The sequence below is a fragment of the Marmota flaviventris genome, chromosome 1, assembly GCF_047511675.1.
Source record: "Marmota flaviventris isolate mMarFla1 chromosome 1, mMarFla1.hap1, whole genome shotgun sequence".
Lineage (NCBI taxonomy): Eukaryota > Metazoa > Chordata > Mammalia > Rodentia > Sciuridae > Marmota > Marmota flaviventris.
The window spans coordinates 117,389,079-117,461,167 of NC_092498.1; the positions used below are offsets into that span (position 1 = coordinate 117,389,079).

At 37.6% G+C, this 72,089-nt stretch overlaps 1 long non-coding RNA gene across 1 annotated transcript; it reads left to right on the plus strand.

Moving 5' to 3' along the window:
- The first annotated feature begins 29,866 nt into the window (after positions 1-29,866).
- Positions 29,867-54,521, plus strand: LOC139704758 (uncharacterized). Its single transcript, XR_011706742.1, has 2 exons — positions 29,867-30,558; positions 53,225-54,521. It is a non-coding gene; the product is annotated as an uncharacterized lncRNA (long non-coding RNA).
- Positions 54,522-72,089: the final 17,568 nt, after the last annotated feature.

Genomic DNA, 72,089 nt, shown 5'->3' on the forward strand with positions numbered 1-72,089 from the left:
TTTTTTTTTTTGTCTTTAACATCCTAGATCCAACCCATATCCTCAGAAAGTCCATCTCTTCTTCTCCATTGAGTTTTTAACCTAGTAATGCTCTACTCTGTTGTTCTAATCTTATTTTATGCATTGCACTACCACTATAAAGTGTTTTCTTATTAAATATGCACTTGTGCTTTCTAACAACAGCGAGACTGATTTTCATGTTCAATCCTTCATCCTGATTAGAATAAAACTTGGTGTATGGTAGATGTCCAACACACACTGATAAAGAATAAAATAATCAATGACAAATTATTTTGTAAAACTTGATTTTTAAATCTTATCAAATTAAAATAAGCATATTAAATTTAGTTTACATCAATAAAATAAAGTTTATTTATTTTAAATATTTCCAGTGTACTCTATATCTACCATAAATGAGGTATAGTAATGACAAGGAGTCTAATGTTCTATCTCCTACATAGGACAGTTTTATAATAATGTATAATATTTAGTACTTCTCAGATACTTATATGAACAGTAGACATTTCTGTATATGAGGTGACAATAGCAGAATATTTTTTGAGGTATTACAGAAATGATATATCCATTAAAAAATACAATTCAAATTCTTTCTCCAGAAATAATTCATTTTTTTTTTTGTAATTCTCATGGCTGTCTAGTAAGTCATCATTGTTATCCTCACATCAGGTAAAATAATCTAGGTCCTGTTGTGATGATAAATATTCCTGAATGCTTAGTAGCTTACCAATGCAAAGTCTGATCTCCCACTTTTTCTACCACATGTCAGTCAAGGGCTGCACTCATAATCCTCTTCTATCGGGTCAGACTGTTCAAGTAGCCATGATTTCTACCATCGCCAATTTCTTTGGGCAGAAGGAAAAGAGTTTTCCTTTTTTCTTTACCATCCAACATCAACAGAGTTTACATACTTAATACAGCTATTCTGAAAATTGTATTTGTGAAAACAATGGGTAAAATCATTTATAAATGCTATATTTTTTGAATATTACAAATTTTAAATGGATCTTTCATACTGAGCAATTCTTTTAGCTTTCAGATTATGGTTTTCCAAATCTGTTTTTCCTGCTTTGTTTTATACCCTTCATAATTTTGTATAGAAATTATTTCTGGGTAATGTTGCATTTTAATTTCTATAATTTATTCAAATGTGTTATTCAATTTTAATTAACCCAAAAATATTTGATATTTCATTTGTTGTTGAAATATGATATATCAAGAAATATGTAATGTTTTGAACAACCAACAATAAAAAATTAAAAAAAAAAAAACAAAAAACAAATTTTAAATGGATCTTTCATACTGAGCAATTCTTTTAGCTTTCAGATTATGGTTTTCCAAATCTGTTTTTCGTGCTATGTTATATACCCTTCATAATTTTGTATAGAAATTATTTCTGGGTAATGTTGCATTTTAATTTCTATAATTTATTCAAATTTGTTTTTTAGTTTTAATTAATCCACAAATATTTGATATTTGATATTTAATTTGTTGTTAAACAAAACATGAAAGACATTTATTATTTTGAATGAGATATAATTATATAAGCAAAATATTAACCAAAAGTTAAAAATAGAGTAGTTTCACATTTTAGAAAACTTAAATGCATTATATATGTGTGTGTGTGTGTGTATACATATATATGTGTATATATATATATATATATATATATATATATATATATATTAGTTATTAACCCATAATTTCTTTCCTAAATTCTCCTACTCACAATTCTTTTGATTTCTTAGGAAAATAAATTTCTAGGATTCAGAAGTTTCTTTAGCTTTCCAGCTCAATGTGCTATTAAAAGAAACATGGTTTCCATAAAAATGTTATTTCATACATCAAAGTAAAATATGACTTAAATTCCATTAACGTAAAATGTGTTTCTTTTAAATCAGTCCTTTAATGTCAATCAATATGACTGAGTTGCTATCTATGAAAGAAATATCCTTTGTGAAGTGCATCTGGGGCTGCTATAAAACACTACTGTGTGGGTGGCTTAAGTAGCAGAGTTTCTCAGAATTCTGAAGGAAGGGATGCACAAGATCAGGTTGCCACCAGATTCAGTCTGTTGAGGGCTCTCCTATTGGCTTGCATACAATTGCCTTTTCACTGTGTTGTCATTCCTAGGTTGCTGCAAAATCCCTCTCTCCCTTTCATTCTTTCTCTCTCCCTCCCTCCCTTCCTCCCTCAATGACTCTTCCTTTTCTTATGAAGACACTTATTTCATCAAGTGGGACACACCCTCATGACTTAATCTAAACTTCCTGGGGACCCCCTGCAAATACCACCATACTGAGAGACAGGACTTCAAATTATCAATTGGTGGGGAACATTCACATTTAGACCATCAAAGAGGGTAAAGATTCTTCACTCAAGAAGAATGAGGGTGTAGAAGAAAATAGAGTTTAAGAAGTTAGCAAGTGTAAAGATATGGAGTCTGAGCCCACTTTGAGAAGTTGCAAGGTTAACACATGGTTGCATTGCCCCAGAGAAAAATCCTAGCCAACACTGTATCCTTCTCCACCCAGCCTCCTGCTTAAAAGTGTCATCTTGACACTATCCATCATAAGTCTTAGAGGTCGCCAGGCAGGTGCCTCTAACAGCTCAGTCAACCTAGACTTATGAACTAGCCAGGGAGCCCTGCCCAACCTCCCATGCCCTCAAGATATAACAAGGAAGCCCTCATAAGTAGCTCAGCCTGCATGCATCCCAAGAAAACAAATAGGTGCCAACCTCTTGCTGACCTGGAAGAGGACAGTGGTCTCAGCCACCCTCTCACTGCTAAAAGCTGGGAGGATCTGCCTCTCCACCCTCAGCTCAGGGAAATAGCCAGGCAGTCAGGTCTGAGTGGCTGAGCCTTCCAAAGCTCCTATAAAACAGACAGATGGATTTATCCAAGAACCCACAACCACAGGAAGTGTCTGAGCAGCCTACCTGAGTGACCTGTTCTGCTCATGTCCCTGGAAATTAACCATACAGCCATGTCTATCTCCCTGTAGCCCCATGACCATTTTCAATCCCATTCTCAGAAGTTTGAAATGGTGAGATCCTAAGAAAAAGATGGGAATCCCTTACCACTTAACACCAGATCATGAAGGGGACAGGCAGTTACTGTGATCAGTCTCTGGAGGTCCCATGAAGTCATCTGTGTACTCCTGGGAACTGATAGGTGACCTGTCTGGGTACAGTAGTAAAGCCTCCTGTGTAGCTCTCAGACATGAATAGACACTATATTATTCTGCTGGGAACTCTGCACTGTCCCTACCCTGGCCTAACAAGAAAATGTCACCATCAAGCAACTCATAATAACTGACATGTACACCACACCCAGAGCTGAGTGTACTATGCCCACAGCTGCCAGTTAATGTGTCATGTCAATCAAGAGTAACATCCAAACTGGAGGTGCAATTTCATAATTCCTGCAACCTAGGACACTTGGATATCCACAATTATTGATGACATTGATTGCAAATGAATAAACTACACAGATACTACACTAAATTACCCACCTGGAACTCAAACCAATGTATCACATTCAAGTGACAGCCTGGGGCACATTGCCAGGAGCAAGGTCTTATTTAAAAGCTACCCTACATAAGTAGCAGAGACAACTGAGATATCAGATGCACAAATAACAACATAGGGACATAGGAAGCATGAGAAAACAAGGTAACATTATACCTTCAAAGGAGCATAGCAACAGATCACAAAGAAAAGAAAATTGATAAACTCATGGAAATATGATTTAGGAGGACTTTAAGAAAAGAGTCAATGTAAGATAATATAGACAGACAATTCAATGAAATTCTTGATATGAATAAGAAATCAAGGAAAGGGATTGAAATCATTAAAAAGAACCAAACATTGGAACTAAAAAGGAGACACAATAAATAAAATAATAGACAAAATTGAGAGCTTCTACCACAGAATACATATAAGGCATTTGTAAGCTGAAAGACACTCTTCTGAAGTAATCTTGTCAGAAAAACAATAATAATAATAACAAAAGAATAAAGAAAGCCTTCAAGAAATATGGGCCACCAATAAGTGAGCAAATATTTGCATTACATATGTTCCAGAAGAAGAAGAGAAGGAAAAAAAATCATGCAAAATTAAACTATGGACAAAAAAAAATACAAATTATGGGAAAGAAAATGACTCACAGGTCTAGGAAGTTCAGAAAGCCTATAGTAGATTCACCCCCCAAAAAATCCTCTGAGGCATAATATTGTCAAACTGTCAAAAGTACAAGATGAAAACAATTATTTAAAAACATCAAGCAACACCTAGGAAATCTTCACGAGACTAGTAGCTCACATTTTAGCAGAAATTTTTATAGGCCAGAAGACAATGGGGTGATGCATTCAAAGACCTAAATGAAGCACAAAATCAAAAACAAAAAACAGATACCCAAGATTACCATTTCTAGCAAAGCTTTCCTCCAGAAATGAAAAAGATATAATGGGTTTTCAAGACAAGCAAAAACAAAGGGAATTCCTTACCATAAAAGCTCAAGGGAGTCCTACATTAGAAGTGAAAGATGATAACTACAGTTAAGGATATGCATAAAAATACCAACCTCACTGCTAGAACAGAAACACAAAAGAAAAAGAAGAGAATCAATCATCAATGTTGAAAACCATCCAACCACAAACAAGAACAAGACCACAGGAAGACAGGGGAAAAGGAAACAATGAGCAATAAGAAAATAATCCCTCCAAAGGACAGGACTATGTGTGTAGGTATTGGTAGTAATCTTGAACTGAAAAATATTAAGTTCCCAATTTAAATCAAAAACTTGCTGAATGGATAAAAAACAATATCCAATGATATTCTGGTTTCAAGAAAGTTACTTCATTAGAAAATATAAATACACACTGAAAGTGAAGGTATAAAAAAGTTACAAGACAAACAGAAACCAAAAGTATATAGATGTACCAATACTTATATCAGGTGTAATGGATATTAAATCAAAACAAAATATGAAAGAATAACGTTAATCAAGGAAGAGAATAATATCTGCACAGGAAACTACAAAACACTGAGGAAAGAAACAAGAGGTCAAAAATAGAATGAAAGTAAATATATGCCAGTTTATGGATAAGAAGAATTCATGTTTGTTAAAATGCATACAACCCAATGTGCCTATAGATTTAATGCAATTTTTATCAAAATACCAATGACCTTATTCACATAACTAGGGGAAAAAGACAATCTTTAAATATTTACAGAGTCAGGGCCTTGGGTTATGGCTCAGCAGTAGAATGCTTACCTTGAAAGTGCAAGGTCCTGGGTTCGATCCTCAGCACCACATAAAAACAAACAAAGAAAACAATAAATAAATAAATACATAAATAAAGTAAAGGTATTGTGTCCAAATACAACTACAAAAAATAAAAAAAAATATTTACAGGATCAAAAAATAATACCCTGATATGTCAAACCAATAATGATCAAAACATACAAAACTGGAGGCATTTATGACACCTGACTTCAAAATATACTACAAAGCTATAGTAATCAAAGAGCATGGGATTAACATAAAATAAACACAGACCTATATGACATAGTAGAAAACCAAAAAATAAATCCATGTTCTTAATCAGTCCACTTATTTTAACAAATGCATCAAGAATATACATTAGAGAAAGGAAAGTCTCTTCAATAAATGATGTTGGGAAAACTGGACATCTACATGTATCAGAAAGAAACTAGACTCTATCTTTGGTCATATATAAAAATCAACTAAAAAATGAGTCACAGACTTAAATGGAATTACATCAAACCAAAAGCTTCAGTATATCAAAATAAAAGGATCAGCAGAGTGAATAGATGGCACAGAGAAAAGAAGAAAATATTCTCCAAATATGTATCTTAAAATGGATTAATTTCCAGAATACTTAAGGAGCTCAAATAGCTCAAGAAAACAAAAATAAATAAATTATCTGATTGAAAATAACCTGAACTGACATTTTTAAGACATTCAAGCAAATGGCCAAAGAATATATAAAAAACTACTCTATATCACAAGCACCAGGAAAAGCAAATAAAGGCCACAATAATCTCACTCTATTTAGAACAGTGATTATCAAAAAGAAAAAAAAAAAACAGAAAGTGATGATGAGGATGCAAAGAAAGGTAACTATCACATCCTCCTGGTGGGATTGCTTTCAATTTTGGAAACACAATTTTTTTTTTCTCCAAAGTCTAGAAATGGAACAGCTATAGGGTCCAGCATATGCACTACTAGGTATATAATCAAAAGAACTAAAATCAGTATTTTGAAGAGATCTGCACTTAGAATTTATTGCAGGGCTTTTCATTATTGCCAAGATAGAGAATTAGCCCAGGTTACCATCAATGAATGAATGAATGGATAAAGAAAGTGTAAGATAAAAATACAATGAAATATGATTCATTCATAAAAGGACTGAAATTCTGAATTTTTCAGCAACATGGATGGAACTAAACAACATTATTGGAAGTAAAATAATTGGGGCACAAAAGACCAAATACTACATATGCTCACATTCAGAGGCTAAAAGTTAGACTTTAAAGAAGTAGAGAATAGAAACAGAGTTACCAGATCCTGGGCAGGGGTGGGAGGAGAGAGGAAGGAGAATGCTTGGTTACTAAGTACAAGGGGTACAATTGAATAGAATGGATAATGTCTGATGTACAGTAGGGTAATTATGCCAACAACAACTAACTGATTATTTTAAGACAGCTAGTAGATGTATTTGGAATGTTCCCAACACAAAGAAATGATAAATGTATGAAATAATAGAAAGGCCAAGAAACCAGAGGACATCATTACACATTGTACACATATAAGGAAACATCACCCTATAACCATAATTATGTGCAATTATTATGCATCTGTTGCAAGTGAAATACATTTTAGAAAAGACAAAAAATAATTTTTTCTCCAAGTATTAGAAATTGATGTTATGCTTTCATATTTAATACACAAGGTGGTCTTCTAAATATTTTCATATTTTTTATTAGTTTACAGCCATATTTCAATAACACACTATATAGTCAAAATTAATATATATTAAATGTGAGGCACAAAATTGTTTCTATTTTAGCTCTTTTTATTTCCATTTTAATTAATAATGTTTCCTGTTCATTTCAATTTAATATAAAAAAACCTATGAGAGAAAACATTTCTTTTCTTCTTACTTATTAAAACTTGCTGTCTTTCATTAACCTTGAATAAGTATATTCACTTAATGGCACTATAAAAATATTGGTGTGGTTATAATTAGATCATTAACTTTATTGCTATAATCATTATACACGGTTAAACTATACTCTCAGCAACACAATTAGTGTCCAGTTGGTACAGGTGGTCTCTAAGAATTTTCTGAGTGTAACGTACACCCTTGTAAGTGAAAAATTAATTATAAACAATTCATGTTTATTTTCATCTAGTAAAATGATGGCATACCATATTAGGTCATACAAGATATTTTCTGATTTACCAAATATCCATTTGCTTGCTTTGTTATATTTATATAATAAAGTTTACATATATATTTAAATTACTATTATCAGTCAATTTATTCTCATTTACATGAACAAAATATGATTTCAACAATGTATCAGAAATTTTATACAATCACTTGAAATTATTATATTTCAACATTAAAATGTTGTCTTTCTTTACTCAAATAGCAAATAAAGAGCTCAATATTACATCAGCCAACCTACTCAATTATTGTGAAACAAAATAGATTAAAATAAGTATAAATACTAAGGAGCCTTTAATGCAGTTGGTTCATACTTTTTGAGACTCATACAACTGTAAATACTTATAGAAATAGTAAATTACTTTGCTGTAAAATAGCAATACAGAGGGTAGAACAGTTAAATCCAGGAATTGACACACACAGTGAAAGCCACAGAAGTGGTCTGTGAGGGCTGGGATTGTGGCTCAGTGGTAGAGCACTTGCCTACACACATGAGGCACTGGGTTGGATCCTTAGCACCACATAAAAATGAATATATGTGTGTGTGTGTGTGTGTGTGTGTGTGTATACTGAACTGAAGTGGATTATGAAGGCAGATAATGGGAAGCTATCGTCTTTTTAATTTGTTTGTGCTCCTACTATAGGATTTTATATTTTTTCATTTTATCTTCTTTAACTTTTTCAATTTTATAAGTGATAGTTTAAAAGCCTTTCATTTTAAGATAGGTAATGATCATATTATTTGATAGCTATGAAGCCATAGTATTTCCATATTGAAACTGTTAGGCATAGTGTTTTTTCAGTCTTCAGCTTCCTGCTTCTTTCTCTCCCCAGACTTTACTTTATTCAACAATATACACATTCTCCCAACAACAAATTCCCAAGCTCCTCTCTGGTATACATGTATAAATTTGCCTGACAAATTTACAATTAAAACAAAAGAATTTTTTCCTGCTCTTTTGTAATTTCAATATGTCTCTGCCCCTGTGCATGGGATGCTATAGTCTCTTCCCTTCTTAAGCTTTCTTACAATAGTGTTGCACATGCCTTATCATTATTTCACTTACACTACTGAATCACAACTATAAAACTTTTCTTCAATACTTTATTTTGTCATAAATCAAACAAAATATTCCTTTAATTTCATGTGCTTCTCCACATACAAGGGTGTCTGCTCCAACTTTAGATAAATCTCCCTTAGTGAAAAAATTCTCTTTCTTCAATCTCCAATTCATCTGGATAATTTTCTCTGAATCAAATTCAAAATAATATTTTATACCCAAAATGTTCAGGTTCTGTTCAAAGTTACAAATGACTTTAGATGGTCGCTAGTCCTTAATGATGATCTTGCCCCAACAGTAGCATAATGATACAAATCAATCACTCCTTATTTTCTGCAATGTTTACTTTGTTTAGATTACAAGATTTAATTCTCTCAAAACTTACTTTCTATATTTTTTTCAACTTTATGGATTGCTTCATATTGAGTTGCAGAATCATTAAAGATAAAAATAATGTGGCACTTTTGAAAAGGATTACGATTTGTTCAAGACAATAAGAGTAGATCATGCCAAATCCCTAATTTAGCAAACATATCTGGGAATCATTAATTAAGGAGCAGACTGTTGATGTCACTTTATGGAAAATCCCTAAGAGGAAAGATCAAGAGTTGGAATATTCTTGCTAAATTAACTCAACAAAGTTCTTTGGGAAAACAGATCAAAGGCTTACACATCAAATATAATATACAAGGAGATTTAGTAACTTGTTCAGATATAAAAGGAATTCAGATGTCAAGGGTGGGTGGATACTTGTTGAAATGGCTTGGGATGATTTTTGTGAAAACTGACCAAGAGAGGCCAAACATTGGACATGGAGAGCAAGGTCAAGGCAAATTCAAAAAGAAAGCCCCAAGGACCCTGAATAATGTTGGATCAAGGTAAGAGTCTTCATCAGATATCACATACTTTTATCAAACTCTGAATTTGGAATTCTCCAGAATTTAATCTTGGGGATCTTCCTCTTCTGTCTATAGTTAACTCCCTAGGTGATCTAATCTAATAGGATGGCTGTCAACACCCTGTATAGTCTTCTAATTCCATTTTAAAATTTCTATCCTAAATGTTTTCCAAAATTCAGATGTGGATATACAACTAGTTGCAGGGCACATATATTCAAATTACTTATAATAATATGTCAAAAATCCTAAAATCTTACCTCTGATTGTTGCCTCTGCCTTTAGTGTTGTAATCTCAAAATAAAAACACATTACATTCCAGGGTTATCTTTATGTTATCCCCCTGGTATTACATCAAGCCCATGTAACCTTCTCTTGAAAATTGACCCAAAGTTTTATAAAACCCAGTGGTTTGATATAAGTTCATATTACCTTTAGCTCTTCATGGATTATTACATTAGTTACCAACAAATCCTGTTTCCTCTTTTGTCTTCATAACATGTATACTTCATTTGGCAACCAGACCAATTCATGTAAAATGCAAGTCATGTAATATTAATCCCTTGTACAATGCTCTCAAATACTTTTCAGTTTATAATGATTTGTGGAATAAAAACTTCTTACTATGATAGTTGAAGTTTTACCCTATCTATTCTTGACATTATCCTCTATCCTAAACATGTCAGTCAGCACTTGTTACTATAATAAAATATCTGAGGTGGAAAAAAAGGAGAGGAAATTTATTTAACTCACAGTTTTGGAGGATTAAAGTCCAAGATCAGGAAATCTTATTGATTTGGACTTGGTGAGGATGGTGGATAGTGGTGCATTTTACCAGGCATATTTTGACAGGACTTCATGTGTGAGGAAAATTGTACATTTCCATTGCTATACAGGAACTCAGAGAGAGAGAGAGAGAGAGAGAGAGAGAGAGAGAGAGAGAGAGAGACAGAGAGAGAGACAGAGAGAGAGACAGAGAGAGAGAGACAGAGAGAGAGAGAATGGCACACTCATGTGCTATGCACTGGGGACCTATAATCACTTTCAATAACATAGTCACAATAGTACCTGTAATGGGGCCCTTCCTCCCAAAGGTAACTTCAAATCCCAACAGTGCCAACCTGGGTGCCAAAAATTTAATCACAATAGACCCTTGGTGAACACATCCACCAGACCACACATAAACCAAAGAACTCAGCTAATTTGGATTCCTCTCCCTTTCTTTACATGTGACTAGTGAGCTTTGACCAATTCATGTATACTCCTCCATCTGTGCTTCTGCATTGGTTAATATTTAAAAATTTGTCCCTCAATTTTTAGTAAGACTCAGTTTCTCATTTATATTACATCTTGACTCAAATATCAATTTTTTCAAGATGGAGTCTCCAAATCCCTTGTATAAATAGCTCTATAAAGTGCTGCATAAGTACGTAGGTACTTACTCTGACTTACATTATTCATAGCCCTTATTTCCCTACTAGAATACACAGTAAGTTATAGAATGAATTTTGACTTTATTGTATTCAATGTTAAACTTTCATGATAAGTATTTAATATATGGTTATTGAATTAATACATGTTTCATGCTTCATATGCTTAAAATATACTTTACAATGAAGGAATAAAAAATATAAGTCATATATAAAAGTAATGTTTTTGACATTGGAAAAGAAGCCAGGGTATAAGTTAGTTCTAATTTTACAGACTACAAAATTTTGCATAAATTTCTCAAATTTTGGAGTCGTATCTTCAGTTTTAAAAAGGAATTAATGTATTTTGTATAATGATGAAGATGTGAATTTGGTGTCAACATACCTTATATACAGAGATATGATAAATTGTGGTATAAAGGTGTATTAAGAATTGTAATGCAAAAAATAATAATAATAAGAGAGCTCATGTATAATGGCTTAATTTGGCATGAACATGCTTTATATACAGAGTTACGAAAAATTGTGCTGTGAATAGATAATTATGATTGTAGTGCATTCCACTATTGTCATGTATGTAAGAAATTAAAAAAGAAAAAAGAAAAAGAAAATAATAAAATAGCACACACACTAAAGAAGAAATTAATATGTAACTAATATGAATGTATATATCATAGACCTACCTAAATTAATATGTAAATGGGTATTTCATTTCTGTCAATTTCTAAGGTTTTTATTCATACCCAGATTGAACCTAGGGGCATTTAAACACTGAGTCACATCTCCAGGCTTTTTTTTTACATTTTATTGAAGACAGGATCTCACTGAGCTGCTTAGGGCCTCCAAGATTTATTAGTGGTAAGTATGGCAGAAAATAAATTAATGTAACTATACTACAAACTGGAAAAATGACTGACAATTTTCTGTCTGTGCATCTCCTTCTAAATTGCATGCCCTTAAAAAAGTCAGACTGGAGTTCAGTCCTAACATAGGTTAAAGTTTATAGGTTTGAAGAAAAGGAAATAAATGATATGAAATACAGAGAATTTTAATAATTTTCCCAATGTGACACAACAATTAAATAAAGTTAAAAAGTATAAGAAATCATCTTAACTTATGTATTAAAAGTATTTAATTGATTATGTACTTAAAGTATTATAATTTATCTTAGTTTAAGTATTATTAATCATCTTAATTTGTTATGAATAATGAAGTTATGCTACAAAGCTCATCTCCTTATATTACACAGATTATTAACTCATAGTTGGGCCAGTTAATCAAAGACTTAGTAAGAAAGAATCCCAAGTTATGGCAGATATTGCAGAGAATTAGTTAATTTCTTTTGTGAATATTTCTTTAGAAATAGAGTAAATCCTGGTAATGATCAGCTGGTTGGAGGATGGAGTGGTTACAGTTTGGCAAGAAATTAAGAAAATACAACTGCAGCAACATGCCAAGAGAAAAGCTGAGAGGTATTTTTGAAAAGTCTTTGTCACATACCTGGACACAAGGACTGGTGGAGGAAGACACATGACACCACAAAGTCCAAACAAGGAAAACTGAGGAAATTAGATGGACATGGATGATTCTTATCAGGGTGGGATGATACAGAATAAAAAGGTAAACCCAGTTGAGTTTTGGAGAAGATCCACAGCTTAGTGATCACATAAAAATAGGTAATTATAGAAAACTACCCATGAGAATTGCCACAGGTGATTGCAGACATTTCAACACACTGATAGTAAATAAAAATGTTAGGAAAGGGATTAATTTGATAGAGTTTTGATGGTGAACAATGGTTATTTCCTTTGTGATGCTTTCAACAAGTGCATACATATGACCACATTAACTGAAAACTTTGAATGATAAAATTAAATGATTTGTAATACATCAGGCTATTAATGCTACACATAGATCAGTCTGTGGATACCCATCATCACAGAAAAAGTGTTACCAATTGTTTTTACTGTACGTATTCACTCTTATAGACACTCTCACATAAACAGGGCTCAGGCAAGACTACCAACTAATAATCTTATGGCTGATGTGACAAAAGGGAAGCTGGTGGATCAGGCTCACAAATTATTCAATAGAATCTATTTTCCAACCTGGGCCAATAAACCAATATAACAGCCTACAAGTCCAACATTTGACCAAGACAGTCCTACCTCCAATGAATAAAGAAGCCCAGGATGTGGGCTCTGGATGGATTGGCAGGAGGATATTTAGACATCTAATAGACACTTCATCTTGAATACTGAAATTGTCACTAATTCCTTCTTGAGAAAAAGTAAAACCAGAGATGATTCTGGGCATGGACAGATACCCTCCTATATAAATCTACAAGTCAACCTCTACAAATGTTGCCTTTAAATTTTTATTGCATTTTCACTTGTACAATATGGTCTATAATGAAGCTAACTTTCCAAAACTATTTTATATTGTAGGATTTTCTTTGAGAAAATACATGAACTCTGTTGTACAAATGAAAACACATGTAGTCTTATTTTATTATCCAATGAAGGAAAAATAATTCACCTATTAATAGGAAACAATTTAATATATTCTCTGTGGAATTTTAATTTAATTTTAAGTTTATATGTTTAAGTATAAATGAAAGTGTTTAAAAGAATTAATAGAGATGAAAATATTGACCACCATTAATAGAAATCATATTTCCCAGTAGAAGTGATGTATAATGATACTATACTAAATATCAAAGATAGAGTTTATATTTGATAATAGATTCACTATAATTCAAATTGAAATGTGGGTCAGGTGAAACTTATTTTATGCATTAAAAAGATAACTATAATAAAACATCAATAGAATTCTTTTTTTAAAGCTTTTGCATTTAGCTTTCCATAAATCCTATTATTCCAAAACTAACAAATTGCACTTTAATCTTTAAAAACATGTATGAGAGTTGAAAAAAACTATCCAGACACTGTAGTATTTGCCAAGAATCAAAATATTCTAAATGTAAATTCCAAATCGCTTTTAACTACTAGAAGTTACATCAGCTGTAATTTACCTGGTTTCCCAAAAAGATTTCATAATCATTCAAATGTTTTTAGCAAATATATTTTCTTCTGAGCCATCAAGATATTAATAAAAAAGTAATGCAAAAATGACTTGCATCTAAACGTAAAATCCTTAGCTAGAATATTTTCTGGAAAAAAAAATTAAGCATTGACCTATATAACTGCTTTCCAAATTATGCCTCCCCTCACATAACTATTTTATTTACCCTCATAGAAATTTGGACTAAAATGAGGTTGACATTATGTATTTAGCAGTGTGACTATTGGCTATCTACTTACCTGTTTGGAAATTCTAATTATTTTTCATTAACTATGATATTAATATTCATGTGATTTTTATACTTATTCAAATTGATTAGTAATATGTGCCTATCAGAAATTGAAAAAAGTGTAGTCTTATGCAAATAACTTGCTTTTAATGTCTTTAAGATTAAAACAAAGTAAGATGGTTTACTATTTATTCAGTGGTACACATTATACTTACTAAATGGTACAGTTACATTGATTTTGAGAAAATATTAATATAAATTCAATATGAAATCCACATTTTAAGAAACTTATAGGCTTCATCATTCTATAAAATAATCATTTAGGGTGCTTCTCTTCTTCCCCCAAAATATATCAGTAACAATGTTAATTTTACTATTACCTGAGAAATATATCTCCACTATTGCTGGAGATATATTTGCTAACACACTCAATTATCCAAGTGACACAATGATGAAATTAAATTGGCAATAAATATTAGCCATTATAAAAATAATCAAGATATTTAGTTGAACACAATACCACACAAAAGTGACAATATATTAATATACTGACAAAACCTTTTTAAATTTAAACTTGAAGATCTAGCTTCTAATATCTGTATCAAAATTAAGTGTAATATTTACTTAATACTGCTCACAGAAGGCATCTTACACTGGAAAATTAGCATTTTAGAGTACATCGTGGATAAACAATATACTGATTTCTAGTAGTTCCCAAACAAATGATTTTTAATAAAATATTTACCAATTTAGGACTGGAGAAGGTGGTAGTTACATTAATGAAGTCATACTGTTTAGATGTTTTTATCAAAAATCAGCCCCAAGTCCTTTTTCTTTGTACCTGGAGAATTGTTAAACTTTATCTAGACCCTCATGCTTCAAAACAAAGGGATGGGAATAGGATACAAGGGAAAATAAAAATTACATTGGTATTTGTGCTTTAATTACTTAGGTTCAGAAATAATTTCCCATCAGTTGATTTTTGAAATTAAATAGGCTAAAAACATCCAGGAAACAATCATTATCTGTTAAATACCTTAACAATCACTGAAAGATAAACATGTTTAAATAGAGCAGTAGAAATTTAGCTCCTTCTGTCAAAGTATTCAAATAAATAATATTAAGGGCAAACATATTATACTGATACATTGACTGACTTCTTTCTTCTAAAGACTTGCTGTGTCTTTTATCTACTATCTAGACAGATTGAATTCATGGGAAGGAAAAAGTCCCAGTTTGTTCTCACAAAGTGAGTGGAATTACAAAGTGAGTCATTTACTAACATAATGAAATCCTACATATCATAAATCCTGATGTGGTTTTTGTTTTTCTTTCCATTTTCCTAAAAATGATAATGTTCAGATATCATTTAAATAATTTTGAAAGGTTTTTTTCTATTTTTAATTGAACAATGAAAAATGTAAGAAAAGGCTTTTGATCATTCCTTATCTCAAGAGAATGAAACTTCAAATTCATTTAACTGTATTAATATTTTCAACCTATTCTAGCATATTTATGTTTTAGGTTCTTGTTATCTATCATGTGATTTAGAGACCATTATCTGTATAAATGAAAAAGAAAACCCACACACAATAGATTCATTTTCCAATCATCAGGATCTACAGAATGATTTGTGTCCCACTACTATAAGTAGAGTTTCTATAGTCAACATTTTCTTATTTAAATAAGAGTTCTGAAGATAATATAATTAATTTTAAACATAATCTTCACAACTGGCCTTATGATTTTTTTCCTTATTGTTTAAGTGACTGGTCATATTTCTCCACCAACTTTGCCAATTTTAGCACAAAAATTGTGGTAATTATTTAACATTCTTCAAAATGTAAGGTTCTTTTCTCCTCACTCTTGAAATTTATTTTCTTATATATTGTTTCCCTTCATAAAATAAAAATAAATCTTGTTCCTTTAATCTTGGTATGCTCAGTTGCAACTCTTAGCACATTATAAAAAAATAATTGTCCAACATGTTATTTTTTCATATATATTATATATATTACATATAATATATTATATGTTATATTATATATTTTTACTATATATTATATTATATTTATTTGCATTACAATTTTAATACACATATATACCACAATTTTCATCTCTCTGTTTGTATACTCATTAGGTACTAAATGCAAGTTACTATGCTGATTACTTCACATAAAATAGTACTATGGTCTCTGAACAGACAGAGCTAATAATTCAGAGGAAAAAGCAGGAATTAAGATAGCCATGGCTTCTCTGAGGAAAGAACATTTGTTTATCTTGGAATCTCCAGGATGGGAGTATTTGCCATTTCTTGCCTTAAACTGATACCCAGAGCAGAGGCTTCTTGGAGTTGCCTAAAAGTTTACTGGGTTAATTGTAACCATGTAATACAGCATCTAAGTAGTTATTTGTTGAAAAATGAACGATGTAAGCCTCCTTTAAGAATTCGAAAGTTATATTTCAATAAAAATTAAAATGTTTCCTTATAATATGTGAAGCATTGATATTTGAAATGAGTACACAATTGTTTGTGTATGCTTTTTCATTTTTGTATTTTGTGGTTTCTTTTCTCCTTGTAATTAATAAGGGATAAAAATGCATTTGTTATGAAAAATCAAAACCAACCAAACATACTAGTAAACACTTAATCCACCATGATTTATCTTAAATATTTTCAGAAAGATTACTAAGTTTTCTATGACCTTATTTTTCAAGTGACAGAAAATCAAAATTCCAAGTTTCTCTAAAAAGTGAGTTAACAGCTTGATTGTATCAGTAAAGGAAATTTTAGTATAAGTTAAGACTGAAACACTAGCACATTTTTTATCAAGTTAATTTTTTGGTATTTTTGTTTAGACTGCTATATTTTGTACATAAATTAATGCAAGCAAAAAATCTATGCTTTGGAATGATTTTGCTGTTATTACCTTGCTAAATTACTTCAATGACAATTTTATGAAAAACGGATTTTCTTTTTACCAGACTTATCCAGGAGTACTAGGTAAATTTAAAATAAAATTTTTAATTAAATTTTTTTGACTATTCTACAAAGGGTATAACTGTAACAAAAGTGCATAAGTAGGGGATGGAGTTGTGGTTCAGTGGTAATGTATTCATCTGGCACAGGTGAGGCAGTGCTTTCTATCCTCAGCACCACACTAAAAATAGTAGATAAATAAAATAAAGGTATTGTGTATCCATCCACAATTTAAAAATATTTTAAAAAGTGTATAAGCATTTCATATAAAACACTTTTCAAAGGTACTGCTAATCATTAGGACTGCAGTTGAGTATTCCATTGCCAGTGCCCATGTGTCACCATAGAGTGACTGAAATATGAGCCCTGGAAATTATACTACAGATTTTAGAACATTTTTAGTTTTTTGTCATAATTCAACTGTTATCAGTATGCAAAAATGGTTGCAAATTCTTCTGAAATGCCATGTAATATTAAAAAAAGAAATACACATATATTCCAATAAGAAATCACTAATAGAATATTAACTTCTTTATTTTTTTGAGAAGTAATGTAAGTGTAAAAGTCACACTGGATTTGGGGATTTTTTATTTGTGCTTCTAACTTGTTTTTATCAACCATGATAAAGTTTGCTATTTAGTATTTATTAATATTTTATTATATCAAATTGAAATCCATATTATTATGACTTTTCTGCTAGTATTTTCTGCTATTATGTTCATGTTTGGTCATTGTTTTCAGTCTGTTGAAATTCACTTATTATCAAAAGTAAAATGCAAATCAAAACCACAGTAGAGTTTACCTCATGCCCTGCACTGCAAATGACAAAAGAAGTTAACAAATGTTGGAAGGAAGAGGACAAAGAGAAATACTTTTTGGTAAGTGTTGGTAAGAATGAAAAATGGCAGACACACTATGGAAAACACTATGGATTTTTCTCAAAAAATGAAAACTAAAACTAGCATAAGCACTAATAACCTCCCTTATGGGTTATGTAGTACATCCCAAATATTCAAAATCAGGGTATGGAGAGATATCTGCACTCCCATGTTGACTGCAGCATTATACATAAAAACTGATGAATGGATTCAAAAAGCATACCCCCCACACACCTTTTACATGCATTCAGTAATATCATTCAGTCTATGAAAATGGAAATTTAATCATTTGCAACCACATGGATAAACTTGCAGAATACTATACAAGGCAAAATAAGCCAGTTACAGAAGTGCAAATTGAACTTACATGAAGTACCTAAAATTGTTGAACTTATAAATGCAGAAATGAGGAAGATGATGGCCAAGGCCTGATATAGGGGAATAATGAATTGTCTTCAGTGTATACAAAGTGTGTGCTAGATGAGTAACTTCTAAAGATCTGTTGCATGGCATACTACCTATAATTAACAATGCTGAATTCATACTAAAGAACTTTGTTATGAGGATGTATTTCATGTTGAGTGTTTGCCACAAAAAAAAGGGCATGAGGATACTTTCAGAGTGATGGACATGCATAAAAATGTGCATTTTATATGTCAATTATGCATCAATAAAACTGTATTATAAATAAATATGGATCAAGTGTCAAAAAACGATGAAGAGAATCAATGAAGCCTATGCAAGTTTCATAAGAAATGATTACCTATAAAACCTTGATTTCTATTTCTATTCAGAAAAGAACTTACAAACACTAAAGTTAGAGATATATTGAAAATATTAACATTAGATTTCATTTACTAGGTTTTCCTATTTCAGATAAGAAAATCAAGTTCAGAAAGTACCAGGAACATTGATTCATACACAAGAAGACCAAGAAGACTTCTTCATGGATTCTTGGTCATTTTTCTCTCCACAGAATTTGTAAAGTACCTTACAACATGCTGGATATGCTAGCTGGTTGTTTGCTGCTCTGGATCTACCTTGTCTAAATATATTATCAAAAAAATCTCTGGTCTCTTTGTAGAATACTGATTTTAGGGTATTTTTTATTTGTTCTAATTAGTTATACATGATAGTAAAACATATTTTGACATATTGTACATAGATGGAGTATAACTTCTCTTTCTTCTGGTTGTACATTATATAGTGTTATTTTGAGGTAACTGAGGAATTATTTAAACTTAAGTCTAGATGTATTCAAGTCTGAAATATCTCACACAAGAACACTTCCTTAGGTTTTGATATGTTTGAGACACAGAAGGGTAGCAAAAGCAAAATTACTGTGTGTATAATAAACACTGAATATGGAAGGATAGATGTTAAAAATGAACTTGGACTAATATGCACTTTCTTCTTTAAAACCTGAGAAAGCTTTCAAAGAGTAAAAGTTAACTTGGTATTTTTTGTTTTTGTTTTTCATAGTATATAGACTTAATCAGCAAGGAAATGCCAGGGCATCCAAGGTACAGAAGATATAGAAATATAAACGTGTTGGAAGAATGAGGATATTCATGATATAGGAAATGTCTACTCATGATCAGACAATGTTCCAATATATTTCAGAAAAGTAATGATGAAAGCAAACAACGATCCCAAAACAACATCAAAATTACAGAGGGGGTTATTAAACTATATTCTTAATTGTTGATATCATCAACATGGCAAAATATTACCCTTTTTCTATAGTTTCTCACTTACCAAATTAAATGTCAATGTTTTTAAAGCTTTGGGATCGTCTATGATCTTCTGCAAGTTAGCAGCCACTGTAAGATAAAAACATGGAGGAAGAGAGTTCAGATTAGTACTAATGACACTGGATTATCACACCAGTGATTCAGAAAATTTGACTAATGATGCAATTAATGGTAAAATAATTTCATTACAAAGTCCATTTAAATGACAAAATTACTCCCATATTTACATATCATTTCAGCAATCTTACATCTATCTGCATCTGAATTAATCACCATATATCAACTTCACATTTCATATAATAAAATTTGAAATTATCTTCTAGTGGAAAGTAGAAATGATAGTATCCCTCAGAGTCTCAACGATTTTGTTTTTCGAAACACCCATTACTGATAAATTATCAGTTAGGAGAGGGCAGTACAATACCCAAAGTGAAGGTACTGCAGAAAACTTTTCCAGCAAATGACAGGTCAGCACATTGAACTGGCCTATAAATTCACTCAATTCTGTGCACCCATTTTTATCACAGCAACAAAATGCAGTGGAAAACCTCTACTATTCAGGCATATGTTTTTGTGCTTTCAGTGATTCATCCAAACAAAGAAATGCCACAATAAAGTTGCTCACAAGAGATTTAGACTTCAACAGAAGAAAACTTTATTTCTTCTGTGTATTTTCTGATAAACAAAGCAACTTCCTGTGCATTCTGTTTAAATAAAGGTATATGGTACAATGTTGATAACAGGATTATTAGGATAAAGAGAGTATATACCTACATATAGTCATTTCTCAAACAAAGAAACATTTTTGTCCTTGAAAGAAACATAAGTAATTTTTCCTCTCTGTCCTCCATGTCAGTCCTTGTACACACAGGATCCAAATATATCCAGCACTGATCAAACCCATGGCTCCTGTCTGGGTAGTTCCCATGGCACCAGGGAACTGTGCTTCAGCATACCCAAGGTCTAGACTCACCTAGCTGTCCTCAATGTCAGGCTGAACTACATAGACTGAGGCCACACAACACACCTATAGATCCAGGCTCCTGGTACACTCCCATAATTCTGGCTCAAGTCTTGTCATAGTGGTATAAGGCTCTGGGCAAACTCAGGTCTAAGTCAACTTCTGTGGATCCAGGCTTCAGACTGAAACATGAATTTCTGGACCAACTTCTATTAACCTAGGCTCTGAGTCCATCCTCATGGACCTGGACTTCAGAACCTATGGAGATCCTGTCAACAAGTTCACCCCCTGGACCTACATTCTAGGCTTGCTGTTTGCTAACTAAATGACCAGGCAACACTGTTGAAGGACTCCAGCAACAAGGCATCTCAACCAACTACCACGACACAAGATAAAATCCTGACAGATCTTCTGCACGTGTACATATCTTTTTCAGACAATGTAAGTCTGAGAAGATTGAAATGGGTTTCTCCTTCAAATGCACAGAAATTCTATTAACGGAATAAGAAACATGAAAAATTTAAGCAGTATATCACTAAAAACACAAAAGTCTCAATGTAGTTTACTCAAAAGAAATAGAGATATGCAACCTAACAAAGAATTAAAAATAATCATTTTAAAGAAATTCAGTGAATTTCTGGAAATTACTGGAAAACAATAACAATGATAAATGATTAAAATGGAACTTTAACAAAAAAATTCCAATTTTTAAAAAACCAAATAAAATGAAGTTTGGAAATGAATATAATGAATTCAATGAAAAATACAATAGAAAAATCAATAGGAGAATTGATAAAGTAAAAAGAATTTGGGAACTCAAATGTATGTTATTTAAAAATCTATAGAGAGAGAAAGAAATATGGATAAATAGAAAAGAATAAAGCTTATAGAACCCATTGGAAAGAATTAAAAGTGAATATTTAAGTTAGAGAAGTTTGTGAAGCAGAGAAGAAAGAAAACATAGAATGCTTATTTAAAAAAATAGTGTAAGAGTAATTTTCTGAATATGGATAAAATAGCCAGGTATAGGATGGTCAAAGTTGCAAATCACATTTAATTCAAATAAGACACCAAGATATCTTAAGGAAAGTGTAAAAAGTCAAGCACAAAGGGAGAATGCTGAAATCAAGAGAAAAAAGCAAATAACACACAAGGGATTATCAATAAGACTTCTCAGCAGAGACCTCACAGGCCAGGAGAGAATAAGAAGATGAACTGAAAGAGCTGAAGTGAAAAATGTCCCAATGAAGAATAGAGGGCCAAATAAAGATGTTCTTCAGAAATAGAAAAATATATACTGTCTGAGACAGTGAAACAGAGGAAGTTCATAACTGTCAAATCTATTTCATAAAATTCTGAAGAGAGTTGTTCAGGAAAAAGAAAAGACATTAATGAGTAAAACAAAAACATATAAAGGTAAAAATTCATCAGTAAAAAGAAGGATATGGTCAAATTCAGAATATTCTAGCACTGTAATAATGCTCTGCAAATTACCTATACTTTTAGCATGAATGATAGAAAATAAAATCCTTAAAAATAGCAATAGCCCCAAGAATTTGTTCACAGATTCAATAAACTATGTACATTGTGACACTGACAATTTAATCTCTGAGAGGTGGTACTGGAACCAAATTAAAGAGTTATACATGTGATCAAAGATAATTTGAAATGAGCTTAGAAATAGCTGTTTAAGATGTGTTATGCAGGGGTTGGGGATTTAGCTCAGGGGAAGAGCACTTGCCTAGCATTCACAAGGCCCTGAGTTCAGTCTTTGGCCTTGAAAAAAAAGGTGTTATGTATTATCATGGTAACCACAAAGTAAAGTTACCACATGGTAAACATAATAGTTACAAAAAGGTAAAGAAAAAAGGAATGAAAGCATACCATCAGAGAAAATTCACTTATTTACAAAGGAAGACAGGATGAAAGAAGCAAAGGATATATAAAGCAACCAGTGAACAAAAATGGGAGTACTAAATATAACTTAATTAACTTAAAGGTAAATATAGTTCTCTAAAATCAAAGACACAGTATACCTGAATGAGGAGTTAAAATAAAAAATTTTATGCTGCATACAAGAGACTTGTTTTACATGTAAAGACACATATAACCTGTAAAGGAAGGGATATAATAAAATGTTGCCTGCCAATGGAAATCAAGAGAGAGAAGGAGTATCTTGTACTTATATCAGGTAAAATAAAACTTAAATTTAAAACAATTGTAAAATAAGACAAAAATGTCATTATATAATTATAAATGGGTTAATTCATTGAAAGGATATAACACTTGTAAATACATAGGCACCCAACATTACTGCATCTAAACATTTAAAACAGATATTAATAGTTTTGAAAGATGATACGCTGCAATGCGGTAACAGTACAGGACTTTGATCTACCACTTTCTATGAAGGACAATCACTCAGAGAGAAACATATAAGAAACTGTTGGACATAAAGTACACATTAGAATAGAACAGTTAATTTAACAGCAGTGGAATATGCATTCATTTCAAGTGCCCCTAGTACATTCTGAACTATAGATTATATGTTAGAACACAAAACAGCACTAATCAATTTAAGAAAATGGATTTTATACTGAGTATCTTTTCTGTGTAAATGATATTGAAACTAGTGTTATAAAAGCAAGAGTCTTGGTAAGGAAGTTGATTCAGTCATAAATATTCTTCCAAAGAAAGCCCAAGGTATTAGAGCCATTGCTCACCTCTACTAAACACTCTAGGAAGAAATAATTCTAATGATTGCAAACTCATTTAAATAACTGAAGAAAAGGAAATCTTTCAAAACACATTTGATGAAGCCATTATTACAATAATGCTAAAGACTATGACAAAAAAAGAAATAAAAATTAAAGTTCAGGTTCTGGGGTTGTGGTTCAGTTGTAGGGTGCTCACCTGGTACATGTGAGACACTGGGTTCAATCCTCAGCACTACATAAAAAATGAAAGATATTGTGTCCATCTACAACTAAACAATACATATAACAATTAAAGTTTAATATTCCTCCCACATAGATTAAATTTTTAACAAGATATTAGCAAACCAAATTTAACATATTAATGGAATCATTCTCCGTGATCAAGTGCGATTTTCCCCAGGGATACAAGAATGGGTCAACATAAGTATATCAACAGATGTGATATATCACACTAACAGAATGAATGACAAAGTTGTACAATCACATGTCCATAAATACAGAAAAAGCATTAAACAAAATTCAACATCATTTGTTTAGAAAACTTGATACAGTAAGTGTAAAAGAAAAGTATCTCCACACAATAAAAGCCATATATGACAAATCCATAGCAAACATCAAATTCTAAGTGGGGGGTGGATTTTTTTCTAAATAGGAAAACATAAAATATACCCACTCTCACCACTGTATTCAATTACAAGAAATCTGAATCAAGTAACTATCCAAGAGAAAAAAATAAAGGAGACCCACATAAAAAGGAAGGAAGAAGACAAACAGTACCTTGGCAGACAATATAATCTTGTATAGATAAAATACAACATTTTACCAACAAAACTGGTGGTAATATCAAATGAACTTAGTAAAGTTGTAGGATATAGAAAATCACTAGCATTTCTATACCCTAAAAAATATCAGAAAAAAAATCAAGAAAACAGCCCCACTTATAATAACACCAAAAAATCTTAATTGTAATTAGCAATAAAATTAACCAAGATGGGGGCTGGGGTTGTGGATCAGTGATAGAGCACTCACCTAGCCCATGTGAGGCCCTAGGTTCGATCCTCAGCACCACATAAAAAAGTAAATGAATAAAATAAAAGTATTGTGTCCAACTACAACTAAAAAATAAATATTAAAAAAAATTAACCAAGGTGGTGAAATGCCTGTGCACTGAAAAGTATAAAATATGTTAGAGAAAGTAATTATAAGCAGATAAAAGAAGGAAAAACATCCTGTGGTCATGAATTAGAAGAACTGGTAATACTTAAAGATCTATACTTCCCAAAGTGCTCTAAAGAATCAATGCAATTTCTGCCAAAAGTCAAATGACAAGTTTTAGAAAAACATAAAATTTAATCTTAAAATGTATATGAAACAAGAAAAGATCACAAATAGCCCAAAACAGTCTTGAACAAAAATAACAAAGCTTTAGGCATCATACTACCTGACTTCAAAAATGAACTGCAGTGATATAGTAACCAGAATATCATGGTACTGGCATAAAAAATATACAAACACAAATGGAACAGAAAACCCAGAAATACATCCAGTTATTTCTTGTCATTGATTTTCAGTAAAAGTATCAAAAACACAATGGCAAAAGAACAGTCTCTTCAATAAATGATGTTAGGACAATTAGATAGCCACATGGAGAAGAATGAATTTAGGCCTGTCTATCACAGTATATCAAAAGATTTCACGATTTTTTAGCATTTTAAATAAAATATATGAAACTACTAAAAGGAAATTAGGACAATTAGATAGCCACATGGAGAAGAATGAATTTAGGCCTGTCTATCACAGTATATCAAAAGATTTCACGATTTTTTAGCATTTTAAATAAAATATATGAAACTACTAAAAGGAAACATAGTAGAAAATTTTCATTATGTTGGTTTTGTCAATAACTTTCTGACAAGCCCTAGAACTATAAAAATAGTAGAAGAAAACGTAGGGGAAGCACTTCAGGACACTGAAATCACTAAGATATGTACACAGAAACAAACGTAAAAGTAGACAAATGAGATTACATCAAACAAAAAAGCTTCTGCTCTGGAAATAAAACCACTGACAAGATTAAAGAGAAACCCTATAGGATAGAAGAGACTATTTGAAGAATATACATCTGATAAGATTCTAATATATAAAGTGTATAAGAAAATCTAATAATTTGATTTCATGTAAACAAATTATTTAAAATATGGCAAAGAATTTGAACAGATGCTTCTCCAAAGAAAACATAAAAATGATAAGATTTTTTTCTGAAAAAAATCAATATCCCTAATCATAAAAGAAGTGGAAATCAAAACTACAAGATATCTCCTTACCCCATTAAAAAGGCTGTTATTAAAAAAGATAAAAGATAACAATTTTCAGAGAGAAAATGAAAAAAGTGAACTCTTATATGCTATCAATAGGAATATAAGTACACCATATGAAAAACACTGTGGAGACTTCTTGTAAAATTAAAAATAAAGAAGCCATATGATCATATATGATCCAGCAATACTCCATGGAATGAATCAATCAATTTATCTACCTACCGACCTAGAGCATGTATTGTGAAAAGATAATATGTATTTCCATGCTCAGTGCAGCATAATTCAAAAATACTCAAAACTTGGATGAAACCAAATTATCTACCAACTGAAGAATGAATTACAAAATAGATTTCTATTTGACTTTTTTGTTGTTGTTGTTTTTATACAAGTCTTGTCATTTGTGATGACATGGATGGATCGGGAAGCCATTTCTTATGTGAAGAAAGGCATTTACAGAAAGACATATTCACAATTGTTTTTACATATGATATCTAAAATACTGAATTCAGAAGAAGACAATGGAATGGTGTTCCCATGGCCTGGGGATTCCAAGTGGGAGGATTAGTTAGTTGTTGGTCAAAGGACACAAATTTCTAATTATTCAGGGGGAATAATTTGAAGTGGTAGGTTTTTTTCTACTACATAACTAAATGAAATGAATCAATGCCTTAGAAACTGCTGTCAGGAGATTTTCCTGGAAATTGGGCTTCTTTGTTAACTCCATGGTTCATTTGCCTCTTTTATGCAACTCATTTATTCATTGTGTTATGGTACATTTTCCTTACCAAAATATAAACCCCAGATGACAAAGAGAACTTAATTTCCTCCCACTTCTGTATTCAAAAAGACTATAACAGTATATGATATAGAACAGATACTCCTAAATGTTTGGTGTAATGAAGAATGAAGGTAGAAACCAATGAAAAGTATGTCTAGAAAAAGAAAGAACCTAAAGAGGGTAGAGATTAGCACAATTCAGGATTTTGTATCCAAAGAAGATCATACAGAAAATCTTTAAATTTTTTAAAAGTTCTTTGATCATTTCATTTGAGCCTTATCTTTTACTTTTGTAAAAAAAAAAAAAGGAATTACACTGATTTCAAAGCTCTCTTTTAGTACTATTATATCATTTCTCAATTCTTTGTTCTACCACCTTGCAGTTGTTATTCTGAATTTGGTGAAATGATTCTCCACTCAGAAAAAAAATGGCTTAAAAACACTTAAATATTTGGTAGGGCATTGCAAAAACAATTAGAAGATATTCATGTAATTAAGTGTATCCAAAACAACAGCAGTAAATACCTAGAACTTGTGTAGTCTTCCACAAATAATAGTGAATTGCAAATGTTACTGATTGAACATGAGTCAAATACACTCAAGCAGTTTTGATGCTAATCTCATAGTAAAGATTAAATTCAGTGATAGATCCCATCCATACAAAAATAGAATTGCAGGAAGGTTTTCCTAAAAGGGAAGAAATAAGAGGAATAAGATAAGTTTGCTTCTGGTTTAACAACTCATTTCATTTCCTGAAGGAGACAGAATTAAATAGCACAAGTTAATTTCATACACTCTGATTTATTTTCACACAGACTCAATTCATGAAAGAGTAGACAGGAAGAGAAAAAAAAATGGTCAGAGTAACTTATCTTTCCATTCTGCCTGAAGAATGGAGTTTTAGGAAACATGCTAGCATTTTTTTGTCATCCTTTGCATATGAAATTGTTTGGAAAAGACCTAGGAGTAGGGAAAATGCAGAAAATATTCCCTGTGAGTTTTACTGCAACACAACATTAGCACTAACCACAAATTAAGTACTGTATTTAAGTGACACAATGTCCTATTGATTCGAAAGTTGGGGGAAAGTGATATGTTACATTAGGAGATGAATTCTATATTGAAACCATTATTCATGAATTTCACTCAGACATTTAGTTTTAAATAATGTATTTCTTTAGAGTTTTTCTTTATGAGGCAAATAAAGATTTCTATGATTAACTCAATGATTTTCATTGACCTCATTTAAATAATAATGATTTAGTCAAAAAACTCTCAAATATAAAATTGAGGTACTCTCTTATTGAGGTAATATTTTTATATCTAATGAATGGAGTGGTCAATACCTTCTCTTTGGGCTCTATAAATTTGCTGATAAAAGTCAAGGTATTGGCATAAAATGAGACTATATAAAGAGTATTGGACTGGATATGCTGTTCATATGCCAAACGTAAAGTCAGGCACTTTAACACTACAATAAGATTATTTCTGTATTGGTAGGCATTTAATTAAAATCATTTATTATCTTATGAGCAATGGAAGAAAATCTGCATTATGAAATCACTAACCAAAAGAAAGCTCAAGTAAGTCTGGTAATGTAAGAGAAAATGAACCTCAAAATAAAAACTACTATATGAGATAGAAGGTACATTACCTGATGAAGAGAACCATTCCACAAATCTTAACAATCTTATATATGCATGTTCTCCCCCAAATTTTTAAAGTATTTGAACACATAAAATCATAGACTTATAAGCAATATACTTAAGCCCAACGACAGAATTGGAGATTTCAACAGCACTTGTTCAACAATTAACAGAAAATTTACACAGAAATTCAACAATTCATAGATTATGATCTTTATGAAATCATCAGAGAACTTGAACTAATTTACATTTACAGAACAAAATCCCATCACCAACAAAAAGGTCACTTCTCAAATGCACAAAGAATATTAAACTAAACCACGGATAAAACAAACATCAAAATGTATCAAAATGTATTGTTGATATCATATAATATATGTATGTGTTCAATAATAATGGGACTGGGGTAAATAGCTCAATGGTACAGCAGTCACATACTTAAAACACTGAGTCCATTCCTGGGCAACAGGTACACACACACACACACACACACACACACAAGAAACTGACAGAAAATGTATAACATCCCTAATATTTGGCAATCAAAGAGCATAAATCTAAATAATCCATGAATAAAAGATATAAATAAAATTTTTAAAAACTTACACTAGATTGAAGATGTAAGTAAAATCTATGGAGTGCTTTTATATAGTTTTGACAGGGAACATGTGTAGCATTAAATGTTTCTTTTAGAAAGAAAATAGTTCAAAAAAAAAAAATAACCTCCGCAGTCACATCGATAAAAAAAAAGAAAAAAATTCAATCTATGGCACAATATAACAAATATGAAACTTGGAATCCATAAAGTAGGTAAAAGAAAATGAATACAGAAAATTTAATACAAACCTGAATATTAAAAGAAAACATATAATAGATAAATTCCTAACCAAACTGTTTGAAGATTGGGGCAAAAATTGTCAATTATCAGGAATTAAAGAAGAGGCACCTTGAATAACTCCATATATATTAAGAGTAAAAAGATATAATACTTTGTAACTCTTGATCCCCAAATTTGACAATTTATGTAAAACAGATTAAATCCTGGAAATAGATTTTCTATTAATCATTTAAAATGAAAAGGAAACTTGAACTGTCAACCCTCCCTCCTCAGTATCCTAATAACTGGTATTACAAGTATGTGCCATCATGTATCGCCTGTGTCTAATCTGTAAATCAATTACTTATGAGTAAGCAATGTGTGAAATTATATATAAATATAAATATATATATATATATATATATATATATATATATATAGAGAGAGAGAGAGAGAGAGAGAGAGAGAGAGAATGTAATCTCATCTGTATTAATATATACGAATAAGTACACATACCTTGCTAAAACGTCCCTGTAGTGAAAGTAGAGTTTTTCCGCTTGTACTGGCGAGTATTTTCCTCCTAAGTGACAAACCTCTGCAGCCAAGCAGCTCTTGATAGCAGGTTCTGCCCACTCAGCCAAAGACCTGCCTGGAAGACAACAGGGCAGCTTGCAGCCAGTGTGTGGGTCAATGCCATTGGTTCACGGTTATGCTAATAAGTGTTTGGAAAAAGGAGCAACACTATTGGCCCAAAATTATGAACTGAGTGCCACCACGCCTCCTGAAACGAAAATGGAAGTAAAGGCGGAACAGCTGAGCTAACTAATAATGTGCTTCCATTTCCAAGCCACCACTACCACAGAAGCCTTCTTGGGTCAGAAGCACAGGAATAGCCACAGGGGTGCCGCCTCCACCAATGCAGCAGGAGCAGTCCTAAGAGCCACTGCTTTAGCTGTCACTGGAGCTGCCAACGCCAACTTTGAAGCCACAGCCAATGCTGCCTCTGCCACCGCCGCTGTCTCCTCTGCTTGAGGTACAGCGGCTGTAGTTTCGCCGCCACCAATGCCAACGCAACAGGAGCCAATGGAGCCGCTGCAGAAGACGCCGCGGATGCCAACGCCAACAACACGGGAGCCACCAGAGCCAACGCCCACGCCACAGGAACCGCCGGCAGAGGCAATGCCACCGCAAACTCCAAGGCCGCAAATGTTGCAGCTAACACAGCGGCCGCCAATGGCAACCAATGCTGTGCTGCCAGAGCACAGGAACCTTTGGAGCCAGTGCAGCCACAAGAGCACGGAGCCGCCACCGCCACCTCAGCTGCTGGAGCACAGGATCCCTGGTAGCCTCTTTGGGAGTGGGAGTGTAGGAGCACAGAGCGTCGCCTCAGCCCCCAGAGATCAGGAACCGCTGGAGCCAAGGATGCTCCAAGAGCACAGGAGCCACAGGTGCCAGAACAAGAGAGTGAAAGTGCATGTAGTCGCCGCCTGCAGAACACTTTGAAAAAGGAGGTAGGTGCTGGGACCTACTCGGTAGGGTTTAGGCCCCCCTGGGGTGGGGAGGCAGTGGCTTCACTAGAGGTGGTCCTGGGAGGCTGGAGCTGCCACGTTAGAGATGGGCTCAATCATTGTAGGCATCTACCTCCACAGGGTTGGGGATGTAGCTTGTGAGTTTGGGGTTGTTGGGCTAGAGGCAAGGGGATGCCTCTGGTGTCTTGAAGCTGTGTGAAAGGGCAGATGCAGCCTGAAGATCAAACAGGTGGGGGGGGGGCCTCTGGGTGGGACTCCATTTTGTGAAGGAATAGGTGTGGGTCTCAGTGAAGGGATCTTAAAGAGAGATAAGCTCCTGGGGACTGGCAGTACTGTTTTGGTGTGATGTTGAAAGGAGTTGTCAAAAGGGTCCTAGCCTTCAGCTAAGGGGAGAGATTCAGTTTGGGGACATAAAGACTCCTTCTGGCACCTCCACATTCTCAGTCCTTCAAGCGACCTCCAGGAGCCAGGAGGTCACTCTCCCTGAGGGTCCCAGGTCAGAGTTTGTGGACTGCTCCCTTGGTAGGCAGGGTTTCCTCATCCCTAACTCCCCACAGAGGAGGATGACAGAGGGACATCTGCTGCTCCTCTGCCTTTTCACTCTCCCTTAGGCCCACCTGGAGCTTAGGCTGGCCTCTGGATTCATAGCCAACCTAAGTACCTGTATCTGTAGGGAGTGTTTATAGTTGTGGGGGCTAAAGGTAAAATTCCCACCTCTGGACTGTGAGCGAGTGCACACATATGACTATGTGTATGTGAAGACATGTGTCTGGAGAATGTATACATTAGAATGCATGTGCCTCTGTATCTGGTGTATGTGTTTGTGTGTGAACTGTTTTTGTGACTCTGTAATTGTGTGATGCGTTAAGTATGTGTGAATGAATAAGGCTATGATAGTGTGTGTGTTTGTGTGGCGTGTGTCAATAATCCTTCCCTTGTCAGCCCAACATCACTCAGTCTGGCACCATATTGCAGGCATATGTGGGTCTTTTGAGTTGTTGGCCCAAGATTATGCGTGGCTGTAGACCTTATGGGCCAACCTGCTCCTTGTGTGTGCATGGGTGTGCATGTGTGTTTTAGGGGCTGAAGCATGTAGTGGCAGCATTGAGCACATCTAGGGAGCTCTTTCCTATGTGGAGGCAGACAGGTTTCTAGAGCAGCCTGGACACTGGGATCTGTTTCTGCCCTTTGTGCAGGGGGTGTGTGTGTGTGTGTGTGTGTGTGTGTGTGTATGTATGTATATGTGTGTATTTTCCCTTTTTGTTTTATAAATCAGCTGCAGGGCTGGTTGTTCATTCTAATGTTTTCCAATAAGGGAATGTGCAAGGTATCTGGGCCTGGGTATTACATTCTTGAGTTTGATCATAAGATAAAGATCATAAACAAGAATCATAAAAATTGCCCACAAGCATTTCCTAGGAAAGTGCCATGCTGAAGATGGATAAGCCAACTCTCAATAAGTTCTGCATAACTTGTATTGTCTTCTCATTATAAAGAACAGTTTTTTTCATTGGTGCACTTGTTGGAGGAACTTAGTTACATTAGGAGACCTCATGTGTGAAAACATGGATTTTGAACCATGAGAATCACATTCAATGCAGTAAGGAGTTTATCCCAAGAGGCACCTGCGAACTGAGCAGATTTCAAACCTCATCTTTGCGCGCTGAATTTTGTGCTCATTGGTAGGAGTGATAAGGGGAACTGTAGCAGTTTTCTCTTCTGCCTGAGCACACTGTCTTGAATTTCCTTAAGTTAAGTTCATTAGGTTACTACCTAGCAGATGTGGGGTATAGAACAAAAGTATAAAAGGAGGCAGGTATACCTTGTATCAAATATTGGAAGTTTATAAATAAAAATAACAAAGGGTTCAGTAAAATATATTCCATGACAAAGTGCATTTCTTGCCAGATTTACCTCAGTGGACCTGTGTTTTGTTCAAATGTAGTATTTTCAGATGTCTTGAACTTCCATGCTGAAATGCAAAGGAGGTTCACCTCTCCTGCCCCTCTTCCCTTCCCAAGCCTGGCTTCCTGTGTCCTCATTGCTCCCTTATAGTCATTGAAGGTTCTTGCAGGCACATATATGGGTATCTTATCTCATGTGTCTAAGCTCTACCTATACCCCTTAGAAATACCTGCCCTTTAGCCACCACCAAATACAGGGGCTATCACCAGTGGGCTTGGGCTTGATTAATCGAGGGGACCACATTTCTTATTTGTAAAATGAAGAGGTGAATTAAATATATCTATTTATTTCAACTTAAAATGTCAAGGTATTTAGGAAAGAAATAAAAAGAGATTTTATTAAATTATTTAGGTTTATTCTTACTCCAGATGGCTATGAAATTATCCAATGTTAAATAGATAGTTTTTCTGTGCCAAAGTATCTACATAGTAGTTTAAGAACAGTGAATTGATTTTCAATTATCATATACTTTTTGTTTTGAGGGAGCTTAACTTAGGCTTATTGCAATTTCCATTGCTAGAGAAAATCAGTTTTCTTTTTTTTTTGACAAATCCAAAATACATGGGATGAGTCACTTATGTTTCCCTGATAGTCTCTTGGGGTACTCAATAAAAGTGTAAATAAAGTCAGATGACTTTGAAACAGAACATGATACTATTGAGATGTGTTTTTATTCTATTTGCAGATAAGATAAAGGGGGAAAATGAAACAGAATGAAATTTTAAAAAATTAAAACACAGTGTCTATTCTAAATTAAATTCATCCAAGAAATTCTGAATTTTTTTCTGTGTCTGTTGTGGGACGCACCCTTTGTACAGTTGTGGAATTTTTTTCTGGTCCACAGCTCTTCCATCAATGGAGGATGCTCTAGCCATCATGGCATACTTAGATTGTCCACCGTATTTCCTTAGTATTTAGATTACTCCAGATCCATTTCTATTTCCTCTGCGGATGCTCATCTATTTTTCTTTTTTTAATTCTTTCTGAGGGATAGGACAAGTCTTCTGGCATCAAAATAAAAAAGCTGAAATTTTTGACCTTAAGAGCTTATTAAGAGAGATTATTCAAACTTTAATATTGAACATATTCCACATTTAGGATTTTTATAATAAGAGATTTGGCAATAGATACAAGCTTCTGAATGAATTAAGGAAGAATCAAGTAGTGTGGAATAGCTGGAGGTTTGTGTGTTGTCTGGCGTTCAACTCAGCTCCTCTTTCCTTGGTTTCTTGGGATAAGAAGCTGAGACTACCATCATTCTCGTATTTAAATCTCTGAGCTGCCAAGGGGTACTTATAAGCTGCTGATGAAAGAGGCATTTCATTGCATATGTTTTGACACATGAGAATAGATTAGGGTGATTTCCAAAGAGCTTTCTTCACTCAGGGAGGACCACCAGATCATGTCACTCTGTAAAGTGCAGAAGGCAACAGGTTGGTGATAGGTTTCATTTGAGTTGTTCACTCTATTTACTAGTGTCTCTTTATTTCTGGCAAAGCTCAGCATGAGGTCAGTTACAATAATTATTTGTCACTAACATGGTAGCTTTTGCTCAGGGAGTAGGGTGAGGTCAGGTTTGGCAGATCACAGGCCACAGCTGCCAACCCCTAGCTAAATTGAAAATGCAACAGAAAATCTGTTTGAAGAGATATCTGATGGTTTTGTAATTGGAAATTATAAAAATGCAGAGCAACTAAAATACTCCAATTTTGGATGATTTTGAAACATCAACTTTAGCTAATTACAGAATTTCATTATAATCACCTTTTGTCCTTCTAGTGTGGAATCTTATGTTTTGAACATCTCATAAAAAAAAAAATTGGTGTGGTGAATTTCTAGACCCATGTGCTTTCTTTCACCTTCTATAAGAAAAAATTGCATTTGACTTCTTATCCTCTGAAAAGGCACAATTAGCATAAGCGTCTGGAAGAATGAAAGACACTGAATTCCCTTTAAGTATGTGTATGTGGCTGTGGACTGGTGTTTTTGTTAAGTCAGTGGAAAGGTTATGGAATCTACCATTCTTCAACCAAGGAAGTGCTTTTGGTGCCAAGCCCTGGTGAGCAGACTGTGCCTTTATATCTCTCTCCAACCTAGGACAGTGATCAAGACATTTTTATCAATGGGGTTTTTGCTCATAATAGAGCCTAAAATGGGAATCTGGTGGTCATGAAACTGCTGTCCAAGAAGTAGTGGAAGGTATGTTAATTTTTTTTCTATAGATATTCTTAGGGCATTCCACATTCCATGGAACACCAACGCTGCATCAAAAATCAGGGGAGTCATAGACCTCTCAGGCCACTTGCCTCTGAAAGAGGCTATAGCATGTTCAGGACTTACAGGCACCTGCTGGGCAGATATCTAATAATTTGGATTTTCTTCTTGCTCCCTCTCCAATCCATCTTTTCTATCACATTTCTTGTATTGGATTCTGGTATTATTTTGTATAGAAGAAAAGCTTGCATTGTTATTTCCCTACACTCTACACAGCAAGTTCTGGAAAGACAAAACCATGGAGATAGTGTATTCTTCACAAATTTGTGCTTCCTGTACTGGAAAATCGGGGCAATGCATATCAGTTCTGTTAAGCCTAGTTTGGTGATTTGACATCCTTTATCAGATATAAAGATTACCTTTATGCATATTTTAACAATAAGTTAGTGGCAAAAGAAAACATTTTTTAAAAGTGAATTTTTTAAAAAAATTATTATATGTTTCATAGGATCGAAACAGTGCCTCACATATACTAGCCAAGTGCTCTACTACTGAGCCACAACCCCAGCCCCAGAAAATGTTTTTAATATGAAAATGTTTTTCATATGGAGAATTCAGTTTTTGGATTTCAGTCTCCCATCAGTGACTATCATTTGAAAAGTAACAGTGGTTGTAGTTTTGACTGTTGTTTTAAATCACAATAAGAAACCATGGAATTGAGGTTGTTTTTTTTTTTTAATTGTGACGTGGAACTGGTGAATTATGTATAAGATTTTAGTTTAGTTCATTGATATTTAAAAATTTGGATTCTTTTCAGAAAGGCAAGATATACTATAACATCTCATTCCTCTGTATACCCATGATGAATCATACAATCTGTCTTAAATCCTGCATCTATAAAATGGGAATAATCATAGCATCTGCTCTATAGGTTTCTCATGAATATTAGTGGTAAAACACATAGGAATCCTTTAAAAAACTTAAGAATGTCCAGAGCTCAAAAATATTAGATCTTATTATAAGCTTTTCCAGAAAATATGTAATGTTGTACCACAAATTACCAACTTTATGACAGAGCTTTATTGAGGCTTAAATTATTGTTTTACCCAATGGAGCTGAAGTAATTGATTATACCTGTGTGCCAGATAGTTATAGGGTGCAGGCATTTTGATCAGGTTAGACATAGCTCTTGCTCTGATGGAGCTTACAGTTTGGTGGAGAATTCAGGTAGGGAGAGACAGATACAAATCACACTGATACCAATTTAATTATAATTTTAATTAGTGTGAAGTTACATGCAGGCCTCACCCATGTCATGAGTAGACAATAGAATGAGGTTACCCTCTGTGGAATGGGTTGGCTGTGAATTAAAATCTAAGAAAAGTAGAATGATGAAACAACCACAGAACACAGAAAATATCTTCAAAAAGCAGGAGTGAGATGGGATATCTGATCATATAGATTGAGCTTCTACACTAAAGAGGCAAAATGAGGCCCATGCTTGCTTTATTCATATCAGGGAACATCAATGGCCTTCCATAGAATGTTCTTCAAAAAAGGTGTGAGGTGGTCTGTCCAGTTCCCAATAGGTTACGCCCATCTCAGAAGCTACTTGTGAGGGATCTTCCTACTAGAGCAGAGATAAAGGTCATGTGCCTTTGGCAATCTATGGTGTGGGTGAGCCATGGATAGTTCCCAAGGCCAAACCTAAAATCTCCCTGGCTGCTATACAGAGGGAATCCCCTCAAGTAATTCATGGGTGGCTTCCCGCATGTCAGGTTTTATAGAGGAGTAAATTTTCCTAGTCAAAGTCCACCTCCAACCCCCACCCCAACTTGCCGCCTAATGTGGCTATAGCCCCCTTCCTTAATTCCTTGAAAGTACAGCTAAGGGTTGGCTCCAGGTCCTGGGAACTCAGGTTGATTTGGTCACTACTTCCTGTAAAGCATCAACTTGCCTCGTGTTGTCCAGGTATAACCAAAGAGGAGCCCATAACAGCAAAGGATACAGTCATACAGGTAATTTAGGGAATGAAGAGGTAACATGATAATGAAGAAGTGCCAAAGAAATAACAAGTAGTGGCTTCCTTTGACTTAAGGAGTGACAGTATTAAGACAATAGTTAGTAGTTTGGGTAGGTGTCTTTTCTCTTTTCCTTTGCTGTAACAAAACACCACACACTGGGTAATTTTATTTTAGAAAAGGCCTTTCTTTTATACAGGTCTGGAAGCAGCATATCTGTGATTGAGGGACTGCTTCTGGTGGAAGACTTTTTGCTGGGATTGGGGGTTTGGGGAGGGGGCTCAGTAAAGAGTTCCGCAGTGGCTAGGGGTGAGACAAAACAAGTTTACTTACATGGGTTGGTCTCTCTTCCTCCTTTTGTAAAGCTACTAATGCAGTTATGTGGGTCCCACTTTAATACTTTGAATTGCTTCTTGAGGATATCACCTGCACATACCATTAACAGATGACTTTTGTGATTATGTTCAATATGAGTTTTAGAGGGGACAGACACCCAGGCCATAACAGTGCATCCAAAGCAGACCAGAATATGAAATGGAGTGTTGATTGGTGGAATAGTGGGAAAGGAGAGCATATGGTGGACTATTAGTTGAGTTCTGCGGAAGGGGATAAAGTAGCTAACAGAGCAAGGCAAGGTTGGCTGGCATCTTTTCTGCTTTTGGCCGTGGGTAGAAGATGTTTGACATAAATGAACATGAGTAAATCTGTTAAATTATTACCCTGTGCCTTACCTACCTCTTTAATAAGACCATGAAGTGTGGCCTTTCCAGCTATAGTCAGGAGAGCTCTCAGTTTGCGCAGGAAGCCTAAGAAGATAGGATAGGTTGCTGACCAAAGTTTGGGACCAGGTTGGTTGTGAATGGGATTGTTGTTCAGATCTGGAAGCACAGATTTAGGACTTGGCTATTCTTGGTGCTGTTGCTTCGCGAACAAGAATTTAAGATTCTATGACTTTCCTAGGTCTCTGGAGCTAGTAATGCAGTTAGGAGTTTACAAAAACATAGTATTCCCATAGTCAGTATATACAGACTTGACAGATTGCTTGTTTTTCTGTTTTGCAGTTAATATCTAATGATGGAAGGAGTTAAAAGTCCAGATCAGGGCTTTAAGCCAGCATAGTGGAATGTAGTGGGGACAATCATACATTGGGATGGCCAATTAGGAAGCCTGAAGTGGAAAGCCATATAGTTAAGATGGAGAGGAGGAGGGATATATTTTGAAATTAGAGCCATTAGGTATTGAGGATAGATTTGAGGCAGAGGAAAAATAACCTGAATGTCACCAAGAGGCAGAAGATGAAAGAGATGGGGGACCACATGATCCAAGTGTTTTGGGGAGGCACAAGGACCCAAGTGGGATAGCCATCTGGAGCTCAGCTGCCAGGTCAGGACTGTACTCACCACCTGGTGCTCTGTTAAGTGAGTGGTAGTAATGGATGACCTGGTTTCTTGGCTTATCTCCTTGCAAAAAGAGGAAAATATTTTCCACCCTAGTAGGAAATGTTTTTGCTAGAGGAATTAAAAGAAGGAACTGTGGAGGGAATGAAAGAGATTGTTCTGTCAGTTTGGGGCTTGTTAGGGCTTGAACCCAAGAATTCGGTCTGCTGCAGAGTTGCAGCTGCTGACTAACATGGGAAATGCCCAGGTGGCAAACAATGGGACGTGAACAATGCAAGAGTTGGCCAGGGAGAGAGGCAGTATCACCCCACCCAGCTTATTTGCACTTTGGTTTTCCCTCCTTCTGATGTGGGATCCAGGGCACCAAGCATCAATGGTGGAAGAGCTGGTAGGCCTTGTGTGTGCGCGTGCGTGCATGTGTGCCCATGCTTGTGTGCAGAGTGCTTTGTGGGGCTCTTGTTTGATTTCATAGATTTTAGGACAGCCCCTACACTAACATCCTAGAGGAGAATATTGCTTGAGTTATACTTAAGGGATCTGAGAGGTAAATGTTGCCCCTAGAGTAACTCAGGTGAAGATACTTAGCTAGGGTGTGATGCTTTACTCATCGTGCCAGCCTATACTCACTAGTGGCTGTGAAATTGCACTGGATATCCTCTCTGGAACCCTCTCAGGCACAGCCTCCTTACAGCAGGGCTAAATTCTGCTTGTTTTCAAAGAGCAGAGGCTTGGTGCAGGGGAAACTCACTGGAGCAATAGATTTCACTTGTCTACTTGGCTGGGTGCATGTTGGAATTGATTGGAATCTTGCTCTGCATGCTTGTGCATGTGCATGACCCTTCTTGTACTCACATTGGAAATGAAGAGAAAGCAGGGATTTGGGTATTGCATCCATATGAACAGATATCAAGCACACAAACCTTCATTCGCATACAAGTGTTGTATGAACCTGTTGGAAATCTGTGAGGATAAGTCTCTCACCCAAAACCTCAGATTGTGTTTGCAGTGTGAATGGATGGATCTACTTAGGAGGAAAATATATTCATCAGAGCAATTGTGTTGATTAGGACCCTGATTATTTCACTGTGTGTTTTACCCAGACCTTTCATTTCTACCTTGACTTTTGAGATCCAACAAGAAAAACAACCTATGCCCTGCCTTGTTTTTGCTTTTCTCAGGGTTATTATTGGGGAAAAAATAAGCATAGTTCATAATTACATAGTACAAATAATTATATATTGTGAAATCATCATATTCCATGAAGCATTCTTCATTATTATCTTTGTGTGCAACATTGCCCATTTGTTTATTTTAGAGATAGTTCATGCATGAGTATATACTTTTGAGAAGGGTGAATGAGGAATCTAGAACAGATACATACATGTAGACAGATTTTTTATGTCCACATAGAAAAAAATACGTACTTTCTGTTTCAAATAACATGGGTGGGATAGACGCAGTGTTAGGTGTACCCTCTTGTAATGGAAGTCAGTATTGCAAGGTGCACATGGATATGGAAGATGCCTTATCTTCATTCAGTGTGTGTTCCAACACATGTGGTTCCCATCCCATGCTTCCAATAGTAAACAGCTTGTCCTTAGGTTTTCTTTACATAATTTGTCTCAGTTAGCTGAAGATATAATTAGTCATTATACATTTTGTAATTAGTTATTGTGGAGCTTCAAGGCATACTATTTTTGAAGGGATTTCCATATAGAAGTGTACCTTTAGTTTAGGTTACTAATTGAAAAATAATTATGTTGTAGGTCTGACTTAGATGGTTTCTGAAGGCTTGATATTATGAGATTGAACAAATCATGAAAATAATGATGATGAAATTGTTTGTTTCCAGTAATGGTGGATAATAAAATGGGCTTGATAGGTGGAAGGGATTCTGGGATGAAAAGTAGACTTAAAAAGTCTTTAGCATGTAAAATAACTGTGAAGCAAAAGTGTAATTTTGGAACAGGAATGAGTGGAATTTTTTAAAATTTAGAGAAAGAATTGTTATAACAATTAGAATTTTGTATTAAGTCAACATTAAAACTTGTTTAGAAAATTTTGCTTTAAATATATGAATATGTATTAACTCTCTTTCTTCTTGAAGCGGGGCAATAATAAAATATCAATTTCTTAAGATTATTTAAACTGCATAAATATTCTTTATAATGTTACCTTCCCATTAGTTTCTTAGGAAGAATAATGGTTATTTTCTTTTAAAAAATATTTGTTCTAAGTAGTTATACATGAAGCAGAATGCATTTCAACTTACTGTACACAAATGAGCACAACTTCTCATTTGCTGTACATGATGCAGAGTCACACACATGCAATCATACATCTACATAAGGTAAGATTGTAAGGTATGGGTTGGGGTTGTGGCTCAGTGGTAGAACACTTGCCTAGCATGCATGAGGTAATGGGTTCAATCCTTAGCACCACATAAAAATAAAATAAACTATTTTTAAAAAATAGTGTGATTTATTTAAATAAAAAAATATAAGGTAAAATATCACATATTCTTATTATTCTAGCTTTTCAGAAAGCAGAAAAATTAGAGAAATAGAAGTCACTAAAAGAGGACAAAATTTTGGCTGATATAGATACCATGAAATACAGACTGAGATGTTAAAAGGTCAGTATGAACTAAAATAACAATTTGCTGATAGTTATTTTCTATTATTAAATACCAAGCATTTAACATACAGATTGAGTTACAGTCATTTGATCAGAATCAAGAACCTAATATTATATTTTGTATTGATTTTATATTTGTAAATTTTATAGTAACAGGAATACCATATAAATGTACCTTCCAAAACCTTCTGTTATTTTTGAATACAGTTTCATGGAGTTTACAGAATACCTGAAAAATATTAGTAAGCTTCCCAAATAAAGAAGTATTCATACTTTAAAAACATATTTCACATTTCCATAATCTTCAGAATTTCAGGGACATAGGATCCAAGCTTCTCAAATGGAAGATGTCAAAACACATTGGATAAAGCAGATTCTTTTGCCATTATAATATTTTATTTTGTTACATTAAAAACAATAAATCATGAAGGTTTCTTAGCATCTTTGGGTGTATTTTTTGCATCTAGGATATTTTATTTAATATTTAATATTTATTTAATATTTATTTTATTTATTTAATTAAATGGGAGAAAAGAAAGAAATACAAACTTTCTACAATAGTGTTTTTAATTTAGGGCACTCCTTGGAGAAAATTCTCACAATCACAAAGCCATTTTACTTGCTACTCTTACAGGTAGAAGGAATACATGCTGTTTTCCTTTTGTCTGACAGGGGAACAGTAAGGAAACACCACAGGTCTGGCAATTGGTCACTGGAACTCAGGGAAGAGTGGGTGAGGCTATATGGAACCTGCATAGAAATCAGAGCTATCTCACTCAAGAAAGATGGGGCTTATTGAGTTGCAATCCAGCTAGCTCCATTCCTGAAATTTAAGCACACTTATCTTCATTTTGGATATCTTTTATCCAAAATTGGAATATTAACGAACATTTAGATAACCTTCTGATCATTTTGTTCCAAGTAATGTGTTACAAATGTACTTCAGCTAACTGGGTTAAAGTTTATTGTATTCTTAGTCAAAAATCATGTGTACAAAGGGCCTCCCAACTCCTTTTAAGGTATTATTTAGAAACTTCTAAAAACTTAAATTTCCGCATGAAAATGTATATAGGATTATGAGTTAATGTCACTGCCATTGGGCGCTCATATTGGAGCATGTGCCATGGCCCACCTTGCAGTGAAGAGCGCCCCCAAGAAGGCACTGGCAGCATGTCCCTGTACCAGAGACAAAGGTACCACAAGCCCAACACCCACATTAATCACCCTAGTGCCCAACTGCTTTGACACCAAGAGCTGCCATCTACCTGACAGTCAGAGGCAGCTCAGACCTCCTGCCACCCCCTATCTCCACTGGACTCCAGCCAACCTGTGCAGCCATCCTGCCCACCTGCCAGGAGGAGAGTGTGTGCTGTTCCCGCCCAAGGGGCCAGATCCCTGCAATTGCCATAGCTGCTGACTTTCAAACCCAACATCTTCCACCCTTCCCAGATGATCAGGAAACCTCTCTAGGTCAGCTGGTGCACCAGCGGGATCTGGATCCACAGCTTCAGTTCCAGCCCTCCACAGTATTCCCAAAACCCACGTACCAGGCACACAGTTTTAGGCCTATGCTTCCGGCATCTGGTGTGTGCACACAGACTTTGTACGTGCCCATATCCCTTCCTTGCACCACCCTGCCTCCAGCCCTGAGTTGATGGTTTTCTGAACATGCCTGTGGGTTTTCTACCCATTCCTTCCAAAGCTGCATCCTGGCAACAGGTCAGACATTGCTGTTCATCCAAAGCTGCTCTGGCAGCAGCAAAAGGCCCTCTGACCTCACTTCTAGAATTCCTAAATCCTGCCTTCCCTAGGCACTGCCATGGGTACTTCCCAGGATAAGGTCTGTCCATCATTCCTGCCCCTGACTCTGGGCTGCAAGGACCTGTCAAAGGGGTTCTGCATGAAACCTGCTCACAGTGCCCACCAACTTCCCTACACTACTTGGCCCCTCTGTGCTTCCTGGCCCCTCAAGACCACTTGCAGTTCATCCTGCTGCCATCCTGAAACTGCGAATCAGTGGTTGCGAAAAGTGCCTCCTAAGTGCTTGTCCTGGTTCCTGTGGACACTTCAATCCTTTCTGGGAGGTGTGGACATTTCCTCCATCATCCACATGCCTTGTCTCCTGAAGAAGATGTTGCTGTCAGCTGCACCTTTCACCAATTCCTGTAGCCCAGAACACCAACTCAGCAAATAGACGCCTTGTATGACGTAGGACCAGAAAGTCACTCATTGCCAGCTTATAGCACCATGGCCTACCCAAGACCCCTTCTGCCCAGAGAAGACTAAGAAGACTGTGTTCAGTGTGTTAAAGGAGTGGCTGAGCAAGTGGAAGATCCTGCAGATAGAGACCATCAGAGGCCCCCAAGTCACTGAAGCAGCACAATCTGCTTTTAGGATCCTGGTGGCCCACAGTCACCTGCCTTACTTTATGCCCAGGCCTGGGGCTCTTCAGGAAAACCTCTGTACCCAGAACTCCCAAGACAGCTGAGATCTCCCGGGCCTACTGTATAAGCTCCTGTTCCAAGGGAAATGTCATTAGCAGCTCCTATAGCTCCACCTAAAGTCTCCCAGCCGTGAAAAGGAGGGCTCCAGTCCCATCCAGCTGTGAGTTACCCCTGGGATGCTCTTCATACCCAGGGATTCCCCTGAAGAAGGTCCAGTGTAAGAAGGTGGCAGAAGGCAGGGCAGGACATCCATTACCGAGGAAGAAGTGCTCATCCACAGCAGACACTGGTAAGCCACGGATACAAATTTTCCTCTGCTGCCACGCCAACGAGGGAAATTTCTGAGGCTGCCACCAACTCTAGAACTGGCTTGTCCAGTCACCGCTGAGAACCTAGACTGGGAGAAGGAGAAAGTTCTATATACATCAACTGCCTTCTGATGGGTGAGTTCTAGACCATCTGGGACAGCTGTAACCATGTCCCCACAAGCCCATGCATAGCAAGGGGCAAGACCTCTGGCATCACTGTGCCTTAGCCAGACTTTTCCCCACCACACCAGCACTGCCACCATGGAAGCCTCCACACCAAGGTGGGTGGGCTGTGCTCTCTCCTCCCACAGACACCATCCCACCTCCAACCTTAGCCTCCCCTTCTTTCCTAGCCTGCCATTTGCTTCTTTGGCCCTTCCTCCCAAGCCTTCCCCCAGCATATTGGCAGGCTTGGCTCCACAGCCAGTGGTCCCCTTTGGGGTCACCCCCTTGAACACCACTATGCCTTCACAGTCCCCCCAACTGGGGCCTCCATCTAGCTTGGGTAGGAGCTTCCTTCCCACTCACCAGGGCCCAAAGCCCAACAGTATTCTCAAGGCTTCACCTGTATGTAGCTCCAGCTGGCCAGCTCTAAGGGTATAACAACACACTCCACACGGGAAGCCACCTCACATCCTTAGAGCCACCATCCCACCAATCCCTGGAGTTCCTGATGGGAAGAAGCTCAGAGCCCCCATCTTTGCCAGCTGTCAGCAGTTTGGATACCTGGGAGTTCCAGGTCTAGGAGCAGCACCATTCCCATCCTTGACAGCAGGCCCCACAACCTTGGGCAGCCCAAACCTCTCAGTCCTTGTGGCTGACAAACAGAAATCCCACCCATGGTGTCCATGCCAGCTCCCAGACACAGGCTGCAAGGCCCACTGGTGCATCTAGTACATCAGCCTCTGCCTCTGTAGCTGCCACCCAGAGGCCAGGGCCTGTGGCCAGAGTTTGTCCAAAGAACAGGCAGCTCCAGTCAACATGAGACAAAAAGGTTCCTCCCCCTAAAGGCTGCCAGTGTCAGTTACCTCAAAGCCAACTGGGAGGACAGACTTGTCACCAGGTCCGATGTCTCACATAGCAGTAATGAGAATTTACTCAAAATGTAGGGGAATCCAAAACCAGAGAGCACCATAAAGCAAACTTGGGACAGAACACCTACACTGCTCCTAGCCAGAGCATCACCATGATGCCCAAGAAACACAGACCAAGAGCAAACAGGTGCAAGGAAATACTGGAGTTCCCACCCTGAGTGCCATCCCTCAAAGTCTGCCCTCCCAGAAATCCCTAAGCTCACATTGGTGGACCAGCACCAACCCAAGAAAGGCTACCTATTCGCTCATTTGTCCTGTGACATCAATGGGATCTGGGAGTCCAAATTTGCTCCCAGATCTCATATGAGACTTGGGGCCATTTGCATCTTCCCTCAGAGAGGAGGGAATCCAAGCAACAGACAGCAACATGGGACAAGCTTAGGAGAGAACAACTCCAGTGCCCCTAGGCAGAGCACCACAGTGAGGACCAAGAGACACAAAGCAAAGCACAAAACAGAGCAAAGAACCACTGGTGTTCCTATAGTCACTGCCGCCTCTAAAGCCTGCCCAAGCAGAAACTCTTAAGCTCTCTTGGGGGAGCCAGCACCACATCCAAAAAGGTCGCCTCTACTTGCAATCTGTCTCATTGCCACCAATGGGGTTTGGGGGCCCAGACTAGCTCTAGGATCTCATATCTGCCTTTGGGGCCATGTGTATCTTTTCTCAAAGAGGAAAAACAAGAAGCATGAGACAGCACGAAGGAGCCACCTTGAGCCTCAATACCTACAGCCCCACAAAACATACCATCCCTGTAGTGATCACCTTACAAGGGACATGAAACAACTATGTTCTTGGAGCAACAGGGGTCACTCCTTTAAGTCCCAAAAGGGCCCCCCCTCAAAGAAACCCTCAAGTCCACCCTGAGGCAACACAATGAACAAGTATGCATATAGCTACACATGTGTCCTGGCCTCTCACTCTGGCATCCCTGCTTCTCATGGGTGCACATTAAAGAGGAAACTGGCCTTTAGGGTCCCATTTTCATCTGGATAGGGCTCTTCTGGAACCAGGAGCCCTGGAGCAGCCACCAGATCCTCCTCTTCCAGGTCAGGATCCACTCCTGTGGGGTCCAGGAGGAAAATGCTGCCCTAAGCCAACATCCACCTTCCCCCTTGCAGGACCTGGTGTGAGCCCTGTTCAGGCACATACCACCTGACCTCTGATCCTGGGGCAAACATGAGGCTCACAGACACAGCCTCCCATTCCAACCTACTTCCTAGGCAGCTTTGCCTCAAAACTGTCTAAGAGGAAGTGGGGTCTTATTTGACCCAGTGGTTGGGGTCCTTAACACTACACACTCAGGCCCTTGGCCTGGTCTCTCTAGTTTCTTTGCAGTTTGGAACTCTTTGGTGTTCTTTGGGCTTTGGCCATTTCCTTGATCTGGGAATGTGAAAGATGGCAGATCTGGGGTACCAGAGAGTAAGAAGAAATGGAATGTAAACAGAGGAAGTAGGCTTTTGGGGAGATCTTTGTTGTCCTTGTTAACTGTGGTATTACAATAGATTAAGGACCTGCTATTTTCTGGGTGCTGTGCTGAGGTCTTTGGTTGCATGACCCTCCTGAACCCTCCCTCCTCCATGGTTCTTAATTTCATAGATGAAGTAAACCAAGAAAGGGTTTCTTCAAGTGCATACAGCAAGAAAGCAGCAGCTCAACCTCTGACCACAGTCCACGGTGATGGATCTTGCTTAGATGAACCCCCTTACTCAATTGGGGTACATTAGAAAAGTAGGGCGCCTAAGCCTTACTCTAAGAGCCACCTTACAAAATCCATGCATTTCCTTTTTGTGCCAAGTACAGAGTCTGGGAAGCCGACTGTGCTGGTCCTTTCTTTATATCCTAGAAATTTCTCCCCAAGATAAAAGACTCAATGGGTTTCAGCTCTACAGGCACAGGAATGTTGGCAAGGGTAGAGCCAGGGACTACCATGTCCTAAATTCAGAGACAGGTGCCTCCCACTATAGTTGGGCCATTCACCATGTCAGCACCATCACCTAAGATTAACTTGGAAAGAGTTGGGAAATTTTTCCTGGAGACAAAGCCTTCCTCAGAAACTGAGGAATCCCATCACTTGATCCATACTATCCTGGCACAGACTCATACCAGCATCACAGAGCAATGTTGCAGCAGCTTAACCATAAGAGGCCTCTTCTTCCTGCAATATCCCTTCAGCGCCCTCTAGTGAGGAAGCCCACATTATTCACAGTATAAATGGGAAATGGTTTAAAAGCTAGGCTATTGTGGAGGAGCAAACAGTGAAGAAAGAAAACAATTGAGACCAGAGCCAAAATTAATGAAATTGAGAATAAAAATAACAGTACAAAGGATCAATGAAACAGAATTGTTTCTTGTAAAAGATAAACAAGATTGATAAGCCCCCATGCAAACATAACCAAAAGAAAAACAGAGAAAAAGCCAAGTTTATAAAACTAGAGATGAAAAAGGGCCCAGGCTAGCTCTAGTATCTCATATCTGCCTTTGGGGCCATGTGTATCACAAAGAGGAGAAACAAGATATCACCAGCACAGAAATCCAGCAGATCATTAGGGACTATTTTGAAAACGTGTACTCCAATACAGTGAAAAGAAAAAGTCAGAAGAAATGGATACGTTTCTAGATATATATGATCTGTCAAAATTGAATCAAGAGGAAATAAAAATAACTTGTAATGAGATAGACACAGTAATAAAAACCCTTCTATCAACTAGGGGTAGGGAGTTCAAGAGAAGAATAAGGAGATGGTGTGGGTGGGGAATTCATACAGAGCTGGAGACAGACAGGAGTGAGGAGATCAAGTGAACAGACTGCATGAGGAAGGCCAGGCAGTGGGAACCCTGTGGGTTAAGGCAGAAAGAATGATACCTGTGAGCATCTCAGGATGCAGAGAGGGAGAAGAACGGGATTCAGAAGGAAAGGAAGATTGAGCCATACCATGGAAACAGCCAAAGTTGGCAGGATGGCATCATCCCTCCCCCTGCCCTCCATCCCTCAAGTCTATTTGCATCTGTGCCTTAAACTTCCCAAAATACTACCATCCTCACCATCATCACTGTCCCAATTCCAGCCTCTCCCAGCCTCACCTCCTCCCTGCCTTGCCCAAAACAAGTTAAAAAATTCAAATCCACCAGCTTTTAAAATATAGCTCTTTTCCCTGTACCTTTTCCTTCCATCTGCTTGTAACTTGTACTCCAAGTCAGCTCTATAGGGGCAGTTGTGTTTGCCACACAGGCTCTTTCTTCTTTAGAGTTGGAGAAACTGAAGCCAAGAGAAGTAATTTCTATTTCTATTTCAGATCTTGATCTATACCACCTCCAGGAAGCCCTCCTGACCACCCCACTACCCTGTCAGGTTGGGTTTCCTGGTTATTTGTTTTTATATAACTATGTTTGGGGGGCTGTAGAGAACTGGCCTCAGGTTGTCACTCTTTTTCAATTTGTTTGGTTTAGTCAATGCCTTTCTATCTCACAAAGCATGCAGAAGATGCCAGAGAAACAGTGAATGAGTGAATGTCAGTTTAGGTTCTTGTAACAAGTGCCAGGAAGAGGTGTTAGTGGAACATGGAGGGAGAACCTCATGGTCCCCACATGGGGTATGAAGAGTTTTGGAAGCTTCTAGAAGGAGGTAATGACTTGACTGGAGCTTGAAACTTGAGTTGCAACTAGAACACACAGGATCGGACTTGGTGGGAGGCTCTGCATAAACAAAGGCATGTAGGTGATCCCCAGCCCCCGCCAACTTCAGAAACCTGGGTTCAAGGACTAATGGCGAAGCCCTCTGGCCCTAGTCCCATAACCCCAGGTGCCTTTGAGGCAGTCAAAGTGGTAACATCCATCCTCTGCTCACCCCCCTTACTCCAGTGGTTACCATGGGGCATTTGATTCACCTATCATTTGCCCCACTATCCCACAGTGAGATTTATTTTTAAGTCACCTTCAAAGTCCTCCAGGCTTCCTGATTTAGTCACCCTGTCTTCTGTGACTCTTTTGTAAAGGTAAAATTGGGATCCCTGGAGGACTGCAGCCCATGAACCTCACTGGCTCAGCCTCATTTACCCCATTATTGTTGCTATTCCTCTCTCCCCACCAAGTGGCAGAGGCATCTGTTTTGGTGCTTGAGTTCTTTGCACCAGGAGTTTAGAATAGACTTGTTTATGTAGAAGAATACAAAAATCCAACACCCAATGTTTCTTCCCATGTTCCTGGTCTTTGACAAAACAATTCTAGTTGGATAATAGTGTAATATTTCAGGGACCTATTTAAAGACAGTTTTTTCCTTTGATTCTAGCATATACAGACTCCATGCTCTATTAAATCTTTTTCCCCCTTGGTCACAGGTTCATTGTTACAAGAAGGGCAGTCAGTGAAAATTCTTTCTAGGGAGATAGTATGGGTTTAATATTTCCCATACTTACAGATTACAACAGAGATTCCCCAAACATTTTGCGTCTTCTGTGTATCTCACATCTCTTCTCATTATCTGGACTACAAATCTGCCAATTTCCCCATCCATGCAAATTGCCTAAGGATAGAGACCTCCAAAGAGCTCAAACAGCAAGGAAACCAAAGAGCCAGACCAGGGCCTCTGTAGGAGTGAGAAACCTCACCAGAGAGCCAAATAAAATGACAGCCTCCTGCCTCTCAACTCTGAGGGCAAAGCTGCCAGGAAATGGGTGGGAAAGGGATGCCTCCACTTCTCCCAGGATCACAGAGGTCAGGGTGAGACTTGTGGTATGTGTCTAGAAAGGGCTGACACCAGGTCACATGAGGAAGAAGGTGGATGCTTAGTGAGTAAAACGTTTTCTCTTGGACCCCTGCCCCAGGAGTGGATCTTGCCCTGGAAGAAGATGGTCTGGTGGTTGGTCCAGGAGGCCTTGGGTGGATGAGCAACGGGCCCTAAAGATGAGGTTTCTCTTCACTGTGTCCCCATGAGAAGCAGAGCTGCCAGGGTGAGAGGCTAGTACAGATGTGCTGGCCTACATGCAGCCTTGCTTGTGGTGGTGCTGCTGCCCCAAAGCAAACTTGTGCATTTCTTCTTGAGTGGCCCTTTGGGGATGACACTGAAAGTAAATGCATGGGTGGTTCCAAGCACACAGTTGGTCTTTGTCCTATGTAACTTGGTCCCCATGGAAATTCTCTGACTAGTGGGACCACAGTTGTTCAGACCCAAGCTTGATTCATAGATCTGTCTTATGCTTGGGAGTCCCTCCTCTTTGAAAGGAGATGTTCATTACCCAAAGGCAGATATCAGATCTGGGGTAAAGTCTCTGTACTACCCTTTCACCGAGGCCACTGCCATGGGCACAGACATGTGGTTTTCCTTCAATGGTGCTGGGCCCTGAATGGGACTTGGGGATTTCTTGAGTGAGCCTTTGTATTGAGCAGAATATGTAGGGGCGCCTGTGCCTCCATGCACAGGTTTGCTGTTTGTCCTTTGTCTCTTGGTCACTGGAGGTGCTCTGGTTAGAGGTGCTGCAGGCTTTCATGCTCCAGACTTGCCCCATAGCACTTTCTGGTCCTTGGGGGACCCTCTTCCTTTGAAGCAGATGATCAGTTCTCCAAAGGCCAGTATCAGTGTGGAAGCAAGTCTGTGCTACCAGATCCCAGTGATGTCATGGGCATGGACTTAAAAATGCAAGCAGCCTTTCTGGGTGAGGTGCTGGCCCCTGAGTTGAACTTAGGGGTTTATACTTGGGCAGACATTGGAGATGCCACTAAAATTAGAAGCACTTATAGCTAGGGTGTCAAAGTTGGCCCTAAGCTGGACCCATGAAGCTCAACAAAGACCAACAGGGGAGAGAGAAAGCAAGTGTAGTCTTCTACCAGAGCCTGGGATCAGAAGCCTTTAAATCCAAAGCTGATGGATGCCATCCTTTCCCCTTTGAATGTGATAGTTGTCAAGTGAGTCACAGTCATTTCACAGGAGCATTGCTAGCACAGCTAGGCATTTGAGAGGAATGAAAACTAGGATAGGAGGGTTTTGATTGGGAGTGGATATTGGGATGTTTAATGCAATTGTATTTCTAGAAGGTAAACCCTGATGAGCATTGCTGAAAATATAGAACCATCTAGAGGACTGAAATTTGGATGATAGATCTATCTATCTATCTATCTATCTATCTATCTATCTATCTATCTATCTATCTATCTATCTATTTTTTGTACCAGATATTGAATGGAGGGGTTCTTAACCACTGAGCCTGTGCCCAGCCTTTTAAAAATGTATTTATTTAGAGATAGGGTCTAGTTAAATTGCTTAAGGCCTCATAATTTGTGGAGGCTAGTTGTGAACTCCAGATCCTCCTGACTCAGGCTCTCCAGTGCTTGGATAACTGTTGGTTAATATTTTTGTTAGGGAATCCCCAAGATTAGGGAGAGTGGGTCATAAAAGAATTGTTTGTTATTGTAAAGGGCTGGGGGTTATAGTTTAAATTAGTCTAGTAGTGTTCTTAAATAATGACACCATGGATCACTGAGGGATTTCTATGGTCCTAGTTCAGTCACACTCTTTTCTTGCTTTGTGAAACTGAGATAAATATTTCTATAATGATACACCACAGGACTCCACGTCTTGACTGGTAACTAAAGATTTGTTAGTAGTGTTTTCAAATATGAAACTATAGATGAGTTATCAAGTGACGTGTTTTGTCTAGGAATCATTTCCTTCCAAATCATTCCAAAGAGGTCATACTGGAAGAGGATCTAGTCATTGCAATACTGACCAGCTCATCAGTAATTTTCATAATTTCATCCTCTGTGTATAATCATGCAATAGAATGTGTTTGGGAAAGTATCAGGCTTAAAATTGAAACAACTAAGATATTTATTTGCCACCTATGAACAATCTCCAGCATCAGTGGCCCAATTTGGCTGCTTACAATCTGGGCAGCATATTACCAAATTCCCTGTGATGGAGGAAGATTGTCCCTTAAAACTGGAGATCCAGCCCACTGGTGAGGGGCTGGGGTCAGAGCCTGAGGGTTGCTGGCCTGATCTGGACCTTGACCCCGTGGAGCAAGCTGGAGAGGTATCTCTGGCTACTCTAAGAGCCCTGGAAGCACCTTCCAGTCCTTTCTCCTTTCTTCCTACACCATCCCCTTCCCAACCTTCCCTGACTCCTCCCTAAACCTGACTCTGGGTTCCAGATACAGGGTCATCTGGGCACTGGGCCTCTGAGCTCTGGGCCTCTAGGCAACAGTGCAAGGCATGCATACATTGCAGAAGTCTGGGGAGAGCCAGACTGGCCAGACTCCACCCATCTGGACTTGGGGAAAATCAGCCTTTTTGGAAAATACCCTCCTAGATCTATCAAATTTAGCCTGACATTGGCTTCTTCCAAGAGATTATCAAGAAAGGAAAAATATAAGTTATCAAGTTTTGTCTTGCTAAAGGGTAGTATGAGAAAAGACAAACACGTCAGAGTTGGTAGAGCTGGATTCAAATCCCTCTTTACTGCATGGCCTTGACCAGGGTACAGAACTAGGTATAACCTTGGTTTTGTATCTTGTAAAATAAATATACTAGGATGGTAAGCTGTGGGTAAATTAAGCTCTTGAACACTACCTCAATTTGGGGGCCAGGTAGGCATTCAGCATTATTTCCATGCAGAAATATAATCTGAGATTAAAGGTGATACATTTAGAAATGCACCTTTGGAAGACAACTGACATGTGAGGTGGGGAGTTGAAAATTACTGCATGTTTTTAGATGAAATAAAAATATATGGAAGATTTTAAGCCAAAGCATGAAATGTCGGGTTGGGATCATGGTATCATAGGCTGTTTTCAAATTTGTTTAAAATTACATTGATCAGCATCCACTTATCAGAGAAAACATTCAGCTTTTGTTTTGGGGGGGATTGGCTTATTTCACTTAACATGATTTTCTCTAGTTCCATCCATTTACTTGCAAATTCCATAATTTTATTCTTCTTTAAGGCTGAGTAGTATTCTATTGTGTATATGTACCACATTTTTTTTATCCATTCATCTGTTGAAGGGCATCTAGGTTGGTTCCATAGTTTAGCTATTGTGAATTGAGCTGCTATAAATATTTATGTGGCTGATGATGCTGATTTTTAAGGAAGAAAGAAATAACTTTGGTTTGTGTCGAATGGTGTGAGGGGAGGGTTGGGGCGGTATGGATTGAAAGAATGGTAAATGAGACAGACATTATTACCCTATACACATGTATGATTACACTACTGGAATGACTCCGCACCATGTACAGCCAGAGGAATGAGAAATTGTGCTCCATTTGTGTAAAATATGTCAAAATGCATTCTATTATCATGTATAACTAATTAAAACAATTAAAAAATAAAAAAGAAGAAAAAAATTACAATGAGCTAAATCTATATAGTTTGAGCCTTCTAGGATATCCCCACCTCTGTCACATGCACATGGAGCACTGTCCACAAGTTTTTACGCTTCTTTACAGTGTCACCAAATATATCATTATATGTATATACACATACATGCAGATATACATTATGTAATATTTTGTTCCTTTGGTCTTGTTTTGGGATCTTCTGAAAATAGAATCTCATACTCTCATATACATTCTTTTGCAGCTTTCCCTCATGAAGTTGCACCCCTTCAGCTGAACATCAGGAAGAAGGAAAAACCAGACAAGCTTGAGGGCCAGAAGGACGCTAGGCCTGCTCCAGTCACTCTGGAAACTGACTAGCCTGCACACACCCACAGCATGAGGAAACATCAGCCCTGCTTCAGCGACTTGGGGGCTGGCTAAACAACACACAGTAAAAGATAAACTGACCAACAGGATAAATGGACTGTTTCATCCTCTAAGACAGCTCTTATACTGTGATGTATTGCTACCCCTTACTTCTATCATATATATAGTCATTTCCTTGGGCTTTACTAAAGGATTGATAAAGTCAGAAACATAGTTAACAATATCAGAAAGCTAGCACATGTACCAGTTCAAACCTGAAAGGCATTAAAGCTTGGCTTCCAAGCTCAGTATTTGGAGGATGGTTTTCTATTCTTGGTGGATTCAAAAACTCAAAAGCATTATGCCCTTACCTTGTTTATTGTTTCCATGTGTGTCTCCCCTTTACATTAAAACCATAGAGTCTACTACAGAAGCAGCAGTTTTAAAAAAGACAACAACTAAAATCATAAAGTTAAGCCAAGAAGATAATAATTGTCTTTAATCTAAAGGATTAAATAATGAGCATCAAAGGGGGTAATGTTGTAGTCCCCCCCCCAAAAAAAATACTTAATTTTAACATAGAATCCTCTCTCCTAGTCAACAAGATCTTTTTTTAAAATGTCAGCAGGAGTTCTGAAGAGCTCATTGTAGGTTGAGCTCTTTGTTGTAGAGGCCAGGTTTCTCTTTCTTGTGAAAGTTAGGTCTGCAATCAACTTGTTGATGTGCAAGTTACTGTTTTCTTAAAAAACTTGTGAAATCTCTGTCCAGCCTAAGAAAATGGAACAAAAAGTATCTGTTATGTTAACCACCCTGTTTTGTTAACTACCCACTGAGTATAAATCTCAAAGAATATCCAGACTCTGGATCCAGAAATTCTACATTAGCCCCTCTGGACCACTGCAGCTTAAATAAACCTGCTTCCTGAAAATTTCTCAGGTGTTCAGACTCATATGTCATATACCAAAGTCTGCTTGAAATGCTAGAATGTCCCCATTCTTGAAGGGCATACAGAGACAGTCTCTCTAAATCTGCCATAATATGAATTCTATGCAAAGTCATTAATCACAAAAAACTAAAGGGAGATGGCACTATAGTGACCTGCTGGATGTAAAGTCAATGTTGTATGATAAAACTCACATTGTATACATATATTAAATTATTGTGATATACCCCATAAAGATATGTAAATGATACATCTGAATTTTTTTAATCTGTGGGAAAATGTGATTTGTTTGAAATCCGAATGCCAGGTTTTCATTTTATGTTGTTTCTAATATGCTGTAATTATGTTTAATGATATCATTACATTTTTAGATCTGAAAGACATCAGCATTATATATTGTAAAGAGGATTTTGTTAGTAAAAGGGGTATGTTAGAGATTAGAATGTATGCTTTGCCACTTTAAAAGTTAACATGTTGAATTAAATACTTGAATTAGTGTTATGTTCCATCTTCTCCTATGCAACTTTTTAAAATATTTTGTTTTTTGATGTTTAGGTACACATGACAATAGAGTGTATTTTGACATATTATACATACATGGCGTATAACTTATTCTACTTAGGATCCCATTCTTGCAGTTGTACATGTTTTGGAATTACTGGTAATGTATTCATATATAAACATCTTGACTTAATCTAACTTTATTTTAAAATTTATATGTAGCCTAAATTTTTAAAAATAATTCATATGTTTTGAAACTGATTGGATAATTCCCATATATCTTATCCTTTTGTTAGTAGTATCTGATGTTTTAAAACAGTTCCTTAAAAATAAATCCTTAAACATTCTATGCTGGAGATCTCTTATACATGACTAATATTTAGATATTCATCTAGAGGAAATTATATACAGTCTGTGCTTACATATGGATCTCCATACTAGTGTATAATTCTCTGCTGAGATTTACTACATCCTATAATATTATTTTGTTGGTAAGTATTCTAATGGCTTATCTAGTGTTTATCTTCATAAGAAGAAATCCCCAAATTATTTCCCTTTACAAAGTTTCCTCATGCCTGTTGTGATTCTTCGCATCCCATCCCCAGGCAATCACAGATGCACTTTAATGTTGATACTGGGTAAGAGCTCTGGTCCTTATGACTCTCAGTGCAAAACTGCACTTTTCTGTTGTCTGAGTTATAGAATTAAATTAGCTCTCATGTGCTTGCCAGCTACATGGATCAAAGTTAATATAATTTATATACATGGAAGAATACATTCATATACTTTAGCTCATAGAACATATTCTATACACCATAATTAATCATTGTAAAGCCAGCAATTGGCTTGTGTTAACAGACGCTCTCACAGCACAAGGTCATAGCTCCAGTCCAGGCATAGCTCTGCAGGCAAATGAGAGACTCATTTGGATATCTCTGTATATTAAAAATGTCCTGTAGAAGCACTAAAAGGAAGTTTGAGAGAAGCCAGAATGTATAGGTTCCCTCATTTATTAGCAACATCTAGAATCCAAATGTTATTTTTTCCTGATAATGAGTTTGTTGTTTAGTTCCATCTGTGACCTTCTCATCCATAAACACTGCATAACCTCCCAGGAATGTTTAAGTCTCCCTCCCCATTCTTCTGAGACACTTAGGGGCAACCCTAGAACTCATTTAGTAAATTATTATTAAATGAAATTAAATTTAGTCACATTCCAAATGACTATCTGTGAGATGGTCATAGTGGTTTATGTTTAATTGTCTTTATTTGTCTATTTGGTAAAACACTGTTCAGGTTATGCAAGATACATCTGCAGATATTTACAATTTCCTTTTCACAGAGTAGTGACAGTTTCTCCCACATCCTGATGATGTCAAAGCCCACGGAGTGGTAATTAGAATGAACTGCTTAGGCGACAGACAATGCTACAGCCTCAGCATGAATTTGAATCTTACATAAAGAATATTCGAACCAGATGCAGCATGTGCAACTGTGGTTACAATTACTCAGGAGGCTGAAGGAAGGGGATAATTTCTGTCCAGGAGTTCAAGACCATCCTCTGAATAGAGTGAGATCCCATATCCAACAGAGAAGAAAAAAGAACAACAATACTGGAGTATTTTCTGATACATTCTGGTTTAGGACTTATAATGAGGTGGTGGGAGGAAATACCAAAGCATAGGCAAAGCTGTGCTAGGATGCATGCACACTCCCAACTTCACTCCTAGCAACCCTGCCTTTGACCTGTGCACAGCAAGGAACAACTTTGTCTTTAGATTCCTATAGCACCTGCCCTGGGTGTATTAGACACAGCGTTGTTGGGCCACCAACCAGCCTATTTTACTTTGATCCAGGAGGTATAAAATTGAGTTTAGGAAGCAAAAACTGATCTAAAATAACAGCCTGCTTGGAAATCAGCCACTTTTTCTGTCTCCCTATTCCCCAAACTAGATCTTCTGCTCTGTCTAGATTTCTAAGAGAAATCTCTGACCTTTGCCTTCCTCTAGATAACTGAAGGCCCAAGATTCTAAAGAAGTATGAGGGGAAGGAGACAGACATGTCCACAGTTTTGAACTGACATGGTCTGCCTCTGACCCTGTTTTCAATGGAAACCTAGTGGTAGCATCCCTTCCTGTTTTTCATTGGAACTTGACCTGGATAGAGGGAAGAAGTAGCAGTATTCTCCTCCTGACATCATTACAAGTGGTCACACATTTCTTTACACTTCCATCTTGCTTGACAGTAAGAAGAGGTGCCCTTCCCCTGCCACTAGAGATATTTTCCCCAGGAAGGATGTGGATTCCTCAATGGGTCTTGGACAACAATGAATGGGCTGTTCATGAATCCAGCAGAATAGTCCCCGAGAGAGTTCAGGGTGCTGATGCTGTTGGCCCACTTCCCAGTTCATATCATTTCCACTGCTGCCCGGCCCATTTCCTTCCCACCTAATAGCAAATGGGATGCCTACTAATGCCTACACTTCCTACCTTCCTCTCTAATTTTCTCCTGTTTTCTGTTATCTTCTCCATGTTTTACAAATAAAATTATTTTCTTGCTTCTTTATGGAATTTTCATGTTGATGCTCTGTAAGTCAAGTGTGCAGAAAACACTGATGTGGAAGAGTAGTGGTATGTGAAGCCAGCTCTAACCATTCAGATTCCTGAGGCTCAGCTAGCAGAGTATGGAAAATAGCACAACCTGATAGCTCTGAGGGCTGACACCTGAATCTTCAAACACATTTTTTAGTCTAAAGGAATGTAAATGAATCAAGGGTTGATAAAGACTAATATGAAATTCATGTGTGGCAAATGAGCAGAACCAGTTTTACCATGACTGAAGTGAGCAAGGGAAGGAAGTATAATGATCCACAGGTAATGGATTAGAGTTGGAGACATCAACATGAACTCATGTTTACTTTAATGAAGTTACAGAGGGCACATATCCAAATATTTATAGATACCTATGTAGATAAATATATACAGGTTAACAAGAAATTATTGCCAGTTATGTCAGGTGGCAAGGCCCAGAAGCAACAATACCCTATAGCAACAACTCCACCCAGCACCCCAATTTTGGCTTCTATAACATTATCCATATTATGGATCCAAGAATTCCTGGAGAAATAGGTGATCCTAACAGGTGCTGGAAATATGTAAGATGAACCTGGAGCTAGCTATACAGTGCCAGAAAGTCAAGAAGTGAAGAGAAGGCCAGAAACAAAGAGAGAGAGAAGGACAGAGAGAAAAAGAGATAGCAAAATAGCCATTTATCAAAGGGACACTGGAGTCAACTCTCAGAGATCAATGGCTAAAGATCAATCTGAGCCACCAAAGTAGTGTTTGATTATAATTCAAGTCATAAAATAAAGAACTCATGTTGATATATCTAACTTATTGAACAAGTTAAGAAATTGTCTAGGAGACAAAATATTTCCTGCAAAAAAAATTTCAAGTAATTGTTATAAAATGATCTTGAAAAAGAAGAAAAATTAGATAATGCACAGTTCCATATATTCATCAACACAATGTGGTACTAGCATAAGGAGAGCCACATAGACAACTAAATCTAATTGAGATCCCATAAATAGGCCCAAACATCTCCAGTCTTCCAAGACTTCCACAGACAAAGAAAACTGGGAAGATGAGAAACAGTTGGATGGCCACAGGGATGCTTCTGAGGAAGATGGTAGGGTGGCCAACTATAGCTTCCTCTTTAGTGGTGTTGGTGGGCTTGGGTAGTAGAGGGCCTTCTTATATACATAATTATATACCATACAGCACATAATTTTATTCTTTCCACTCAATATTTTAAGTTATCATCTGGTTGTATGTAATTTGTTTACTCACTATTGCTGCATTAAATCCTGTGGATGAATCTCTAAAAAGACCTACCTTGCTCTTGCATAGGCAGAATCAATATTATCAAAATGACCATACTACCAAAAGCATTATACAGATTTAATGTTATTCCAATTAAAATCCCAATGCCATTCCTCATAGAAATAGAAAAAGCAATCATGAAATTCATCTGGAAAAATAAGAGACCCAGAATAGCTAAAGCAATCCTTAGCAGGAAGAATGAAGCAGGTGGTATCACTATACCAGAACTTAAACTGTATTACAGAGCATATTAACAACAACGGCATGGTATTGGCACCAAAATTGACTGGTAGACCAATGGAACAGAATAGAGGACACAGACACTAACCCACAAAACTACAATTATCCTATATTAGACAAAGGTGCCAAGAACATGCATTGGAGAAAAGATAGTCTCTTCAACAAATGGTACTGGGAAAACTGGAAATCCATTTGCAACAAAATGAAATTAAAACCCTATCTCTCACTATGCACAAAACTCAACTCAAAATGGACCAAGGACTAGGAATAAAACCAGAGATCCTGTTGTTTAATAGAAAAAAAATAGACCCTAATTTCCATCATGTGGGATCAGGCCCCAACTTCCTTAATAAGACTCCTTTGGCACAAGAATCAAGATCAAGAATCAAAAAATGGGATGAACTTAAACTAAAAATTTTCTTCTCAGCAAAAGAAACAATCTGTGTGGAAAATAGAGAGCCTATATCTTGGGAGCAAATCTTTACCCCTCACACATCAGATTGAGCACTACTCTCTAGGGTATATAAAGAACTCAAAAAGCTAAGCACCAAAAAAAAATAATAACCCAATCAATAAATGAGACAAGGACCAACAAATATATGAAAAAAAATGTTCATCATCGCTAGCAATTAGAGGAATGCAAATCAAAACTACTCTAAGATTTCATCTCACTCCAGTCAGAATGGCAGATATTATGAATACAAACAACAATAAGTGTTGGCAAGGATATCCCACCACTGCTGGTGGGACTGCAAATTGGAGCAGCCAATATGGAAAGCAACATGGAGATTTCTTGGAAAATTGGGAATGGAACCACCATTTGATCCAGGTAACCCTCTCCTTGGTCTATACCCAAAAGAATTAAAAACAACATACTATAGGGACACAGCCACATCAATGTTTATAGCAACACAATTCACAATAACTGTGGAGCCAACCTAGATGCCCTTCAATAGATGAATGGATGAAAAAACATAACATATATATATACACACACACACACAATGGAATATTTCTCAGCAATAAAAGAGAATAAAATGGCATTTTCAGATAAATGGACGGAGTTAGAGAAGATAAATGCTAAGTGACGTTAGCTAATCCCATAAAACCAAATGCCGAATGTTTTCTCTGATATAAGGAGGCTGATTCATAGTGGGGTAGGAGGGCGAGTGTGGGAGTAATAGATGAACTCTAGATAGGGCAGAGGGGTGGGAGAGGAAGGGAGGGGTAATGAGGTTACAAATGATGGTGGAATGCGATGGACATTATTATCCAAAGTACATGTACGAAGTCACAAATTGGTGTGAATATACTTTATATACAACCAAAGATATGAAAAATTGTACTCTATATGTGGAATAAGAATTATAATGCATTCTGCTGTCATATAAATTAAAAAATAATTTTAAAAAAGCTGTGTACGTTTGTTCTGTTGATGGACAGTTGTGCTGTTTCTGGCTTGTGTATTCTCCATGCCTTAATTTGAGGTTATTCTTCTGAATGGTTTACAGGGTCAGCAGGTGTTTGGAAAGGAAGGAAAAGGAGAGAAATGGAAGCAGCTCTGGCCATGGGGACAGGGCAGGTGTGAGAACTTTGGTAACAGAAGTGCAAAGCAGACCATGAGGACCTGTCTGAGATTGGAGGTTGCACATCTCCCAAAGCTATTGTCAGGAGGTGTGGCTGTCATGGGCGCCACCTCTTCACTCTCTGAATCTCTGCAATCCTCCAGAGTATAAGTCAGTTTTGTGTGAATGTAGAAGCCAGGCAGAAACAGTTTATTGCCAAAGACTGCCCATGGGAAATGCCAGGATGTATGTCTCCTTTCCCAGGATGGGCATGTCTCAAGAGATTTGTGTTTGGGAAGTCCAGAGATTAGCTGCTGCATATCCAGATGCTGGTCTGCTTAGAGATAAGCCAGTCAGAGCCCTGGAGTGAAGATGCTTATGCAGCTGGCCACTTCCCCATACCTCAGTGGTCAGGAAGCCAGGCCCTTCTGTGGATCCCAATTCATGAGAAACATCTGGCAGCCCAAGGCACCGCTCCATGCCTTTGCCAGAAAACCAGTCTCCAAAGAATACCCCAAAAGTAGTATTTCATGCTGGGGACTGTCCTGCTTAGAAATGGCCAGAAGTCTTTCCCTCCCCAAGAGAGACCAGACAGATGTCATCCCTCGGTTCATCAGGTTCATGTAAGAGGAAAATGTCATTCCTTGAGAGCCAGACTGCATGGTAGATGAGTAGGATTCCTTTTGACTTCCACAGTGACCACACAGAAAAGAAGGTAGAGTCTGGGGGATTAGTTGCATAGCCAGCTTTGGCAAGATGCCAGCTTTCACATCATAAACAAGTCAAATTTTGTGAAATTTAGTAAATTTCCTGATTTTCATCAGTCCCATGGAAGATTGGATATATATCCTCACAGATTTGAAATTAAAGCAGAGCACAGTAATCAACCCTATCCCAAGATAAGCAAGTAAGGGGGCTTCCTCACAGGTCCCACCATCCCAATTCAGGTCACCTCTCTACTGGGTAGCAAAAAGCAAGGCATACACGGGCTCTTCTATGGGCAGGAACCAAGCTGTTGCTTCAACAAGCTGAGGCTGTCACAAAGTCTGATGGAGTTGGTGTCTGCTGCAAATTTTTCTTAAATGCATGTTCCCCCTGCTAGAGATGGAAGATGTAGGGTTGAGAGAGGGCGCTCTGGCTAAGAAATAAAGTGAATTGCAGTGAGTAGCTGACTACTTCTTGTAATGTGGACTTCTTCATGCATAATTTATTCCTGTTTTAAGTTTGGAAAGCATAGGTCAATGTAAATCTAACCTAATAGCATTGGCACTATTATGCTTCTTTGGAGAGCATTCCTTTAGAAATGATCTTAGGCCCTCTCCCCTGGTTGAGGCCTTTTGTCATGCATATGGCTTCTTACTACACATGGCCTCTTAGTGTGTCTCCCAAATCATCTTCCTTTGCTCTAGCAGACAACTCCCAGACGGCCTGACTCAGGAGAGACTGGAGAGTGCATTTGTTGGGAGTGCAACCTCTGGAGGCACAGGGGTTGGATGCAAACTCATGGCTCTGCTGCTTATTTTGCTAGGAAACCTTGGGCAAGGTGGCTTCACAGCTCAACAGGCTGTTGCTTTAGTTTCAGATAGGATATAGTAGTACCTATCTTGCTAGGCTGAAAAGAGATTAAAAGTGTTGAATCAAAGGAAGCACTTAAATAGTGCCTGGCTCATAATCAACGGTAACTATTATAACCATCTTGATTCATTTTTGGTTCAGAAACCTCAACTAGCTATTGAAGGGAGACAAGTGTTTGGCCTGACATGGGATTTTTTTTTTTTTTTTTTTGGCTTTAAGATTTATCAGATATTTCCTGCCTTCCTTTCAATAACCTGTGCACTCTGACTCAGTTTCCTAATCCTGCCCTCTTGCACTGACTGACACTGACCTAACATCACCATCTGTAATATCACTGTTATACCTCAAGGACAGACTTCCTGGGCAGAAAAGCTCATGGATACCCTTCTTTCTCTCAACTGTATCTAACTAGTGAGTATCTAAGCTCATGTAGCCAACAGGAGAGCTATTGTCATTAGACACAGAAAGCATTTCCCAAGTAACTCTCCACACAAACATCACTCTGCTCAACACTCTAAATCCACAGAGCCCACTCTGTCTTCTATTATGCATTGTTAGAGGAACCCCCAAATTCTTGTTAATGGAATGAGTAACAGGGCATATCCAGAGCTACTAAAAGGAAAGACTCCATGGCTGAGACTTGGCCAGGATTCTCAGCAATGTGGGTGACAGGGCATGGAGGTAAAAGAAGGCAGAGGGGCCTGAGCTCCTGCCCTCAGCCCCAGTTGGGCTATTCAAACACTGAAATGATTCTCAAGGGGTCTGGGGGCTTTGGGGGTAGGGTTACCTAAAGAAGTTTGACTAGAGATGATGCTCTGGAAGCCCTGATGCCAACCCTCTGCCCTCCCCCATGACCACAGAGAAGCCAAGGCCAGGATTTGGGGTGCTCTGGTTCCAACCTATCTAGTTTGGGTCAGAGCTTCCTATGACTCAGCTTCATAAACTTCTAGATACTGGAGCTTTTCCCAGCCTCAGGAAAGGCCACCGGGGGTGTTGGCAGGCAGTCAACTACAACTATAGCAGGAATGCTTGTTGTAAGTGTAGGTAAAAGCACTTGAAACTATCACATTAAAACTGAAAGATGGTGATATCAAACAACTTCTATCTCAAATCTGCTGTGATTTCAGGTGTTGACAAAAGATTATAAACTTCCTTTTACTTCCTTTACTCCATGCCCTTCCCTGCACCAGCAATTCCTCTTAGGACCTGATGTGACATCACAGCACCTCTCCTGGTAACTTCTGATGTCACAGACAACCAGGATCCACAGCACTATGACTTCCCTGTTCACTGAGACCCAACAGCAGTTGACCTACCCCAGCCCAGAGGCCAGGGAAGCATCTAAGCCTCTGGATTGTCCAGTGCCAAGGAAGATATAGAGGAGCACTGGCTAGGACAGACAGCCTGAACCCAGGCAGACTCAACACCCACTTCTTCACTTATTGGAGGTGGAGCCCAGGTCAGATGCCTGCAGATGACATATCCATGGTTCCTGGCTTTAGGGCCTCAGGACCCATCAGGATGCAAGATGCTGAGCCCACTTGGCAATGTGCGCAGGGCCCCTGCATGGGAAGTGGGGGTGCAGAAAGAGGCAAAGGCCACAGATCCCTAAACAAGACACACCTGGCACTCAGAGCCCATCAAACATGGGCTGTAACCTGGTCCCCAACCACCGTGTCCCAGGACCTTGTGTAGGTAGCAGGAGGAGGTAAGGAGAGGCCACAGTATGTGCTGGCCATGTGGTTCTGTCCTCCTGGCTTTTCTCCACCTGGCCTCAGCCCACTTGTGCTCCTGCTTAAGCCTGATCCTGCTCCCAGGCTACACCAGCCTGATATGGTAGTGGCAGCTGAAAGCTGAGGTGGACAGAGCACCCAGTGTGGCATAGGCAGAGTATAGAAACTTTTTGAATGAAATATTATACAAAGTCTGACAGGGTGGTTTCAATTAATATTAAGTCAAAACAAATGATAACTATAACATAAAGAATAGATGGAAAAGTGATCTAGATATCTTTCAGGCTTCTGTATTTCACCTAATTGATCAAATATTAACTAAACAGACATTGAAGTTGTTAGGATACCTAGAGTTGTTCCTAGAACAGCTAAACAACAGTGAAAAAGTCAAGAAAAACTGGAGAACCTCAGTATGTAGAAGACACACACACACAAAAGCAGCTCAAACATCCACATACAGTTTTTTATGAGAATACAAGCTTGGTTTTCCTTGGCTAAAAACCTAAGAAAGATTATAGGTCACAGGGTAAATTGTCCTACCCTCCAAGCAGCCTACCTTGCTTCATACCACAACTGCCATCCCAGCAGACACTGGGTACTGTCTGCATTTCTGTTCTCTATATCTGTCCCTTCCAGTGTTCCTGGGTAAGGGCCAGCGGGGACACAGTGGATGATCCCAAAGCTGCTGCTTCATGTACATGTGACTCAGCCAGAAATTCTACTCCCCAGTTATTCCCCCTTTTCCAGTTAGGGACTATCCCTGACATTGCTATGATTGCTGTGGAGCCTAAGCATGGATTGAGGGATCGGGATTGGGATCCATGCAATTGAAATAATCACCCTATAAAATAATACCCACAAACCTCCCCAGGAGATTAGGAAATGTCAGTGGGTCCAGAGACCTGTCTTCCTTGGTGCCCAGGTCTGGGGCTCTGCAGAGAAACCTCAAAAATCTCCAAAGGCATCATTAAGCAGACCTCCAGGGCACAAGGCGGGTTCATACCAGGAAGGGGCACAAATTTGTGCAATGTTTTTATGTGCACACCATATGTAGGAGGGATAGGTGCAAGAACTGTGTGCCTGGTTGTGTGTGTACCTCCTGGGAGGGACTATGGAGCACTGCCTTAAGGCTGAGGATCCAGATGGCACTTGCCCATCAGCTGACCCAATGAGGTTTCTGTATCTTCTGGGTAGGGTGGAAGTATTAGGTTTGAGGGTCAGCAGCTATGGCAATAACAGGGATCCCTCCACTTATAGCCAGACCCCAGAGCTGTCAGTGGGTTGTCAGGGATGGTCCATGCCCAGAATTATAATTATAAATTACCCAATGTGCTATGAAGTACATATATGTGTAATGAAAACATATAACAAACCCCAAACTTCATCTGCTTTTACCTTTTTGGTGATGTCTTATTATATTTTCAGTGAGTATGCATAAGTTTCCCTGGCAAGAGTAGTGTGGTTAGCAGAGTTATGGGCCCCAATGATATGCATGCCCTAAACCCTGTAGTCTATGAATATGTTAGGATATATGATAAAGTGATATTAAGTTACTGTGGAATAAATGTTTATAATGAGTTCACATTAAGGCCAGAGGATAATCCTTTAATTTTCCTAGAAACAGTGGTATCACAAGGGTCCTTGAGTGCAACAGACACTTAGAAAAGACTAGTCTGATATGAGAAGGGCTTCATTCATTATACATTCATTCATTCATTGGAGATGGTGACCACCAGCCAAGGAATGTGGGTGACTCTTAGAAGATGTAAAAAGCAAGAAGGTAATTTCTCTCTCAGAAACTCCAAAAGGTGGCCCAGCCCTATGAACACCCTGAGGTTAGCCCAGTGAGAAACAGGTCACTCTCTGACTTCTGCAAATGAAAGATAAGTTTTGTGTTGGTACATACCTCCTAATTTAAAGTAATTTGTAATTATAGATATGTATCCCTAATTTCCCTTTAACCCAATAGCTCAGTGTTCATGGGTAAATGTCATTCATTTGACTAGGAGAGTCTTAATGTCTGTGGCTTGGGATGCTGATGTGTCTTTGGCCAAGTGTCTTACCCAGCTCAGCCAACTTCCACCCTATAACATGGATGTGATTGTAGAACATGAGAAAAAGGGTTATTATGATCATCTGAATTGGTTTTCAAAAATGACACCAAGCAGTGAGAATGTGTAGCTTCATTCTTCTGCTTTGGGGCACTTTTCATATTTGGTTATTGATCCCTGTGAATTTTACTCAGAAACATCAAATACCCAAATTACCACATACTGTAGTAATATTGTAGTTCAGAGCTTGACATACAAATATCTCCAAAGGATTGTTGGATTTAAATGAAAAGATTAAAAGGCAGAGTCAGGACCCAAGGGGAGACTAATTTTTTATATATAATCTTCAGGGGACATCATCTAACACTTTCAAGGGATCCATGAAATATGTTCAAAGATAGAAATGTCCCCATAGGACTCCATATTTGAACAGGGGTGGGCAGAGGAGGTGAATCCTGTGTCACAGATGTGGGCTGAACAACTGTGTTCTTTTGTGTAGTTCCGGGAACTACTTCCTCTCAGGTTCTGTCCCTTAGGCAAATAAAAGCATCACCAACCTCAAGTCTTGCATCATTCCAGGCTCAGAATAAGTGCAGACAGTGAGAGGCAATGAATAGAGGCACACTTGCATGAGTTGCCCCTACTGGAGGCCAGTGGGAAGGGATAAGAAATCATGGTGGCAGCCCACAGAACTCTGGAACTCAGAAAACTGTGCCCAACATGGTCTGGACTCCACTTCTCATTATGATGCTCACTTATTGCACAGGTAAGTACAGTCCTCTATGCCCCAAGGCAAACACCTACCCTGAGTCCATCCCACTGGCTCAGATCCCCAAACACTTGCACTCTGGCTCTGCCTTCCACTGTGATGTGTCTGTGTTTACAGGTTCCCTCTTCCAACCTGTACTGACTCAACTACCCTCTGCACCTGCCTTCCTGGGACAAACATTCAAACTCACCATAGCAAGGTGGACTGGTATGAGCAAAGCCCAGGAAAGAGCACCCTGTTTGTGATGTTAGTGGGCAGTAGTGGCATAGTAGGATCCAAGGGGGATGGGAGTGTTGATTCCTTCCCATGCTCAGGCTCTGGCCTCAATTGTTACCTGATCATCCAGAACATTCAGGAAGAGCATGAGAATGTCTACCACTGTGGGTTAGTGGGAGCAGCTATGAATAACTCACAGTGTCACATGCAGAGGGGAAGTAAGACCAAAGCCACTAGACTGATCTGCGCTATACCCCTTTCACATTCGAGTGTCCTGATCACAGGTCAGAAGGAGCTTCCTGACCCTGATTGATAATTTCTACCTTCCTAGATATTTTATGAATTTAATTCACATTAAATATTCTTATATATTTATATGTATGTGTGTGTGTGTTTTCTTAGGAGTGTTTGAAATATCAAGTGTGTATTTTGTCATGTATGATTCTACCCAGTCATGAGTCTCCTGGTGGAATTTTATTTTAGACACTCTAGAGCCATTTCGAGATTTGTATATCATATTATAATTTTGTCAGCAACTTCTGTTACTTTTGTCTGTATTAGATAGTAAGAGTATTCCACACAGTGATAGGATCTGAACATTGCCCTTGAAATTCCAGATTTTGACCCCAACTCACAGGGTAACATGTGTGCAAATGGGCCACCTGGGCTTCATCACCTTACACCTTCTTTCACTTACATGTACACAGAGCTCTCAGGTGTTTCTTCCTGGCTGATATAGAGAAACATAGGCAGAAACAGAGAGAACTGATGCAACACCCAGAATGGGGATTCTAAGCCTGCTCTGTAACTGAGGAAGCACTGGGAGTTGCCCCAATGCTATCTACACCCTGAATTTATTCATGTGCAGGTAAAACAACTCTGCAATGCACATTAACACTGACTTTTCTTAAGATACCAGTTATGTTAGTAATTTAAGTTAAAGTTATATTTCCATATGGAAACCTCTTCAAAAATAGTATTGTTAGGGCTGGGGTTGTGGCTCAGTGGTAGAGTGCTTGCCTGGAATGTACTGGGTTTGATCCTCAGCACCACATAAAAATAAATAAATGTATTGTGTTTGTCTTCAATTAAAAAATATTTTTAAAAGTATGCCTTGTATCTCAACAATCAAAAATTATTAAAAAAATCAATCATTAATTATGTATTAGGATAATAGAGACAAACCATGTAAAGAAAACCCAAGGACAAGGTATTTAGAGTTAGAAGCATGGGAAGGGAACCACATGTATTGGAACACACACTGAAGGGGAAAACATATTCCATGTACACATACCCCTCGCAATAACAGCTTCTGTAACAAGAGGATGCAACAGCACTGTGTCTATCCCACAGTATTTGAAACAGAGAGAACTCATTTATTTTTAATATGTGATGACCACAATACTGTCTACATGTATGGATCTCTTCTGGGTTCCTCATTTCCCTTTCTGAAAAGTACATATTCATGAATGATCTCTCTCTAAAGAAAATACATGGATAATGTTTCAAACACAGGGATTAGTGATGAATGGTTCAAGGAATACTTTGATATCACAATACATAATTATTTGGACTAAAGAATTATGAATCATACTTTTTTTCCAAATAGAAACCCTAAAGAAAGACTAAAACGGGGTGCGGTCTACATTGTCTTGTTGGAACTCAACAAGTCAAGGGAGAAACAAAAGGTCTGTACAAAGTACACAGCGAAATAATAAGTTTCCTTAACAACATACTTGCTCTGACGAATACATTTTTCTCCCAAGGAGATCCGTAAATTCACACTGCAAACAAGATCCTCAGCATGGGGTAAGGGGAACATATCCTCACAGATTTCCAACAGGTTCATACAACAATTGTGGCAAATAAAGGTTTGCATGCATGATATCTGTCCATGAGAATGTAATACCCAACTCCTGCTTGCTCTTCACTTCTAACTTGCATACAAGAAGAGTCACAAACACAGGCATGCAGATCAAGATAATTCCAACATGCACTCAGCCAAGTAGACAAGCGAAATCTTCTCCATTTTCCCCCTCCAATCCTCTGCCCTTTAAAAACAAGAGAAATGAACCTTGCTGTAAGGAGACAGTGCCTGAAGACAGTTCCAGAGAGGAAGGAGATCTGGTAAAATTCAGCAGCCCCATTAAGCCTGCACAGAGAGACTGGGTGAGCCCCATTAAGCCTGCACAGAGACACTTGGTGTCTTGGATCCAACATCATTGGAGAGAGAGAAAATCAAAGCAAAGGTAAGTTGGCTGGGGTGACCCTGGCTCACCCCTGGCCACCTCTTGCCCTACTCACATCCTGGTACTTGGTTGGCGCCTCAGCATTTCCCACCCTCAGTTCAGAAGCTCCAACTCCCCAGAAGAATGACTTTTCAAGGTTCAAGCCCCAAACCAGCCCCAAATTAACACAACTTCCCTTCTCTTTCTTCTTTTAACTCCTGTAGCAAAAATATTTCTTACTAGCACAGAAAATATTTTCCTTCTTTAGCAACGAGATAAGCCAAGGTCATCTGCAACTGTCACCTGCTTTGATGAGCACTGGGTGGTGAGCAAAGTCCTTACCTGGCAGTTGAACTCAAGGTGGCCATTCCACACCAGCACTCTGGTCCTCCATACCTCCTCAAAATGCTGGGGTTTTCTGGTCCACCCCCGTCTTGGTCTTCTGAATCTTTTAGGCTTTCAAGTAGCCATTGTCCTTACGCTCTCGATTTCCTGCCTGGAGCCACGCTTCTATTCATCGCATGTCTTCTCAGAATGGCTGCTGCCACCTTTGCACACAAAGGAAGAGCACATGATCCAAATGGCACCAACTTGCTCCTTGGTGTGTACTCCTGGCTCCAAGACGTCTCCCAAAGAGAACTATCAATTCGCACTCTAAACACCATCTGAGGTGTGGGGTAGGGGGCACATATCCTCACAGATTTCCAACAGCCTCCTATTACCCCAAACTTTTGCCTTATGATGGCTGCCCTTCATAAAAAATTATATAATTTTATATTGTTTTTCTATGTTTTATAGAGATTTTACAGTAGAACACTAAGGGTGCTATTAGCTATCTGTCTTGTCTACAGCAAGAATATCATTTAATAACTAAATAAATCCCATAATTATCCTGTGTGTTTTTTTAAAGAAAGCAAAAATGCAGAATTTCTAAATATATTCCAGCTCTGATTTATCTCCTTTGATTTAGATTAACATCAAAGGGTAAACTTAAATTTGTTTTAGTTGTTGAGGAGCTTTATTTTTATTTATATACTTTATATATTTTATTTATATATATTTAGAGGTGGTGTTGAGCATCGAACACAGTGCCTCACACATGCTAGGCAACCACTCTATTGATGAGCCACAACCCCAGCCCAAATGTCTAATTTCTGATGTCTTACAAAATAGCATTGGCCTAGGTATCCCTTTGTATTTTCCTCTTAAGTATTAATTTGATAAAGCTACTGAACAATAGGACACCAAACTCTGAACCAAAATACTATCTAGTATCTTGCCTACATTTCACCTGAACCTGCATAGATTAATTACTTTAATTAGCCCCACGCTTTCTTGCTAGCTTTTTTTTTTCCTTTTCCTTTTATGACTTCAATTCTCTTTAAGCAATGTTTCTTTACTGGTTTCCTAAAAATAGTTAGAGGAGACTAAGAAAAGAATTTGTATATTTATATTTCTCTAATCTTGTAATATTATTTTGTTTCAAAAAGATTGCTCTATCTTTTCCTATTTACCTTCTCACTCTAAATAGAATTAAAATCATCTTGTTGCTTTAGAGCTTCCTGTGAATTTCGAGGCTCAATGGAGTCTAGTGGTTGAAAGGCTGAAATCAGAGTAGAGGTCACATAATTCTGGAGTTTGTGTCCAGCCAGAGTGCAAAGAATTTGGTAAACACCTTGGACATTCCATTGAGACCCCCTGCAACACAATTCCTAGATGTGAGAATCATGCCCTAAGAGAAAGAAGAACCCAAAAGAGATGTGTCCTAAAAAAGCAGAAGCCAGGGCCTTGCATGCTTAAAGTGACCCACTCACGAATTAATCACCTGTTCGCACACAACTCAAAGTTCATGAGAGAGGGAAACATAAGCTAGAGTCTCTACAAAAGCAGAATGCAGTCCAAATTCACCAGACTTGAAAGAAGAAAAATGAGAAAATGATTACAAAGCAATATCTGAGAAAAACTGGTCAAAAATGAGGCCAAGAAATGATCTCAAATTTGGAATCAATAGACAAGTATGTTTAAATCAATTATTTAAACTACCCTGAAAGTAGGCCAACTGAAAGAAAATATAGAGCACCTCAGCATAATATTAAAACCTATAAAAAAGAATCTTGCTGGAGGTATAGCTTAGCGGTAAAGCAATTACCTAGCACATCCCAGGTCCTGGGTACAATTCCCAGCACTGGGGAAAAAAAGCATCAAATTTTTTGAGGGCTAAATCAAGTTATAATTAGATGAATTTAAAAGATATATTGATTCATAAGAAGATAAGACTGATAGCCTCAAACAAAATGTAAGAGAAAATATATTGAAAGAGCAGAAAGAGGATCAGACAGAAGAATTAATTGTCAGGAGCTTTCCATATCAGATGGAAAATATTAGACAAGAAATTCAAGAAGCTCAATGAACCCTCAGCAACACACAACTAAGTCCATAAGAGGCAAATTGCTGAAAACCAAAGATAAAGAGGAAAATGTAAAAGTGGCCAGAAGCAGTGGAGAAAACTTGAGATAACAATGTGAGTGGGCCCTGACTTCAGCAGAGAAATCAGAGAAAGCAGAGGATAATTGGAGGACACACTTACAGTACAGAAACACACACACACACACACACACACACTTAAACTTGAATTCGATTCCCAGTGAAAACAATCTAAATGACAGAAACAAACTATCAAAAACTGAGAGAATTCATTGATACAGGACCATGAAATACAAGAGCCTCAAAGGCTGTTTTCAATACAAAGGAAGATGACCTGGGATTGAACCACAGAAGTATAAACTAAGAGTGAACACTGCAGAAAAGTTAATTATGTGAAAATATATTAAAGAGTAGCTATCTGGGGGCTGGGGTTGTGGCTCAGCAGTAGAGCACTTGCCTAGCACATGTGAGGTGCTGGATTTGATCCTCAGTACCTCATAAAAATAAATAAAAGTTACAATGAATTTCTAATCAAAATCCCAAATATTTAAGTGATGATAGTATGGGCTGATTCTATCTTGATCTGGGTGGCAGTCACCAAGTGAACATACAGTCACGTGCCACATAAGGATGTT